The sequence below is a fragment of the Paramisgurnus dabryanus genome, chromosome 9 (assembly GCF_030506205.2).
Source record: "Paramisgurnus dabryanus chromosome 9, PD_genome_1.1, whole genome shotgun sequence".
Taxonomy (NCBI): Eukaryota; Metazoa; Chordata; class Actinopteri; order Cypriniformes; family Cobitidae; genus Paramisgurnus; species Paramisgurnus dabryanus.
In genome coordinates, this window is record NC_133345.1 from 3,413,578 (window position 1) to 3,478,469 (window position 64,892).

At 36.8% G+C, this 64,892-nt stretch overlaps 7 non-coding genes and 3 pseudogenes across 7 annotated transcripts; all 10 read right to left on the reverse strand.

Moving 5' to 3' along the window:
- Positions 1-13,246: 13,246 nt before the first annotated feature.
- On the reverse strand, positions 13,247-13,411 carry LOC135752869 (U1 spliceosomal RNA). Its single transcript, XR_010533358.1, has one exon. It is a non-coding gene; the product is annotated as a U1 spliceosomal RNA (small nuclear RNA).
- Positions 13,412-14,193: 782 nt separating this feature from the next.
- Positions 14,194-14,384, reverse strand: LOC135752886 (U2 spliceosomal RNA). Its single transcript, XR_010533372.1, has one exon. It is a non-coding gene; the product is annotated as a U2 spliceosomal RNA (small nuclear RNA).
- Positions 14,385-22,901: 8,517 nt separating this feature from the next.
- On the reverse strand, positions 22,902-23,066 carry LOC135752870 (U1 spliceosomal RNA). Its single transcript, XR_010533359.1, has one exon. It is a non-coding gene; the product is annotated as a U1 spliceosomal RNA (small nuclear RNA).
- Positions 23,067-23,848: 782 nt separating this feature from the next.
- LOC135752894 (U2 spliceosomal RNA) lies at positions 23,849-24,059 on the reverse strand (annotated as a pseudogene).
- A 14,201-nt stretch (positions 24,060-38,260) lies between these two features.
- LOC135752872 (U1 spliceosomal RNA) lies at positions 38,261-38,425 on the reverse strand. The gene has a single exon (XR_010533360.1). It is a non-coding gene; the product is annotated as a U1 spliceosomal RNA (small nuclear RNA).
- A 782-nt stretch (positions 38,426-39,207) lies between these two features.
- On the reverse strand, positions 39,208-39,398 carry LOC135752883 (U2 spliceosomal RNA). Its single transcript, XR_010533369.1, has one exon. It is a non-coding gene; the product is annotated as a U2 spliceosomal RNA (small nuclear RNA).
- An 8,522-nt stretch (positions 39,399-47,920) lies between these two features.
- LOC135752881 (U1 spliceosomal RNA) lies at positions 47,921-48,047 on the reverse strand (annotated as a pseudogene).
- Positions 48,048-48,829: 782 nt separating this feature from the next.
- Positions 48,830-49,020, reverse strand: LOC135752887 (U2 spliceosomal RNA). The gene has a single exon (XR_010533373.1). It is a non-coding gene; the product is annotated as a U2 spliceosomal RNA (small nuclear RNA).
- Positions 49,021-57,840: 8,820 nt separating this feature from the next.
- Positions 57,841-57,967, reverse strand: LOC135752882 (U1 spliceosomal RNA; annotated as a pseudogene).
- Positions 57,968-60,542: 2,575 nt separating this feature from the next.
- On the reverse strand, positions 60,543-60,733 carry LOC135752884 (U2 spliceosomal RNA). The gene has a single exon (XR_010533370.1). It is a non-coding gene; the product is annotated as a U2 spliceosomal RNA (small nuclear RNA).
- Positions 60,734-64,892: the final 4,159 nt, after the last annotated feature.

Consider the following 64,892-nt stretch of genomic DNA (forward strand, 5'->3'; position numbering starts at 1 on the left):
ACGAAAGCCTTGGGCACGGAGAGTGAGGCACGCACACTCAGAGCGCTCGGCCCGCATGACGGACCGATTGGGACATTATGGATTTATATTTACGCACCGCCTTAATACTAGCTGACCTCTGTTACAACAGCGAATAACATCCTGTGGTAGTCTTAATGCATCACTCGTTTGTATCGCGTTAATGATCGCAAGGTAGTCAAAAGATTAATGGATAAATTTATTGTTACCTCATTAGCAGGGTATAATTCATTTAAAGCTTGTCATTTTATTCTTAAGACACAAATGTAAGATATTCTTAAGAAAAAAATGAGAACTTCTTAAGAAATGTTTGAGAATTGCACTTAGGAACATTCTTACGCACTTCTTATAATTTATCTTAAGAACTTTCTTATTTTTTGTCTTAAGAATGTTTTCGTGAATCCGGCCCCAGGTCCCCGTGGCGGGAAGACACCTGCGGCACATTTCACTCCAGCACGTACATTGTGTATAGAGCACACCCTGCAGTTAGCGATAAATTCTTTAACTGTAGCAGCCAGGAATGGGTGCCACCACTGGTTAAGATTGGAAATGGTTTGTTTGATTCCAACATGTGAGGGGGTGTGTGCTTAAGTGATAAGGGGTTTTATCATACTAGGTGGAATTACTGGTTTACCGTCCGGTCCAACCCAGCCGTTGTTCAAACGTACCGCCCCCTTTTGAAGCCACATAGACTTTTCCTCAGGTGATGCTTTGTGTTGCTCTACTGCTATGTCTGGGTCAGGTAAAATGTTATTGGTACCTTCCTGTTCTGCATCTTGTAACACCATTTGTGTGACGTACCCTGCACCTTGCTTTGCCGCCATGTCGGCTATCCGGTTACCCTGTGCCGCATCTGAGTTACTGTTATCATGACCTTTACATTTTATGATTGCCACCTGCATGGGTTTCAAAATAGCTGCTGCTAATGCTATGATGTCTTCCTGATGTTTAATAGGTTTGTTGTTAGCTGCCATAAAACCACATCTTTTCCACTTAGGTAATTCTGTTACAACTGCACCCACTGCATAGGCAGAGTCACTAAAAAGGTTGATTATTTTTCCTTCTCCCCACTCTAGCGCCTTTGTCATTGCCACAATTTCTGCTCTCTGAGCTGACTGATGTCCCTGTAAAGGTTCTGCTATCAATATTTCAATCTCTTCCTCTTGCAGTGCTGCAATACCTATTCCTGACCTCAGTGTTCCACTCGAATCTCTGAAACAACATCCATCTGAAAACACCATAACTCCCTCTGGAATGATGTGTGTCAACAAATCTGGTCTAATTTTCTCTTCCCTTTCCATGGTCATACAACAGTCATGGGGTTCTCCTTCTGTCCAATATGAGGCCATGTTTAGGCCCTCATGTGTGAAAACCAGATTTGGTTGTGCGAGACAGTTTTCCAACCGTCTTTGTCTCAGAGTGGAAAGTGTAAATGATGCTGAATTAACATAAGCTACTACTGAATGTGCAGTGAGAACTGTTAAACAATGGCCCTGTATTATGTGCCCAACTTTGTCCACAATTTTTGCCAGTCCTGCTGCATATCTGGTACATGGGTGTTCTCTTACCTCAATGTTATCCAGCGAAATGCTGATGTACATAAGAACTCTCCGATTACCCTGATCTTTCTGGAACAACACTCCGTTAACTGTAGTCTTACCCTGTGAAACATCTAGGAAAAATTGCTTGTCATAATCCGGTTTTGCCAACTCTGCTGCCATGGATAAACTGCTCTTCACATCTATGAATGCTTTTTCTGTCTCTGTGTCCCATGCTAACTTTGCTTTTAGTTCCCTTGGCCCTGCCTTCCTAACCATTTCCCTTAGTGGGCGTGTCAACTCTGCATATGCTGGAATATAGTTCCTGCTAAAACCTGCCAAGAAATGATAACATATCTTTTACTGTAGTTGGTTTGGCATGTTGCAAAATTGAGGTTCGATGTTGGCTGGACAATCCTGATCCCTGTGCTGACAAATACTCTTCCTAGAAAAGTAACTTCCCTTCTACATACCTGTAATTTGCTCTTGTTCACTTTGAAGCCTTGTTCATACAGTCTTTTGAGCACTTCATGTGTGGCCTGGATACATTGCTCTGCTGTTTCTGCGGCCAGTAACAAATCATCTACATACTAAATGAGAGTCGTGCCCTCCGGCAAATTCACTCCCTGTAACATATCTTTCAGTGCCTGGTTAAATATCCCAGGGGATAAAATGAATCCCTGCGGAATGCGGGAATATCTTATTTGTCGCCCCCTGTAGGTGAAGGAGAAAATATCTCTTAAGTGCTCTGCAAGGGGTAAACAGAAGAAAGCATTAGCGAGATCGATGCAAGTATACCATGATTGATTTTGAGTGATTTCATTCAGAGAAGTGTATGGGTTTGGAACAGGCAAAGTTGGAGTTTTAATGATTTGATTGATTGTTCTCAAATCATGTGCCATTCTGAATTTTCCTGTGTTTTGTTTTTCCACAGGCAGAATGGGTGTGTTCCAATTGGAATCAGCATACTCTAAAACCCCTGCGGTTAACAAACCTTCAATGGTATCTTTGATACCTTCCTCTGCCTTCGGTTTGTGCTTATATTGAGGCCTCCAAATTGGATCATCACATGTCAGCTCGAACGAAATTTCTGGGTAATTTTTACAAAACCCTACATCTGTGGGACTCTGAGTCCATAACTGGTCGGGCAAACTTTTCTACATTGTTTCAGCATCTTCATGATCACTTTTCTCCCTACCATGCCATCTTGTGAGCCATTCATGTTCCAACACTACAGTGTCTTTTGTTTCCTGTGTGATCAAATAATACCCTGAGCTAGGTGAATATTTTACACCAGGAAGTTGGGTTTCCCTCCAATCTGTTAAGTGTATTCCCTTCTTTACCATTGGTCCTAGATCTTTAGCTTGGTGTTGGGGGTGTACCAATAATGATATATGGGGTGATGCCTCTTCCCTCATTTTATACCATTGTTCCTGTTCGGGGGTAAGTTCTACTATAGCTGCCACTCCCTCCTTGCCTATCACTATTCCTGCCCCACAAATTTCCCAATGTTCTCCTGCGATGTTATCAAATTGTTCTTGGTACCAGTACTCTTGTGTTCTATCGTAAAACAAAGTGACATGCAGTGGATCTATTAGCTGAGTGTATGGCGCTAATGACAATATCCAAGGTTCCCATTGACAGTACAGATCATTCAGGGTGTTACCTGTGTCCCCCAGAAGCACCCTCCCCCAGTAAATGTCAGCTCCCTGTGGAGAGGTGTTTGCAGAAAGTAACCATTGTCCATGTGTTCTCATTGTGGACATGATGGAACAGTTCATGGTGATACCATTTTTCATAGTTACTATAATCCCCTCCGGGCTGCATAGGATTTCAGCTCCAAGTTTCACTAGCAAGTCTCTTCCCAACAAATTTGTCGGTGAGGAATATGACAGCAGAAAAGAGTGAGTCAGTGATTGTTTTTTCATGCACTGCACTGTGAGTTTTTTGGAGAATGGCAGTCTAGTTATAGCCCCGGAAAACCCCCTTACTTCAGTGGTTTCGTCTGAAATAAGATTTTTTGGAAGTTCAAAGTTCAGTGTGGAGTATGTTGCCCCAGTATCCACCAGGAATTCAACAGGACGTGTGTTTACCTCCAAAGTCAGCAAAGGTTCCGCCCTAACCCTGCTGAGGTCGTTCCGTGGGCTGTCTCAGTACCACTCCCTTTCCCCTCCAGTGGACAAAGGGTACTGCGAGTGTGGTCGTGGTGCTTTTTCCACGTTAGGGGCCATGTGTGGGTTATGGCCTCTGCCCCGATATGATCTCTGTTGGGCTCCATTTTCAGGTTGCCGACAATCACGAGTAAAGTGTCCCGGACGACCACAACGGAAACACCCGTCCTGATACTGTACTCTTCCCCTCCCCCTATTGTAATCCCCACCCCTACCTCTATTGGAGTAATACATTGGTCTTTGGGTGGTTCTTTCCCATTTAACATTTGATGGGTCAACTTCCTGTTCTTTGTTATATCTTGGAGGGGCTTTCATCTCCTGAACTACCATTTGTATATCCTTCTTTTTCCCCTTTTCTTCATTTAATTTAGATCTTGCTTCCTGCAACTGTAATTTTAGCAACTGTTTTTTCAATTCCTCTACTTCCCCTACCTTTTCTTTTTCTTTTTCGTTCGCCCTAGACATGTGATGAAGGAAATGTCGTTCCCAAACCTCACATAAAGCACCTGGTAAGTCGGGGTTGGCTTTTATTTCATCCTGTACAGATTTAGGAGTCCCTTCCAATATAGCAGCTCTGAACATTTGTTCCTGTATTCTATCTGAATGTGGATGAGCCCCTGTTTGCTCTTCCCACTCTCCTTTGCATCGACTCAGATATGCTGCTGCTGTTTCTTCCCCTTTTGGAGAAAATTTTATATTGTAAAGGGTGCCTGCTGGTGCTGGGTACAGCTTTCGCAGTGCCTTTCCCCAATCTGATGCAACTCGACAGTATGGATAATCATCATATAATCCTACCGTTCCTGCCTCTCGCTCAATTTCCGTAATCTGTCCTACGGTCAGTACCTGTCCCAATAATGCTCTAAGGTCTCCGATCGCCAACGTATGCCCTTGTGTCAAAGTTATTACCTTCCCTATCCATTTACCCCCACCACTCGTGATATGAGGTAGCTTTGCAAGGATAGCTCCCATGTCTGTGAATGACCATGGTTTGTATTCTACCTTTCCACTTGTCTCCACTAGGGGGCAGATATTAGGTACCCTACGAATGAGATGTAGTTCCCTACATTCCTGTTCATCTTCTTCCTGTTCTTTCTTTGGTGTCTTTATACTGTAGCTATATCTGCTCTCCTCTTTCATCCTCTTACCCACCTTCATTTCTCCTCTGATTTCAACTGGGTATGTTCCCTGTTCTTCGACCTCTATCTGACTCCCAGTCTCGTCCACTGTTATGAATCTGCTACTCAATGTTTCTCCTGGGGTGCTTTGTGCTCCCGGTTGAAATGTCCTTTCCTGTACTACGCTATTCCATTGTTCCCTTAATTCTTTCTCCATAGCTGCCATCTTCTGTTCTGCCTGTGCCGCTTGCTCTCTATGTGTTCTCATCAATTCAGCTGTTTCTCTTGCTATTTCTCTCTCCTCTGTCTCGTTTTCTGTTATTAAATTTAATTTCCCTGATTTTATTTTCCAGCGATTTCCCTCCCGCTGCTCCATGTCCAACACACCCTTTTGTACTTCAAATACTGGCAACTGTGTATGGGGCGGGGCATATGGAGGTGGAGCAGTGGGTGGCAGTGCTGGATATATGGATGCTATTTCCCTCCCCTCTTGAATTTTGTTTGCTTCCTTCTCTTTAAGGTCACTCTTTTTTATTTCCACTTTCTTTTCTGTCTGGTGTCTCTCTTTATCCAACTGTACCAAAGCCACACAACTAACTGCCATACTATGCCACAAATGAAACTCTTCACGTAGTCTCTTCACTTCCTTTTCATGCTTCTTTCTAGCTAGAAGCCCCACTTCCTTTTTGTCCTCTCTCTGAAACTTCCTGTGTGCTTCACTTTCTTAAACAATTACTTGCTCTTTCAAACTTGTCTTCGTCCTATCTTCGTAACCCTTAAGTTGTTTCCATTCTTCATACATTTCTTGTAATTTCTGAGTCTTTTTGAGCTTTTCTCTTTCTTCTAACCCACTCAAAAGCTGTTCTACGGCTGCCTCCCATTGCTCTTTAAGAGTCTTCATGTTATCTTCCACTAAAATATGTCTTACCCTGAATATCTCGTTTATTCTTCCTCTCAATGTTATTTGCTGTCAGTCCTTCTGTAAATACACAAAAATTCTCACAAAATTATTTTCTGTGTTTTCTTAGTCAAACGAAAAACAATCACCTCTTCTTATTAAAATTAAAGTTCACTTTAATATTATTGCCAGACAATAAAATTCAGTATTGTTACTTCTTCTTGAAATGAAAATGTAATAGTATTCAACTCTTGCTTGATGACGGTTAAAAAGGATTCAAGATGTTGTCAAAACTTAAATCAAATTCAATCTGGCAATATGTAACTTCTGTCAGAATTCAAACTACATTCATTATATAAAACTTGTCAAATTAGAAATTTAAAATCTCAAAAATGTAATGATATTTAGGACTTATTAAAAAACAACATCTATCAAAGTTAGTTTCCTCGCTAAACCCATGCAGAAAACACACACAAACTGTTGGGAAAAAGCAGTCATCGCTTAACCAAACAGAAACATGAAGTAAAGCTTCAGTTAATTTGCTTGCAGCTTGCAGATCCAATACGTCGATCGTAAAGGTAATGCCGGTAGATCGCACATACCTTAACTGTGTATGCTGCTCCACGCCTCCACGAGCTTCGGGAAACAGAGCGCAAAATTGTCATTATGGTCTTGGATTAACTGTGAAACATGCTTTGCCTTTCTTCTCAAATGTGTTTTCATAAATCTTACGCTGTCCGCTGCAGCTCAGTCGTCTAACTTCTGAAATTTACCAGGATGCGCATTTTTTCCTTGATGCAGGAACTGATCCACGCTCATGAGAGAGAGAGAGAGAGAGAGAATTTAGAATTTTCAAAAAACCTTTATTACAAATTAAAACATTTTCATAACCTCAAATCAGAAAAAACAAAGGGGGGAAAAAAAATATATATAGTAACGGAAATAACAAAAATAAGCCAACATAGGAGCAAAGACCAAATCATCTTCAATAACCAGACACAGAGCTCCTCCATAATACCAAATCAATTCAAAAGAAAGAAGATCATTCATTGCTTTTAAGTATCTAAAACCAATAAGGATTCTAGATTTAACTTATTTTAAAAACTGCTAATATATCATGGCTTCCAGGTCTGTCAACGTTGCTGTGGTTTTTCGACAGCTGTAATATGAAGGGTAGAGTGAAAAAAAATGTTTAAGTGTTTTGAACATCCCAATCTGTTCGTTTACTTAGTATTTTATTCATGTTTTCGAGTTAAAAAATAATTCTTAAATCAAGATACATTTACTTAATAAGCAAAGTGGCTTAGAATTTAAGTCTTGTTTACTGAAATAAATTCTAAAATGTAATAGGTTAAGGCTTAAAACAAGTAAAAATATCTGCCAGTGGGGTAAGAAAAATAAACCTAAATTGAGTTTATTATTGAATTAAGTTGAAACTAGAATTAAGTTTATTTTTCTTACCCCGCTGGCAGATATTTTTTACTTGTTTTAAATATAAACCTGTTGATTTTTATAATTTATTTCAATTATTACAAAGTATACGATCTGATTTTTTAATCGCGGTGTTTGTTTTATTCCTCGTTTCTTTTCCGTGGCATTTGCTTTATTTATTTTTTTATCTTGTTGCATTTAAATGCACATTTGATTTGTTGCCACATTATTCTGTGTTAATGTATTTTTTTAACATGTTTATAAACAAAAAGTGCGTTATTATAATTAATTATATGGCTGTGAATTCCCAGCAAACACAAAACGCTTTTATAACAATTTTCTATTACAATACATAATATCTTAAGCCACTTTGCTTACCAAGTAAATGTATCTCCATTTAAGAATTGTCAGATATTCACAAGAAAACAAGACAAAAACAGTAAGTAAGATATTCATTTACTTTTTTCTTTCAAACATGAATTTACAGACGGCTGGAAATTTTAAATAAAATAACTAGACATACATATTCGGGTCTGCTCCCGTTTGCTGTGATGACGGGGACTTAGTTCAAAGCACATTTTGAGGAATACTTACACATTTTACTTCTTATTTTTTTGGAATTAATTATTATTTATTTTCAATTACAAAGTATGCGATCTGATTTTTTTAATCGCGGTGTTTGTTTTATTCCTCGTTTCTTTTCCGTGCATTTGCTTTATTTATTTATTTTTGCTTGTTGCATTTAAATGCACATTTGATTTGTTGCCACATTATTCTGTGTTAATGTATTTTTTAACATGTTTATCAACAAAAAGTGCGTTATTATAATTAATTATATAGCTGTGAAATATATACAAGAATTCCCAGCAAAAACAAAACGTTTTTATAACAATTTTCTATTACAATACATAATATCTTAAGCCACTTTGCTTACCAAGTAAATGTATCTCCATTTAAGAATTGTCAGATATTCACTAGAAAACAAGACAAAAACAGTAAGTAAGATATTCATTTACTTTTTTCTTTCAAACATGAATTTACAGACGGCTGGAAATTTTTAATAAAATAACTAGACATACCTATTCGGGTCTGCTCCCGTTTGCTGTGATGACGGGGGACTTAGTCCAAAGCACATTTTGAGGAATACTTACACATTTTACTTCTTATTTCTTTGAAATTAATTATTATTTATTTTTAATTACAAAGTATGCGATCTGATTTTTTTAATCGCGGTGTGTGTTTTATTCCTCGTTTCTTTAGCTCACACAACATTCTACCAAAAAACAGCAGATCATTTTCTACTAGATAACTCCATACACTATGGATTAAAAATGTCCCGACTGCGAACCTGATAAAACCCAGGTAAAAAGCAAATACAAATAAACCATTTTGATTTAGCAAAAGTTTACAAATAAATGCACTCCCTGCACACAACAAGCACGTCTAGTTACCATTCATTTTTTGCGTGATTTAAGTTTCGTCGCATACATTTTGGAAGGCACACGATAAAAACAAAATAAGGCTTTTAATGTATGCAGACTTCATTCTCCGTTGAGGGCTTATCAATCATAATAAACGCTGTTAACTCTTCTCATTGAATGGTCTAAATCCAATGCTGGTAAAGAAATCAAATGTGCATTTCAACGCAACAAGCAAGCCGTAAAGCAATGGATGCAGGCAAACAAACGAGGAATAGCACATACACCACGATTAGATCATCGGGTCTCATACTTTGGAATTAATAAGAAATAATTATTCAGTCTAAAGAAATAAGAAGTAAAATGTCTAAGTATTTCTCCAAATGTGCAGACTCATTACAATAAACGGGAGCAGACACGAATAGTTATGTATGTCTCGTTATTTTATTTAAAATTGACAGCTGTCTAACATATGATATATTTTGATAATAGGTAATGCTAAAAAAATAATATAACACCAATCGACAATATATGTTATTGTTATTTTTACAAGTAAATTCATGTGTAGGAGAAAACAAAGCAGCTGTCAGTCCATACTATATTGAGTGGCCATCGTAGTGGTGCAACCTGAACGATGTTTTCCCTACTTCCGGTCAAAGGCGCCATTTTGTGAAATAGGCATATAGGTGACGCTGGAGCACGCGGCCATTGTCTCTGTTCAACAAAGCAAGTGTATATATACACATACGCATATTTTTCCTCAATCAATCACCGAATACAAGGTGCAATTCGATGCCAACTGGCCCTTCTCTCTGGTTTCATGTTTGTAAGGAAAATTAAGGGGGAAATTACGATAGCATTTCAGCCAAACATTCATTCGTGCCACGCTGCTTTTCTTTGAACGAAAAAAAAAAACCCTCTGCTCCCCCTACAGAATTTCTTCTCCTGTTATTTTATGCTTAAAACAAGCAAATAAATCTGCCTACAGGGTAAGAAAACATTTGTGAACTTTTCCCATAAACACTTAATTCAAGAAAAATTGTCCCACCCCACTGGCCATTTTTTATCCACAATACACATTCGATGTCTGCACGCACCATTGTCTTTGTTCAACGCAAACAATTCTGTTGCGTTTTTCTTTGAACGAAGTGCTCCGCCTAGATAATTTGACCCATATTCACATGGGTTTGTTTCTCGTTTTTTCTTTGAGAACAATCTATATAGCGCTTTCCACAATCGTTTTGGTGTTAGCTTTACGTAAAATAGAAACACAGAAAAGTACTGAGCGATGGATAAACCACGAAGCGGAACTTATTATGGACCACGGATTGGCAAACAAACTGGCAACCACGCACAAAAGAAGCAAACTCTGGTTTTAAACTCACCGTTAATTTGCTCGCTGAATGCTTTTTGCATGCACATACAAAACTGAACAAAACTGATATACTGAACAAAATAGGCCCCAAAATTGAGGAACACCAGTTGTTTAGTTAAACTGATTGAATAGCACTTTGCTTCCTATTTGTTAAATATGAAATGAGACAATAAATTACAAATTACATTTCAATGCCTGCAGCGTGTTCATGTCCACACCACAAATAAAACCGTGACACCCTTTTTTTTTTTTGGTTTAAAGTTTGAAAGTTTCAAACCTACGCAACACTCTAAAGACAAATGCTCCTAAATAGTAACAAATAAGGGTTCTTCAGCTTGTAACCATAGCAGAACCCGTTTTTTTGGTACTATATAGAACCTTTTTATACGGTTCTATAAAGAATCTTGCCTTGAAAAGTGCTCACCTCAGTGGTGCTATAAAGAACGATTAATTTATCAGCTGTCAGGAGTGACATTTTTGTTATTTATCCACTTTCTAATGTATAGCACTTGATAAGAATTAACAGTTTAAAAACAGAAATGCAAGACATCAGAAAATACATTTATTTTTTACTTTCATAACATGAGAGGTGTCATACAATAACAAATATGTGCTTTAAAATCACATTCCTAAGTTAAAAATATACATAAAAATAGATATATGGATCATTACACAAATCACTACTCAAAGGAAATATTCAATTCAATTTTTTCAATTCAATTTTATTTATATAGCGCTTTTCACAAAAGTCAATTGTTTCAAAGCAGCTTTACATAAATAGAAGCAGTGAAAAGCACAGAAAACGACAGATAGCACAACAGAATACATGATAGCATGAGCAGTTAAATTTGCTGCGGCTATGACTCAATATTATAATTGCACGTATTACTAAAGCAACGTATAGAAGAGGAAGCTAGGTAAAGCCCAAAAAGGCTGCCTCCCCGGGGTGAAAAACCCCCTAGGAGAAAAAAAACCCCCAAAAAAATATGTTAAATAACTGCTTCAATATTAATTAACAATAACATTTGGCCAAGGCAGTCCTTGTAAATAGACATAAAAATAGACAAATAAAATCATGACATATATGCCATAGAGCCTGAGATAGAGAAAAATAATAAGGAATTCTGCTTTTACTACCATCTCAGAAATATTGCCAGAATTGGAGGTTTTGTCTCAAGACAGGACTTAGAGAAACTTGTTCATGCTTTCATCACCAGCAGGGCCGATTATTGCAATGGACAATGGATTAAAAAAGTACTGTTACTTGTTTAAAAACCACTTCATGGCTACGGGCCGAAATACATGACAGATATGCTAATCGAATATGAAACCGATTACTCGGATCAATAGGATCAGGTCATTTAGAAAAAACAAGGGTTCACTCAAAACAAGGTGCATCAGCATTTAGTTATTATCAGCTTTCAGAAGAGATCAGATGTGCTTCAACAGTAGACACTTTTAAATCTAGATTAAAAACACATCAGTTTAACTTTGCATTTACTGAATGATTTAAAACAGTACGAATAAAACAGTACAAAAGAATAAAACAGTATGAACCTTACCTGTTATAAAGGGAATGAAGCTTACGGTATGGTGCTTACCTGCAGAAATAAATAAAGTACAATAAGAACACACAGAACTTCAATTTTCAAAATTATTTTAACAATAAATGATGATTATTTTACTGGTTTACCTGTTTGCGATTACCACAGAATCCCGTCACCTGGCTGCGGTCTTCATTTGGTGAACGGTTCTCCACTCATAATTGACCTATACAAGAAATAGAAAAGAATAATAAGCAATTCTGCTTTTACATGTAGATGTGTGCCCCAAGAACACAGACACACCGGCTCCAAAAAGTTTAAACAGTACACATTTCTGTTATTTTAATGTGGCAAATGTGTCAGCTTTAAAAGAAGCATACATTACCTTTTAAAGAGGATGCGCACTGCGTGAAATACCTTTACTCCCAGCATAAGCAAGCAATTTTCAAAATGCTTTTAAAAGTAATGGTGATTATTTTACTTGTTTAACTGTTTGTGATTACCATGGAATCATGTCACCATCATTTTTAAGCTTGTAAAGCAAATAATGAAATATTGACTTAGTAGGAAAAAATATTTTGGAAGTATCGTGATAAATGATGAAGAAAATATTTTGCAAAGTGATGGTTAGCACACGGTTGATGGTACCTAATAAATTCCATCATATTTTTTTTATTCCTACTATGGAAGTCAATGGTGACTATCTGCTGTGGGTTTACCATCATTCCTCAAAATACCTTCTTTTGTGTTACTCAGAAAAAAACTAATCCTCGTGTTGTTGTAAGCCTGTATGCATGAGTAAATGATGACAGAACTATCATCATAAATTGAAATATCCCTTTAAACTGTATTTCCCCCCCTTAAACTTAAACTTATTTTCTTACAGCAAGTCATTTAGGTAATCAAGAAAATACTTTACCCGTTGTCTTTGTGAGTTAAACAAATACAGCTACGCTTCCAGGTCTGTCGACGTTGCTGTGGTTTTTCGACAGCTGTAGTATGAAGGGTAGCGAATGAATGAATACATTGCAAAAAATCATTTCTTACTTGTTATTTCGAACTGTTTTCACTGTACAAATATCTAGAAAGTCTTAAAATAAGATGCATTTTTTGATGAGCAAAATGCCCTAAGAAAATAAGCCTAGCCTTTAGGGAGAAAAAAACTCAAAATTTAAGCGAATTTGGGCTTAAAACAAGCAAATAAATCTGCCAAAGGGGTAAGAAACAAATCTAGATATAAACACTTAATTCAAGAAAAATTGTCGTAGCCCATTGGCAGATTTGTTGGCTTGTTTAATGTACATGGATGTACAATATTTCAATTTGTCTTGTATTTATTAGCATTTTGTATTGCCCAACGCTGTCTATGTTGTTTAACTGTTGTCATTTTCTTATAAAAGCCTTTATAATTTATTAGTTTGGATGATTGCCATTCCCGAGAACCTCTTATATTGGAAGGAAAAGAATCATCTAAGCATTATTTTGTTGACTGTCTCTTAGACATGTAGCCGTTTGATTGTGGTTCTATTCAATGGCTAGTCTATTCTTTTGGAATGGTCAAACGTCTATTAGATTTTCACTGACAGCCCAAATTAAGCCTTGTTTTAGCCTAGACACATATTCGCTGTCTATTAGAAATTATGTAGTCGTTAAATAGCCGCCTTTTTGATGACTAATGTATTCTTGGGCCGTGGTTAGACGTCTCTTGGACAAAAGAATCTATTTTTAACACAAAGGTCAGGGGAGAGCGCGAACGCAGTCCCCCACTATCAGAAATTTTGCAGTCGAGATTCCCACATTTGGGGAATTCGCAAAGGGTCAGCACAACCGGAGTGCAATGGCTGAGCCTCGCCCTGGGTGAACCACCTTCATGATCATGGTGTCTCCCCTGCCAGGTAAGTATGAGCGACACCCTTTGAGGCCAGACGGACGCATCTTCCTGTGACCGATCACATCGACGGCGCCCCCGAAGGCCATCCGACTAACATTTCATTACTGTGTGTGACCAGGTGGAAAGCGCACGAAGCCACGTCTGAGACCAAACATTCTTCGAGATCTACCCTATTTTTATTCCGTTTCCAGCCCGGTTGAACCGTGTAGAGTGAAATATGTGAAACAATTTAAATCAAATGGATTTAAATTGCGCATTCAAATATATGGTTTCGTTATTACAAAGTATCTTTACGTGGAATAGAAACAAATAAATGTACAGAGCAATCAAGAAACAACGAAAGCATAGCAATTTTAGAACGTGGATAAATAAAAACACAGGGCTCAATGACTTACCCGTTGTCGTTGTGAGTTAAACAAGTACAGCTATGCCTCCAGGTCTGTCGACGTTGCTGTGGTTTTTCGACAGCTGTAGTATGAAGGGTAGTGAAAAAAAGTTTTCAGGTGTTTTTAACATTCCAATCGGCCTCTTTCGCTTTTGTTGCACCTTCAGCTGTGTCGAGGATGTTTAATTCGTCCTCGGATCACCACCACAAACTTGTAAAGAAAATAATTAAATACATTACAAAAACATTTCTTTGTCAGCGTGTTCATTTCCACGCAAGCTTTTCGTTAAACCAATAAAGCCAACGAAAACACAGCAATTTTAAAACACACGGATTAGAAAAAACACCGTCATTCACGCACAGAAGAAGCAAATTCTTTTTTTATACTTGACTTATTTGTCCCCGAGAAGGGGAGCGCACCATTCATGGAAACACTGCAATACCACGTTGATGCATGGAGTGGAAGGAGCAAGCTCCGCTTCCATTTCCGAAGGTCAAAAATCCATTTAACATATAGTCCCCGGATAGGAGACGTATCAGACATTAAACTGATAAGAACAGATACTACACTTGATCTTAGCCAAAAGGCCGAGAAGCGATACCGGAATAGACGCAGCCAAAGGGGGAGCCGGCGAAGGCGCTGGCTTTTGGGGTGGAGGCTAGCGGGCATTTAACTCTATACGTTCTCATTGTATAACCCAGAGGTAGAACGTTGAGCTAGCAGATCAGAAGTTCATTTTTTCTAAACCCATGCAGAAAACACACACACAAAAAAGCAGTCATCGCTTAACCAAACAGAAACATGAAGTAAAGCTTCAGTTAATTTGCTTGCAGCTTGCAGATCCAATACGTCGATCGTAAAGGTAATGCCGGTAGATCGCACATACCTTAACTGTGTATGCTGCTCCACGCCTCCACGAGCTTCGGGAAACAGAGCGCAAAATTGTCATTATGGTCTTGGATCAGAGGTGGGTAGAGTACCCAAAATCTGTACTCAAGTAAAAGTACAAGTACTTATACAAAAATGTACTCAAGTAAAAGTAAAAGTATCAATCTAATTATTTACTTGAGTAAGAGTAAAAAAGTATTAGATGAAAAAACTACTCAAGTAGTTAGTTACTCGTTACTTCCGATCTGATAGAGAAGTGGCGCAAAAGCACTGAATTTCAGACTACTTGAAATCTCAAACACACACAGATGTTTTTCTGACGGTTAACTCTGTATTTATTTTCATGTTCACAACACAAACTTGTCAGCATCTGCCTTTAAACATGCAAACAGTAAACAAAAAAGAATGTGTGTGTATGTTTGTTATCATGTTTTTATATGAATATGTTATTTTCATTGCCATTAAAGTGCAATTACTGAACATAAACAGGAGCTTAATAAAAATTATCATTTTAGAATTTCATATGGAACTTCTGTTTGGGCAAATCAACTATACATTAAGTTTAATATATAATACATGTTTCTTTAAAATCAAACGTTATTCTTTTATTTTTATTCATTCATTCTTTAGGAACTAGGCTATTTAAATAAAATACAATCCCGTTTTTATTTGAATGTATTTTCTACACATTAGTGAGGTGTCCGGATTTGTGTATAAATGCAAGATGTCCTTACATTTTGCTGTTCAGTTTGTTTAGTTGTGGGGAAATTATACGAAAATGTGCAGATGAACGTGCTGTTTGTATGGTTTAACTTACACTAGGTTTTGTCATCGCTTGCACAAGAGTGCATTATGGCAAAAAAACTCGGACAGTGTGTCACATAATAGTGTTTAAATAGACATTACTGACACTTACCAGGTTGGAGCTTGAATTCCTGTACGCTGATATGTCACCTCGTTTATTGAACAAAGCCGCCATGCATGATCTGCCTCCGATATCTCGCACAACGCACACGCGCCCTCATCTGCTTCTCCTATCATCTGGGCGCGGTCGCGCGCGCTAAAGGGTGACACAGCCTGTCTCGCGAAACTTTCAAACACGCCCTATAAACTTTAAAAATATATATATATTCATTAATTATTACCATTTGAAAGTAGCGCAGTAACGCCGCCGAATGTAGCGAAGTAAAAGTACAGTTTTCTCACTAGAAATGTACTTGAGTAAGAGTAAAAAGTACCCATCCTTAAATTTACTCTAAAAGTACTAGTTACACAAAAAATGTACTCAAGTACATGTAACGAAGTAAATGTAATTCGTTACTACCCACCTCTGTCTTGGATTAACTGTGAAACATGCTTTGCCTTTCTTCTCAAATGTGTTTTCATAAATCTTACGCTGTCCGCTGCAGCTCAGTCGTCTAACTTCTGAAATTTACCAGGATGCGCATTTTTTCCTTGATGCAGGAACTGATCCACGCTCATGAGAGAGAGAGAGAGAGAGAGAGAGAGAGAGAGAATTTAGAATTTTCAAAAAACCTTTATTACAAATTAAAACATTTTCATAACCTCAAATCAGAAAAAACAAAGGGGAAAAAAAAATATATATATAGTAACGGAAATAACAAAAAATAAGCCAACATAGGAGCAAAGACCAAATCATCTTCAATAACCAGACACAGAGCTCCTCCATAATACCAAATCAATTCAAAAGAAAGAAGATCATTCATTGCTTTTAAGTATCTAAAACCAATAAGGATTCTAGATTTAACTTATTTTAAAAACTGCTAATATATCATGGCTTCCAGGTCTGTCAACGTTGCTGTGGTTTTTCGACAGCTGTAATATGACGGGTAGAGTGAAAAAAAAATGTTTAAGTGTTTTGAACATCCCAATCTGTTCGTTTACTTAGTATTTTATTCATGTTTTCGAGTTAAAAAATAATTCTTAAATCAAGATACATTTACTTAATAAGCAAAGTGGCTTAGAATTTAAGTCTTGTTTACTGAAATAAATTCTAAAATGTAATAGGTTAAGGCTTAAAACAAGTAAAAATATCTGCCAGTGGGGTAAGAAAAATAAACCTAAATTGAGTTTATTATTGAATTAAGCTGAAACTAGAATTAAGTTTATTTTTCTTACCCCGCTGGCAGATATTTTTTACTTGTTTTAAATATAAACCTGTTGATTTTTATAATTTATTTCAATTATTAAAAAGTATACGATCTGATTTTTTAATCGCGGTGTTTGTTTTATTCCTCGTTTCTTTTCCGTGCATTTGCTTTATTTATTTATTTTTGCTTGTTGCATTTAAATGCACGTTTGATTTGTTGCCACATTATTCTGTGTTAATGTATTTTTTAACATGTTTATAAACAAAAAGTGCGTTATTATAATTAATTATATGGCTGTGAATTCCCAGCAAACACAAAACGCTTTTATAACAATGTTCTATTACAATACATAATATCTTACGCCACTTTGCTTACCAAGTAAATGTATCTCCATTTAAGAATTGTCAGATATTCACAAGAAAACAAGACAAAAACAGTAAGTAAGATATTCATTTACTTTTTTCTTTCAAACATGAATTTACAGACGGCTGGAAATTTTAAATAAAATAACTAGACATACCTATTCGGGTCTGCTCCCGTTTGCTGTGATGACGGGGACTTAGTCCAAAGCACATTTTGAGGAATACTTACACATTTTACTTCTTATTTCTTTGGAATTAATTATTATTTATTTTCAATTACAAAGTATGCGATCTGATTTTTTTAATCGCGGTGTTTGTTTTATTCCTCGTTTCTTTTCCATGCATTTGCTTTATTTATTTATTTTCTGCTTGTTGCATTTAAATGCACATTTGATTTGTTGCCACATTATTCTGTGTTAATGTATTTTTTAACATGTTTATCAACAAAAAGTGCGTTATTATAATTAATTATATAGCTGTGAAATATATACAAGAATTCCCAGCAAAAACAAAACGTTTTTGTAACAATTTTCTATTACAATACATAATATCTTAAGCCACTTTGCTTACCAAGTAAATGTATCTCCATTTAAGAATTGTCAGATATTCACTAGAAAACAAGACAAAAACAGTAAGTAAGATATTCATTTACTTTTTTCTTTCAAACATGAATTTACAGACGGCTGGAAATGTTTAATAAAATAACTAGACATACCTATTCGGGTCTGCTCCCGTTTGCTGTGATGACGGGGGACTTAGTCCAAAGCACATTTTGAGGAATACTTACACATTTTACTTCTTATTTCTTTGAAATTAATTATTATTTATTTTTAATTACAAAGTATGCGATCTGATTTTTTTAATCGCGGTGTGTGTTTTATTCCTCGTTTCTTTAGCTCACACAACATTCTACCAAAAAAACAGCAGATCATTTTCTACTAGATAACTCCATACACTATGGATTAAAAATGTCCCGACTGCGAACCTGATAAAACCCAGGTAAAAAGCAAATACAAATAAACCATTTTGATTTAGCAAAAGTTTACAAATAAATGCACTCCCTGCACACAACAAGCACGTCTAGTTACCATTCATTTTTTGCGTGATTTAAGTTTCGTCGCATACATTTTGGAAGGCACACGATAAAAACAAAATAAGGCTTTTAATGTATGCAGACTTCATTCTCCGTTGAGGGCTTATCAATCATAATAAACGCTGTTAACTCTTCTCATTGAATGGTCTAAATCCAATGCTGGTAAAGAAATCAAATGTGCATTTCAACGCAACAAGCAAGCCGTAAAGCAATGGATGCAGGCAAACAAACGAGGAATAGCACATGCACCACGATTAGATCATCGGGTCTCATACTTTGGAATTAATAAGAAATAATTATTCAGTCTAAAGAAATAAGAAGTAAAATGTCTAAGTATTTCTCCAAATGTGCAGACTCATTACAATAAACGGGAGCAGACACGAATAGTTATGTATGTCTCGTTATTTTATTTAAAATTGACAGCTGTCTAACATATGATATATTTTGATAATACGTAATGCTAAAAAAATAATATAACACCAATCGACAATATATGTTATTGTTATTTTTACAAGTAAATTCATGTGTAGGAGAAAACAAAGCAGCTGTCAGTCCATACTATATTGAGTGGCCATCGTAGTGGTGCAACCTGAACGATGTTTTCCCTACTTCCGGTCAAAGGCGCCATTTTGTGAAATAGGCATATAGGTGACGCTGGAGCACGCGCGGCCATTGTCTCTGTTCAACAAAGCAAGTGTATATATACACATACGCATATTTTTCCTCAATCAATCACCGAATACAAGGTGCAATTCGATGCCAACTGGCCCTTCTCTCTGGTTTCATGTTTGTAAGGAAAATTAAGGGGGAAATTACGATAGCATTTCAGCCAAACATTCATTCGTGCCACGCTGCTTTTCTTTGAACGAAAAAAAAAAACCCTCTGCTCCCCCTACACAATTTCTTCTCCTGTTATTTTATGCTTAAAACAAGCAAATAAATCTGCCTACAGGGTAAGAAAAAATTTGTGAACTTTTCCCATAAACACTTAATTCAAGAAAAATTGTCCCACCCCACTGGCCATTTTTTATCCACAATACACATTCGATGTCTGCACGCACCATTGTCTTTGTTCAACGCAAACAATTCTGTTGCGTTTTTCTTTGAACGAAGTGCTCCGCCTAGATAATTTGACCCATATTCACATGGGTTTGTTTCTCGTTTTTTCTTTGAGAACAATCTATATAGCGCTTTCCACAATCGTTTTGGTGTTAGCTTTACGTAAAATAGAAACACAGAAAAGTACTGAGCGATGGAGAAACCACGAAGCGGAACTTATTATGGACCACGGATTGGCAAACAAACTGGCAACCACGCACAAAAGAAGCAAACTCTGGTTTTAAACTCACCTTATTTGTCCCCGGAAAACGCCAGAGTCGATGCACGGAGTGGACGTAGCAAGCCTCGCTTCCATAGCCGAAGGTCAAAAATCCATTTAAACGTGTAGTCCCCGGTGTCCACTCGATCTTACACAAAAAGCCGAGAAGCGATACCGCAATGGCATCCGGAGAAGGCGCTGGCTGTCGGGATGGAGGTTAGCGGGTCAGAGGTCCGGCACTGAAGGTCTGCGTTCATTACTCACCGTGTGCATTTCACTCTATACTTGTAAAAAAACCATACAAATACATACAGAAACAGTTATCACTCATACAAAAAGAAACACGAAGGTAAAGCTTCAGTTAATTTGCTCGCTGAATGCTTTTTGCATGCACATACAAAACTGAACAAAACTGATATACTGAACAACATAGGCCCCAAAATTGAGGAACACCAGTTGTTTAGTTAAACTGATTGAATAGCACTTTGCTTCCTATTTGTTAAATATGAAATGAGACAATAAATTACAAATTACATTTCAATGCCTGCAGCGTGTTCATGTCCACACCACAAATAAAACCGTGTGACCCTTTTTTTTTTTTTGGTTAAAAGTTTGAAAGTTTCGAACCTACGCAACACTCTAAAGACAAATGCTCCTAAATAGTAACAAATAAGGGTTCTTCAGCTTGTAACCATAGCAGAACCCGTTTTTTTTTTTGTACTATATAGAACCTTTTTATACGGTTCTATAAAGAATCTTGCCTTGAAAAGTGCTCACCTCAGTGGTGCTATAAAGAACGATTAATTTATCAGCTGTCAGGAGTGACATTTTTGTTATTTATCCACTTTCTAATGTATAGCACTTGATAAGGATTAACAGTTTAAAAACAGAAATGCAAGACATCAGAAAATACATTTATTTTTTACTTTCATAACATGAGAGGTGTCATACAATAACAAATATGTGCTTTAAAATCACATTCCTAAGTTAAAAATATACATAAAAATAGATATATGGATCATTACACAAATCACTACTCAAAGGAAATATGTTAAATAACTGCTTCAATATTAATTAACAATAACATTTGGCCAAGGCAGTCCTTGTAAATAGACATATAAATAGACAAATAAAATCATGACATATATGCCATAGAGCCTGAGATAGAGAAAAATAATAAGGAATTCTGCTTTTACTACCATCTCAGAAATATTGCCAGAATTGGAGGTTTTGTCTCAAGACAGGACTTAGAGAAACTTGTTCATGCTTTCATCACCAGCAGGGCCGATTATTGCAATGGACAATGGATTAAAAAAGTACTGTTACTTGTTTAAAAACCACTTCATGGCTACGGGCCGAAATACATGACAGATATGCTAATCGAATATGAAACCGATTACTCGGATCAATAGGATCAGGTCATTTAGAAAAAACAAGGGTTCACTCAAAACAAGGTGCATCAGCATTTAGTTATTATCAGCTTTCAGAAGAGATCAGATGTGCTTCAACAGTAGACACTTTTAAATCTAGATTAAAAACACATCAGTTTAACTTTGCATTTACTGAATGATTTAAAACAGTACGAATAAAACAGTACAAAAGAATAAAACAGTATGAACCTTACCTGTTATAAAGGGAATGAAGCTTACGGTATGGTGCTTACCTGCAGAAATAAATAAAGTACAATAAGAACACACAGAACTTCAATTTTCAAAATTATTTTAACAATAAATGATGATTATTTAACTGGTTTACCTGTTTGCGATTACCACAGAATCCCGTCACCTGGCTGCGGTCTTCATTTGGTGAACGGTTCTCCACTCATAATTGACCTATACAAGAAATAGAGAAGAATAATAAGCAATTCTGCTTTTACATGTAGATGTGTGCCCCAAGAACACAGACACACCGGCCCCAAAAAGTTTAAACAGTACACATTTCTGTTATTTTAATGTGGCAAATGTGTCAGCTTTAAAAGAAGCATACATTACCTTTTAAAGAGGATGCGCACTGCGTGAAATACCTTTACTCCCAGCATAAGCAAGCAATTTTCAAAATGCTTTTAAAAGTAATGGTGATTATTTTACTTGTTTAACTGTTTGTGATTACCATGGAATCATGTCACCATCATTTTTAAGCTTGTAAAGCAAATAATGAAATATTGACTTAGTAGGAAAAAATATTTTGGAAGTATCGTGATAAATGATGAAGAAAATATTTTGCAAAGTGATGGTTAGCACACGGTTGATGGTACCTAATAAATTCCATCATATTTTTTTTATTCCTACTATGGAAGTCAATGGTGACTATCTGCTGTGGGTTTACCATCATTCCTCAAAATACCTTCTTTTGTGTTACTCAGAAAAAAACTAATCCTCGTGTTGTTGTAAGCCTGTATGCATGAGTAAATGATGACAGAACTATCATCATAAATTGAAATATCCCTTTAAACTGTATTTCCCCCCCTTAAACCTAAACTTATTTTCTTACAGCAAGTCATTTAGGTAATCAAGAAAATACTTTACCCGTTGTCTTTGTGAGTTAAACAAATACAGCTACGCTTCCAGGTCTGTCGACGTTGCTGTGGTTTTTCGACAGCTGTAGTATGAAGGGTAGCGAATGAATGAATACATTGCAAAAAATCATTTCTTACTTGTTATTTCGAACTGTTTTCACTGTACAAATATCTAGAAAGTCTTAAAATAAGATGCATTTTTTGATGAGCAAAATGCCCTAAGAAAATAAGCCTAGCCTTTAGGGAGAAAAAAACTAAAAATTTAAGCGAATTTGGGCTTAAAACAAGCAAATAAATCTGCCAAAGGGGTAAGAAACAAATCTAGATATAAACACTTAATTCAAGAAAAATTGTCGTAGCCCATTGGCAGATTTGTTGGCTTGTTTAATGTACATGGATGTACAATATTTCAATTTGTCTTGTATTTATTAGCATTTTGTATTGCCCAACGCTGTCTATGTTGTTTAACTGTTGTCATTTTCTTATAAAAGCCTTTATAATTTATTAGTTTGGATGATTGCCATTCCCGAGAACCTCTTATATTGGAAGGAAAAGAATCATCTAAGCATTATTTTGTTGACTGTCTCTTAGACATGTAGCCGTTTGATTGTGGTTCTATTCAATGGCTAGTCTATTCTTTTGGAATGGTCAAACGTCTATTAGATTTTCACTGACAGCCCAAATTAAGCCTTGTTTTAGCCTAGACACATATTCGCTGTCTATTAGAAATTATGTAGTCGTTAAATAGCCGCCTTTTTGATGACTAATGTATTCTTGGGCCGTGGTTAGACGTCTCTTGGACAAAAGAATCTATTTTTAACACAAAGGTCAGGGGAGAGCGCGAACGCAGTCCCCCACTATCAGAAATTTTGCAGTCGAGATTCCCACATTTGGGGAATTCGCAAAGGGTCAGCACAACCGGAGTGCAATGGCTGAGCCTCGCCCTGGGTGAACCACCTTCATGATCATGGTGTCTCCCCTGCCAGGTAAGTATGAGCGACACCCTTTGAGGCCAGACGGACGCATCTTCCTGTGACCGATCACATCGACGGCGCCCCCGAAGGCCATCCGACTAACATTTCATTACTGTGTGTGACCAGGTGGAAAGCGCACGAAGCCACGTCTGAGACCAAACATTCTTCGAGATCTACCCTATTTTTATTCCGTTTCCAGCCCGGTTGAACCGTGTAGAGTGAAATATGTGAAACAATTTAAATCAAATGGATTTAAATTGCGCATTCAAATATATGGTTTCGTTATTACAAAGTATCTTTACGTGGAATAGAAACAAATAAATGTACAGAGCAATCAAGAAACAACGAAAGCATAGCAATTTTAGAACGTGGATAAATAAAAACACAGGGCTCAATGACTTACCCGTTGTCGTTGTGAGTTAAACAAGTACAGCTATGCCTCCAGGTCTGTCGACGTTGCTGTGGTTTTTCGACAGCTGTAGTATGAAGGGTAGTGAAAAAAAGTTTTCAGGTGTTTTTAACATTCCAATCGGCCTCTTTCGCTTTTGTTGCACCTTCAGCTGTGTCGAGGATGTTTAATTCGTCCTCGGATCACCACCACAAACTTGTAAAGAAAATAATTAAATACATTACAAAAACATTTCTTTGTCAGCGTGTTCATTTCCACGCAAGCTTTTCGTTAAACCAATAAAGCCAACGAAAACACAGCAATTTTAAAACACACGGATTAGAAAAAACACCGTCATTCACGCACAGAAGAAGCAAATTCTTTTTTTATACTTGACTTATTTGTCCCCGAGAAGGGGAGCGCACCATTCATGGAAACACTGCAATACCATGTTGATGCATGGAGTGGAAGGAGCAAGCTCCGCTTCCATTTCCGAAGGTCAAAAATCCATTTAACATATAGTCCCCGGATAGGAGACGTATCAGACATTAAACTGATAAGAACAGATTTTTCTTTTCTTTTGACTGGTTTTTATTGATACATAATCACATATTTAAACAAGTGTACATGAAACAATAAATTAAGTAAAAACACTAATGTACAAATGCAGGTGAAAAGTCAAAAACTAGTCAAGAAAATCCAAACAACGAGGGTTAAAACACCACTAAAATCCTGAATCCCTAAAACACACCACATGTTAAAATACAAATGAAGCACCTAAAATGACCCGTGTAAAAGCATGCAATCCTTAAAACCTTGTAGAACGAGAAAAAAAGTTAAATATAGTTTATTGTTTCTTTTACATATATTAAAAGTGCTTCCAGTGTGTTTTAAAAGCCAGAATAAAACAATACAACAAAGCTGGTGAGTAATCCTCAATGACTAAAACATTTTAAATAATAAAAGTCTTAAAAACAATACTCTGTTGTGCTTGACTGGAGAGGTGAGCCTTCCCTATGGGCCCACTCTCACCCTTCAGTCCCAGGCAATCAAACCCGGTTTCAGGGGCCCAGAGGAGATCCGTACCCTCTGGCCCGCTGCTCCCGTAGCCGAAAGTGGTGAGGGTACATCTACGGGCGACCAAGGTCGGTGGCGGCCAGGACCCTCTCTGTGGCAACCCCGGCCCCCCCATCCGAATGATTAGGCGCGGTGCCCCTGCAGCAAGTTCTCAACCGTCCTTATAGTGGCTTGGAGGGGCACCGTCACCCGTTTCCCCACCAGCAGGTTTCTGGAAGTCCAGATTGCAAGCTTTATAGCGTTCAGGGTGAGCCAGAGCGTCGTGAACTGTTCCGATGTTAATTCCTTTGTCCTCCGGCCCACCCCTAGGACGGCGAGATTATAGTCCATCTGGACCCCACCCACTGGCAGGCACGGGAAAACCAGGGGGCCGGTCGCGGTCCACTGGTCCTGTGCAGCGCCGCACTCCCAGAGGACGTGCCGCACGGTCTCTTCGTGGTTGCACCCGAGCCGTGGGCACTTTGCGTTGGCGGCCATGCCGCGGGAGTGCATAACCGCCCTGGTCGGTAGGATCTCATGGGCCACCATCCACATCAGGTCCTTTTGATGGTTCTGAAGGGCAGGGTGGGCTGCGTTCCTCCATACTGTTTTTGCCTCAATCTCCGTTAGGCCTGGTACTGGGCTCACCTTCTCCCGGTCCTGCACAACAGAGATAATCATTTTATGGTCCTTTAAAACATTCAAATTTTCACTTTCTAAGTCATGTTTCCTTAGAAATTTCTTAATAAAAGCATATTCTTTTGGCAAGTTAAAAGACACTGGGGTTCTAAGATCTACTGTTAAAATTTTTAAATAGCGTAAATACGACCCCATCCAGAACTTGACTATTGCTGTGGTCTTGTCACTGGATGGGGATGTGGCATACTTCAAATGTAAAGCACTAAAATTACTCCCTAGGAAAAGACCAAGGTCTGGGAGTCCTTTGCCTCCATTTTCCTTTCGTTTTTTGACGGTTTCTCTCTTTATCCTCTCCCACCTGGACCCCCAGAGAAAATAAAAGACAGCACGTTCCACTGCTAAAATGAAAGACCTGGGGGGGCTAAAAACAGAACACAACAATAAAAACAGAGGTAAAATCACTGCTTTAAAAACCAAAATTTTTCCTTCCATTGTCAAAGTCCTTAGTCCCCACAAACCTAATCGCTGTCTTACTTTCCCCAAAGTATCTGTCCAATTTCCACGTCCACCACCCTCCCTGTCAAATTTCACGCCTAGAATTTTTATGTCAGTATTCCTCAGAGTCACGTCCAGTCCTCCCACATTTATGTCATCCCACTGTCCGAAGAGCTGGGCCTCAGACTTGTTTCTATTTAATTTAGAGCCTGAGGCCTGTCCATAAAAATCTGTTAGTTCCAAAGCTCTTCGGACAGATAAAAAGTCAGTCGTTAAAATAGTCACATCATCCATGTATAAAACACATTTTGTTATCAAACCTCCCGGTAGTCTAAGTCCTTCGATCCGTTGGTCCTTTCTCAAGAGCTGTGCCAGTGGCTCAATACAAGCCACGTACAAGAGCGGGGATAACGGGCACCCTTGACGGACGCCGCTGTGTATATTAACAGCCTTTGTTAAATGCCCATTTACTAGAATTTTGCTGGTTATGTCATTATACAGCAATGCCACCCATTCTAAGAACCTCCCTGGGAAACCCATTTTCTCCAGTACCTGCAATAGGTACTGGTGCGAGACACGATCGAAAGCTTTTTCGAAATCTAAATTTAACACTATAAGGCCAATGTTTCTGTCTCTCGCAAAACAGATGGCATCTCGGATCAATATTAGGCTGTCTGTGATCCTCTTCCCGGGCACAGCACACGCTTGATCCGGGTGGATCACGTCTTTTAAAAACATGGACATGCGTGTCGCTAAAAGCTTGCTAAAAAGTTTACAATCCAAATTTAAAAGGCTGATTGGTCTCCATGTTTTTAAGTCTGTTCTATCTCCTTTTTTATGTAAAAGCGAAACAATACCTAGTCTAAAACTGTCAGGTAGTCGGTCCAGTCTGTCAAAATCATTAAAAATCATTAAAAGTTCAGGTGCTAAAATGTCCCAAAATTTTGAATAAAATTCCACGGGAAGGCCGTCACTTCCCGGCGACTTACCTGTTTTAAAATCCTTCATACATTTTGTAAGCTCTAAAAAAGTAAAATCTTGGGTTAAAATAGCACACTCATTTTCAATTTTATTTTCTAAAATTCCCAGAATATTTCCTATGGCTTCCTCGGTTACCTCTTTTTTATTGTATAAATCTGCATAAAATGATTCTACTTCTTTTAATATCTCTTCTGTGTTACTGGCTTCCTTCTCCCCATTTTTTAATTTGGTTATTACCGCTTTATTTGTTAAAATCCTCTTAAAAAAATATCTTGTGCACTTTTCGCCTTCTTCCAGATCTTTTTCCTTACTTCTTAAAATCAACCCTTTGTTTCTTTGTTTTTCTAACTCAGCCATTTCTTTTTTAACCTCCTTTAGCTCTTCATTAAAATCAAACCCTTCGTTTACCAACTTGAAATACCTTTGTAATCTTTTTTGCAGTCCCGACATGCGTCTCTTTTCTTTGTTCTTTTTTTCAATGCCTTTCTTTCTAAAAAACAGTCTCGTCCGGTGTTTTACCATTTCCCACCACTGTGCACGTGAGTCAAAGAAGTCCTGGAGGGTCTGCCATTCGTTGAATTGCTCCCTGTAATCACTAACTATCTCCTCCTCCTGCAACAGGGAGCAATTCATTTTCCAGATCCCTCCCCCTACTGTCAGTTTTGTATTGAAAGAAATGGTGCAAGACAGCATAGAGTGATCGGAAAAAAACATAGGTGTTAATATAGCATCAGTTGGCGGGCAATCACGTACAAAAATGTAGTCAATACGAGAGGCGTTGGTGCCATCACCACTGACCCAGGTGTAGCCCAGCTCTCTTGGATGCAAAGTCTTAAAACAGTCAGTCAATTTAAAATCCTTAACTAAACTTTGCAATAAAACTGACGTCTTGTCAAACTTAAAATCTTCCCCCGCCCTTTTCCTATCAGTCTTTGCTAAAACACAATTAAAATCTCCCCCCATCACTAATGGTATCCTCCCCAACATGTGGGACTGCAGTTCCTCTAAAAGCTCATACCTATCATTTTTACCTGTAAAACCATACAAATTAAAGACATTAAAATCTCTATCTAAAAAAGTCAGGTTTGCTAAAATAGCCCGTCCATTTCTTACCACCGTGCTCCCCTTCACCAGGATGTGAGGGTTATTTATTAAAATCGCGACTCCATCATTTTTGTTGAAGTTGGACCCGCTCCATATGGAGGGTCCCGGCGTCCAAATCTCCTCCCATCTCCTGTAACTAGATAAAAAAGGTAAAGCACACTCTTGTAGTAAAAAAATATCTGACTTTTGAGATTTTAAAAAGGATAAAATAGTGTTTGCTCGGACCGTGGAGCTCACACTCCTTACATTAATTGTTGAAATTGTGAGAGCCATGATTAATAAATTAGATAAAAAAGGCATAAGCTTAAAAAGGAATTAAAACATCATGTAAAAAATGTGAGCCTTTAAAATTCATTACAAAAGTATTTTCTAAAACATGAGAACAATTTAAAACCAAGCTGTTAGCCTAAAAACTCAATTTCCTGTGAAACAGGTTCTTCCTTTATCCCTATGAGAGAGGGATCAGGAGGGTTAACCTGTTTCACCCCCGAGCTAATAGCTCTAGGGGTAGATGTTTTCAGCTCTATTGACAGAAAAGAAACTTCATTGGGAGAATCGGTTGGGAAAATCCTGTTCAGGTCCCCGGAAGAGGAGGAATCTGACACAAGTCCCATCCGATCACGTTTCCTCATTTCTTTTGAAAGGGGTGACTCAGCTACCCTTTTTTTATTTGTCAATTGAGCACATGGCAAACTTAACAATAACTCACTTTCTCCATTCTCTTCGACACTTTTTTCATTTTCCTGGTCTTTACTTTCTAAACCGTCTTCCACTTCATTACCTTCCTCTCTCTGTACTGGCTGTGGCTCCTCCTCCCCCTCCACCTCTCCTTCAATCTCAGTTCTTGGCGGGAAGTTTGAATTTTGTGGCTCCGCCTCCTCGTTATCTCGACCTTTACTCTGAGCCGCCATTTTGTTAGCTTTTACTTTGTTGGCAAACGATTTAGGGCAATCTCTGTAAAGATGATTAAACTCTCCACAGAGGTTGCACTTCCTGCCATTGGGACAACTTTCAAAAGTATGCCCAATTTCTCTACATTTCCCACAGAAAGGCTTTTGGCAGGCTTCAATTAAATGTCCCATCTCACCACATCGTCGACATAATTTAGGCATTCCTTGGTAATAAATGTAGCCTCTGTTTTCTCCAAGCACAATCACCGATGGCAGATGTCTCAGGCCCTGGAACCCCTGGGGGTCTTCCCATTGTTTTATAGGGACCCTCCAGGAACAGTTCCATATGCCATCCTCATCAAACATCTTCATGGCTTGTCCTCTCACAGAGCAATATCTCCCCAACCATGTGCATATGTCTTCTCCATTAACGGTTTCATTAAACATCCTGACAATTACCACTTTATTGGTGTTGTCAGTCAGTTTTTCCACTTTAAAAATGGAGAAGAGGGTCGTAACACTCTGAAACCTTGACCAAAAGTCATTTAACAACGCAGCCGTCTTAAAACTCACGTCAAATCCCTTATTAAAAGGGAGAGAAATTATACAATTTAAATCGTTCGGCGTGAACTTTAAGCTTTGTTGTATAAGTTTGCGGGAAAAATCTAATCTGGACATTTGGGGTAATGTGCCGTCTTTCTCAATAAAAGAAAAACGCACACTGTGGTGCCTCCGCACGCCGGCGCGAGCCGCCATGATGGAGGCACCAACAGCCTTTTAAAAATACGAGAAAAACCACCAATAAATATTTAAAAGAACGATGCAATAAATAACTAAAAAAATAAAAGGACGATAAATGATAAAACAGCCGAATAAATAAGTAAAAGGCACTCTACCTGTGAACGCTGGTGTATTTTCTCCTTCCCGGCGAGCTGTAAAAGATACCTGAATAAAGGATAAAAACCACCACGTAAATCCAAAGGAAAACTGGAAAAACTGACGTTCACAAGTAAAGTCCGGATATAATCCCTGTCCGAAGAGACTAAAACCACTGACAGGTAATAGTCTGTATTCTAAACAGAGAAGTCGATCGCAGTCACGTCCTGTTGAACTTAGCCAAAAGGCCGAGAAGCGATACCGGAATAGACGCAGCCAAAGGGGGAGCCGGCGAAGGCGCTGGCTTTTGGGGTGGAGGCTAGCGGGCATTTAACTCTATACGTTCTCATTGTATAACCCAGAGGTAGAACGTTGAGCTAGCAGATCAGAAGTTCATTTTTTCTAAACCCATGCAGAAAACACACACACAAAAAAGCAGTCATCGCTTAACCAAACAGAAACATGAAGTAAAGCTTCAGTTAATTTGCTTGCAGCTTGCAGATCCAATACGTCGATCGTAAAGGTAATGCCGGTAGATCGCACATACCTTAACTGTGTATGCTGCTCCACGCCTCCACGAGCTTCGGGAAACAGAGCGCAAAATTGTCATTATGGTCTTGGATCAGAGGTGGGTAGAGTACCCAAAATCTGTACTCAAGTAAAAGTACAAGTACTTATACAAAAATGTACTCAAGTAAAAGTAAAAGTATCAATCTAATTATTTACTTGAGTAAGAGTAAAAAAGTATTAGATGAAAAAACTACTCAAGTAGTTAGTTACTCGTTACTTCCGATCTGATAGAGAAGTGGCGCAAAAGCACTGAATTTCAGACTACTTGAAATCTCAAACACACACAGATGTTTTTCTGACGGTTAACTCTGTATTTATTTTCATGTTCACAACACAAACTTGTCAGCATCTGCCTTTAAACATGCAAACAGTAAACAAAAAAGAATGTGTGTGTATGTTTGTTATCATGTTTTTATATGAATATGTTATTTTCATTGCCATTAAAGTGCAATTACTGAACATAAACAGGAGCTTAATAAAAATTATCATTTTAGAATTTCATATGGAACTTCTGTTTGGGCAAATCAACTATACATTAAGTTTAATATATAATACATGTTTCTTTAAAATCAAACGTTATTCTTTTATTTTTATTCATTCATTCTTTAGGAACTAGGCTATTTAAATAAAATACAATCCCGTTTTTATTTGAATGTATTTTCTACACATTAGTGAGGTGTCCGGATTTGTGTATAAATGCAAGATGTCCTTACATTTTGCTGTTCAGTTTGTTTAGTTGTGGGGAAATTATACGAAAATGTGCAGATGAACGTGCTGTTTGTATGGTTTAACTTACACTAGGTTTTGTCATCGCTTGCACAAGAGTGCATTATGGCAAAAAAACTCGGACAGTGTGTCACATAATAGTGTTTAAATAGACATTACTGACACTTACCAGGTTGGAGCTTGAATTCCTGTACGCTGATATGTCACCTCGTTTATTGAACAAAGCATGCATCGCATTATGAAACTATTCTTTTTGACCTCTTGGAGTGAAAACATAGACCGAACTTGAAGCCGCCATGCATGATCTGCCTCCGATATCTCGCACAACGCACACGCGCCCTCATCTGCTTCTCCTATCATCTGGGCGCGGTCGCGCGCGCTAAAGGGTGACACAGCCTGTCTCGCGAAACTTTCGAACACGCCCTATAAACTTTAAAAATATATATATATTCATTAATTATTACCATTTGAAAGTAGCGCAGTAACGCCGCCGAATGTAGCGAAGTAAAAGTACAGTTTTCTCACTAGAAATGTACTTGAGTAAGAGTAAAAAGTACCCATCCTTAAATTTACTCTAAAAGTACTAGTTACACAAAAAATGTACTCAAGTACATGTAACGAAGTAAATGTAATTCGTTACTACCCACCTCTGTCTTGGATTAACTGTGAAACATGCTTTGCCTTTCTTCTCAAATGTGTTTTCATAAATCTTACGCTGTCCGCTGCAGCTCAGTCGTCTAACTTCTGAAATTTACCAGGATGCGCATTTTTTCCTTGATGCAGGAACTGATCCACGCTCATGAGAGAGAGAGAGAGAGAGAGAGAGAGAGAGAGAGAGAGAGAGAGAGAGAGAATTTAGAATTTTCAAAAAACCTTTATTACAAATTAAAACATTTTCATAACCTCAAATCAGAAAAAACAAAGGGGAAAAAAAATATATATATAGTAACGGAAATAACAAAAAATAAGCCAACATAGGAGCAAAGACCAAATCATCTTCAATAACCAGACACAGAGCTCCTCCATAATACCAAATCAATTCAAAAGAAAGAAGATCATTCATTGCTTTTAAGTATCTAAAACCAATAAGGATTCTAGATTTAACTTATTTTAAAAACTGCTAATATATCATGGCTTCCAGGTCTGTCAACGTTGCTGTGGTTTTTCGACAGCTGTAATATGACGGGTAGAGTGAAAAAAAAATGTTTAAGTGTTTTGAACATCCCAATCTGTTCGTTTACTTAGTATTTTATTCATGTTTTCGAGTTAAAAAATAATTCTTAAATCAAGATACATTTACTTAATAAGCAAAGTGGCTTAGAATTTAAGTCTTGTTTACTGAAATAAATTCTAAAATGTAATAGGTTAAGGCTTAAAACAAGTAAAAATATCTGCCAGTGGGGTAAGAAAAATAAACCTAAATTGAGTTTATTATTGAATTAAGCTGAAACTAGAATTAAGTTTATTTTTCTTACCCCGCTGGCAGATATTTTTTACTTGTTTTAAATATAAACCTGTTGATTTTTATAATTTATTTCAATTATTACAAAGTATACGATCTGATTTTTTAATCGCGGTGTTTGTTTTATTCCTCGTTTCTTTTCCGTGCATTTGCTTTATTTATTTATTTTTGCTTGTTGCATTTAAATGCACGTTTGATTTGTTGCCACATTATTCTGTGTTAATGTATTTTTTAACATGTTTATAAACAAAAAGTGCGTTATTATAATTAATTATATGGCTGTGAATTCCCAGCAAACACAAAACGCTTTTATAACAATGTTCTATTACAATACATAATATCTTACGCCACTTTGCTTACCAAGTAAATGTATCTCCATTTAAGAATTGTCAGATATTCACAAGAAAACAAGACAAAAACAGTAAGTAAGATATTCATTTACTTTTTTCTTTCAAACATGAATTTACAGACGGCTGGAAATTTTAAATAAAATAACTAGACATACCTATTCGGGTCTGCTCCCGTTTGCTGTGATGACGGGGACTTAGTCCAAAGCACATTTTGAGGAATACTTACACATTTTACTTCTTATTTCTTTGGAATTAATTATTATTTATTTTCAATTACAAAGTATGCGATCTGATTTTTTTAATCGCGGTGTTTGTTTTATTCCTCGTTTCTTTTCCATGCATTTGCTTTATTTATTTATTTTCTGCTTGTTGCATTTAAATGCACATTTGATTTGTTGCCACATTATTCTGTGTTAATGTATTTTTTAACATGTTTATCAACAAAAAGTGCGTTATTATAATTAATTATATAGCTGTGAAATATATACAAGAATTCCCAGCAAAAACAAAACGTTTTTATAACAATTTTCTATTACAATACATAATATCTTAAGCCACTTTGCTTACCAAGTAAATGTATCTCCATTTAAGAATTGTCAGATATTCACTAGAAAACAAGACAAAAACAGTAAGTAAGATATTCATTTACTTTTTTCTTTCAAACATGAATTTACAGACGGCTGGAAATGTTTAATAAAATAACTAGACATACCTATTCGGGTCTGCTCCCGTTTGCTGTGATGACGGGGGACTTAGTCCAAAGCACATTTTGAGGAATACTTACACATTTTACTTCTTATTTCTTTGAAATTAATTATTATTTATTTTTAATTACAAAGTATGCGATCTGATTTTTTTAATCGCGGTGTGTGTTTTATTCCTCGTTTCTTTAGCTCACACAACATTCTACCAAAAAAACAGCAGATCATTTTCTACTAGATAACTCCATACACTATGGATTAAAAATGTCCCGACTGCGAACCTGATAAAACCCAGGTAAAAAGCAAATACAAATAAACCATTTTGATTTAGCAAAAGTTTACAAATAAATGCACTCCCTGCACACAACAAGCACGTCTAGTTACCATTCATTTTTTGCGTGATTTAAGTTTCGTCGCATACATTTTGGAAGGCACACGATAAAAACAAAATAAGGCTTTTAATGTATGCAGACTTCATTCTCCGTTGAGGGCTTATCAATCATAATAAACGCTGTTAACTCTTCTCATTGAATGGTCTAAATCCAATGCTGGTAAAGAAATCAAATGTGCATTTCAACGCAACAAGCAAGCCGTAAAGCAATGGATGCAGGCAAACAAACGAGGAATAGCACATGCACCACGATTAGATCATCGGGTCTCATACTTTGGAATTAATAAGAAATAATTATTCAGTCTAAAGAAATAAGAAGTAAAATGTCTAAGTATTTCTCCAAATGTGCAGACTCATTACAATAAACGGGAGCAGACACGAATAGTTATGTATGTCTCGTTATTTTATTTAAAATTGACAGCTGTCTAACATATGATATATTTTGATAATACGTAATGCTAAAAAAATAATATAACACCAATCGACAATATATGTTATTGTTATTTTTACAAGTAAATTCATGTGTAGGAGAAAACAAAGCAGCTGTCAGTCCATACTATATTGAGTGGCCATCGTAGTGGTGCAACCTGAACGATGTTTTCCCTACTTCCGGTCAAAGGCGCCGTTTTGTGAAATAGGCATATAGGTGACGCTGGAGCACGCGCGGCCATTGTCTCTGTTCAACAAAGCAAGTGTATATATACACATACGCATATTTTTCCTCAATCAATCACTGAATACAAGGTGCAATTCGATGCCAACTGGCCCTTCTCTCTGGTTTCATGTTTGTAAGGAAAATTAAGGGGGAAATTACGATAGCATTTCAGCCAAACATTCATTCGTGCCACGCTGCTTTTCTTTGAACGAAAAAAAACCCCTCTGCTCCCCCTACACAATTTCTTCTCCTGTTATTTTATGCTTAAAACAAGCAAATAAATCTGCCTACAGGGTAAGAAAAAATTTGTGAACTTTTCCCATAAACACTTAATTCAAGAAAAATTGTCCCACCCCACTGGCCATTTTTTATCCACAATACACATTCGATGTCTGCACGCACCATTGTCTTTGTTCAACGCAAACAATTCTGTTGCGTTTTTCTTTGAACGAAGTGCTCCGCCTAGATAATTTGACCCATATTCACATGGGTTTGTTTCTCGTTTTTTCTTTGAGAACAATCTATATAGCGCTTTCCACAATCGTTTTGGTGTTAGCTTTACGTAAAATAGAAACACAGAAAAGTACTGAGCGATGGAGAAACCACGAAGCGGAACTTATTATGGACCACGGATTGGCAAACAAACTGGCAACCACGCACAAAAGAAGCAAACTCTGGTTTTAAACTCACCTTATTTGTCCCCGGAAAACGCCAGAGTCGATGCACGGAGTGGACGTAGCAAGCCTCGCTTCCATAGCCGAAGGTCAAAAATCCATTTAAACGTGTAGTCCCCGGTGTCCACTCGATCTTACACAAAAAGCCGAGAAGCGATACCGCAATGGCATCCGGAGAAGGCGCTGGCTGTCGGGATGGAGGTTAGCGGGTCAGAGGTCCGGCACTGAAGGTCTGCGTTCATTACTCACCGTGTGCATTTCACTCTATACTTGTAAAAAAACCATACAAATACATACAGAAACAGTTATCACTCATACAAAAAGAAACACGAAGGTAAAGCTTCAGTTAATTTGCTCGCTGAATGCTTTTTGCATGCACATACAAAACTGAACAAAACTGATATACTGAACAACATAGGCCCCAAAATTGAGGAACACCAGTTGTTTAGTTAAACTGATTGAATAGCACTTTGCTTCCTATTTGTTAAATATGAAATGAGACAATAAATTACAAATTACATTTCAATGCCTGCAGCGTGTTCATGTCCACACCACAAATAAAACCGTGTGACCCTTTTTTTTTTTTGGTTAAAAGTTTGAAAGTTTCGAACCTACGCAACACTCTAAAGACAAATGCTCCTAAATAGTAACAAATAAGGGTTCTTCAGCTTGTAACCATAGCAGAACCCGTTTTTTTTTTTGGTACTATATAGAACCTTTTTATACGGTTCTATAAAGAATCTTGCCTTGAAAAGTGCTCACCTCAGTGGTGCTATAAAGAACGATTAATTTATCAGCTGTCAGGAGTGACATTTTTGTTATTTATCCACTTTCTAATGTATAGCACTTGATAAGGATTAACAGTTTAAAAACAGAAATGCAAGACATCAGAAAATACATTTATTTTTTACTTTCATAACATGAGAGGTGTCATACAATAACAAATATGTGCTTTAAAATCTGTTAAATAACTGCTTCAATATTAATTAACAATAACATTTGGCCAAGGCAGTCCTTGTAAATAGACATATAAATAGACAAATAAAATCATGACATATATGCCATAGAGCCTGAGATAGAGAAAAATAATAAGGAATTCTGCTTTTACTACCATCTCAGAAATATTGCCAGAATTGGAGGTTTTGTCTCAAGACAGGACTTAGAGAAACTTGTTCATGCTTTCATCACCAGCAGGGCCGATTATTGCAATGGACAATGGATTAAAAAAGTACTGTTACTTGTTTAAAAACCACTTCATGGCTACGGGCCGAAATACATGACAGATATGCTAATCGAATATGAAACCGATTACTCGGATCAATAGGATCAGGTCATTTAGAAAAAACAAGGGTTCACTCAAAACAAGGTGCATCAGCATTTAGTTATTATCAGCTTTCAGAAGAGATCAGATGTGCTTCAACAGTAGACACTTTTAAATCTAGATTAAAAACACATCAGTTTAACTTTGCATTTACTGAATGATTTAAAACAGTACGAATAAAACAGTACAAAAGAATAAAACAGTATGAACCTTACCTGTTATAAAGGGAATGAAGCTTACGGTATGGTGCTTACCTGCAGAAATAAATAAAGTACAATAAGAACACACAGAACTTCAATTTTCAAAATTATTTTAACAATAAATGATGATTATTTAACTGGTTTACCTGTTTGCGATTACCACAGAATCCCGTCACCTGGCTGCGGTCTTCATTTGGTGAACGGTTCTCCACTCATAATTGACCTATACAAGAAATAGAGAAGAATAATAAGCAATTCTGCTTTTACATGTAGATGTGTGCCCCAAGAACACAGACACACCGGCCCCAAAAAGTTTAAACAGTACACATTTCTGTTATTTTAATGTGGCAAATGTGTCAGCTTTAAAAGAAGCATACATTACCTTTTAAAGAGGATGCGCACTGCGTGAAATACCTTTACTCCCAGCATAAGCAAGCAATTTTCAAAATGCTTTTAAAAGTAATGGTGATTATTTTACTTGTTTAACTGTTTGTGATTACCATGGAATCATGTCACCATCATTTTTAAGCTTGTAAAGCAAATAATGAAATATTGACTTAGTAGGAAAAAATATTTTGGAAGTATCGTGATAAATGATGAAGAAAATATTTTGCAAAGTGATGGTTAGCACACGGTTGATGGTACCTAATAAATTCCATCATATTTTTTTTATTCCTACTATGGAAGTCAATGGTGACTATCTGCTGTGGGTTTACCATCATTCCTCAAAATACCTTCTTTTGTGTTACTCAGAAAAAAACTAATCCTCGTGTTGTTGTAAGCCTGTATGCATGAGTAAATGATGACAGAACTATCATCATAAATTGAAATATCCCTTTAAACTGTATTTCCCCCCCTTAAACCTAAACTTATTTTCTTACAGCAAGTCATTTAGGTAATCAAGAAAATACTTTACCCGTTGTCTTTGTGAGTTAAACAAATACAGCTACGCTTCCAGGTCTGTCGACGTTGCTGTGGTTTTTCGACAGCTGTAGTATGAAGGGTAGCGAATGAATGAATACATTGCAAAAAATCATTTCTTACTTGTTATTTCGAACTGTTTTCACTGTACAAATATCTAGAAAGTCTTAAAATAAGATGCATTTTTTGATGAGCAAAATGCCCTAAGAAAATAAGCCTAGCCTTTAGGGAGAAAAAAACTAAAAATTTAAGCGAATTTGGGCTTAAAACAAGCAAATAAATCTGCCAAAGGGGTAAGAAACAAATCTAGATATAAACACTTAATTCAAGAAAAATTGTCGTAGCCCATTGGCAGATTTGTTGGCTTGTTTAATGTACATGGATGTACAATATTTCAATTTGTCTTGTATTTATTAGCATTTTGTATTGCCCAACGCTGTCTATGTTGTTTAACTGTTGTCATTTTCTTATAAAAGCCTTTATAATTTATTAGTTTGGATGATTGCCATTCCCGAGAACCTCTTATATTGGAAGGAAAAGAATCATCTAAGCATTATTTTGTTGACTGTCTCTTAGACATGTAGCCGTTTGATTGTGGTTCTATTCAATGGCTAGTCTATTCTTTTGGAATGGTCAAACGTCTATTAGATTTTCACTGACAGCCCAAATTAAGCCTTGTTTTAGCCTAGACACATATTCGCTGTCTATTAGAAATTATGTAGTCGTTAAATAGCCGCCTTTTTGATGACTAATGTATTCTTGGGCCGTGGTTAGACGTCTCTTGGACAAAAGAATCTATTTTTAACACAAAGGTCAGGGGAGAGCGCGAACGCAGTCCCCCACTATCAGAAATTTTGCAGTCGAGATTCCCACATTTGGGGAATTCGCAAAGGGTCAGCACAACCGGAGTGCAATGGCTGAGCCTCGCCCTGGGTGAACCACCTTCATGATCATGGTGTCTCCCCTGCCAGGTAAGTATGAGCGACACCCTTTGAGGCCAGACGGACGCATCTTCCTGTGACCGATCACATCGACGGCGCCCCCGAAGGCCATCCGACTAACATTTCATTACTGTGTGTGACCAGGTGGAAAGCGCACGAAGCCACGTCTGAGACCAAACATTCTTCGAGATCTACCCTATTTTTATTCCGTTTCCAGCCCGGTTGAACCGTGTAGAGTGAAATATGTGAAACAATTTAAATCAAATGGATTTAAATTGCGCATTCAAATATATGGTTTCGTTATTACAAAGTATCTTTACGTGGAATAGAAACAAATAAATGTACAGAGCAATCAAGAAACAACGAAAGCATAGCAATTTTAGAACGTGGATAAATAAAAACACAGGGCTCAATGACTTACCCGTTGTCGTTGTGAGTTAAACAAGTACAGCTATGCCTCCAGGTCTGTCGACGTTGCTGTGGTTTTTCGACAGCTGTAGTATGAAGGGTAGTGAAAAAAAGTTTTCAGGTGTTTTTAACATTCCAATCGGCCTCTTTCGCTTTTGTTGCACCTTCAGCTGTGTCGAGGATGTTTAATTCGTCCTCGGATCACCACCACAAACTTGTAAAGAAAATAATTAAATACATTACAAAAACATTTCTTTGTCAGCGTGTTCATTTCCACGCAAGCTTTTCGTTAAACCAATAAAGCCAACGAAAACACAGCAATTTTAAAACACACGGATTAGAAAAAACACCGTCATTCACGCACAGAAGCAGCAAATTCTTTTTTTATACTTGACTTATTTGTCCCCGAGAAGGGGAGCGCACCATTCATGGAAACACTGCAATACCATGTTGATGCATGGAGTGGAAGGAGCAAGCTCCGCTTCCATTTCCGAAGGTCAAAAATCCATTTAACATATAGTCCCCGGATAGGAGACGTATCAGACATTAAACTGATAAGAACAGATACTACACTTGATCTTAGCCAAAAGGCCGAGAAGCGATACCGGAATAGACGCAGCCAAAGGGGGAGCCGGCGAAGGCGCTGGCTTTTGGGGTGGAGGCTAGCGGGCATTTAACTCTATACGTTCTCATTGTATAACCCAGAGGTAGAACGTTGAGCTAGCAGATCAGAAGTTCATTTTTTCTAAACCCATGCAGAAAACACACACACAAAAAAGCAGTCATCGCTTAACCAAACAGAAACATGAAGTAAAGCTTCAGTTAATTTGCTTGCAGCTTGCAGATCCAATACGTCGATCGTAAAGGTAATGCCGGTAGATCGCACATACCTTAACTGTGTATGCTGCTCCACGCCTCCACGAGCTTCGGGAAACAGAGCGCAAAATTGTCATTATGGTCTTGGATCAGAGGTGGGTAGAGTACCCAAAATCTGTACTCAAGTAAAAGTACAAGTACTTATACAAAAATGTACTCAAGTAAAAGTAAAAGTATCAATCTAATTATTTACTTGAGTAAGAGTAAAAAAGTATTAGATGAAAAAACTACTCAAGTAGTTAGTTACTCGTTACTTCCGATCTGATAGAGAAGTGGCGCAAAAGCACTGAATTTCAGACTACTTGAAATCTCAAACACACACAGATGTTTTTCTGACGGTTAACTCTGTATTTATTTTCATGTTCACAACACAAACTTGTCAGCATCTGCCTTTAAACATGCAAACAGTAAACAAAAAAGAATGTGTGTGTATGTTTGTTATCATGTTTTTATATGAATATGTTATTTTCATTGCCATTAAAGTGCAATTACTGAACATAAACAGGAGCTTAATAAAAATTATCATTTTAGAATTTCATATGGAACTTCTGTTTGGGCAAATCAACTATACATTAAGTTTAATATATAATACATGTTTCTTTAAAATCAAACGTTATTCTTTTATTTTTATTCATTCATTCTTTAGGAACTAGGCTATTTAAATAAAATACAATCCCGTTTTTATTTGAATGTATTTTCTACACATTAGTGAGGTGTCCGGATTTGTGTATAAATGCAAGATGTCCTTACATTTTGCTGTTCAGTTTGTTTAGTTGTGGGGAAATTATACGAAAATGTGCAGATGAACGTGCTGTTTGTATGGTTTAACTTACACTAGGTTTTGTCATCGCTTGCACAAGAGTGCATTATGGCAAAAAAACTCGGACAGTGTGTCACATAATAGTGTTTAAATAGACATTACTGACACTTACCAGGTTGGAGCTTGAATTCCTGTACGCTGATATGTCACCTCGTTTATTGAACAAAGCATGCATCGCATTATGAAACTATTCTTTTTGACCTCTTGGAGTGAAAACATAGACCGAACTTGAAGCCGCCATGCATGATCTGCCTCCGATATCTCGCACAACGCACACGCGCCCTCATCTGCTTCTCCTATCATCTGGGCGCGGTCGCGCGCGCTAAAGGGTGACACAGCCTGTCTCGCGAAACTTTCGAACACGCCCTATAAACTTTAAAAATATATATATATTCATTAATTATTACCATTTGAAAGTAGCGCAGTAACGCCGCCGAATGTAGCGAAGTAAAAGTACAGTTTTCTCACTAGAAATGTACTTGAGTAAGAGTAAAAAGTACCCATCCTTAAATTTACTCTAAAAGTACTAGTTACACAAAAAATGTACTCAAGTACATGTAACGAAGTAAATGTAATTCGTTACTACCCACCTCTGTCTTGGATTAACTGTGAAACATGCTTTGCCTTTCTTCTCAAATGTGTTTTCATAAATCTTACGCTGTCCGCTGCAGCTCAGTCGTCTAACTTCTGAAATTTACCAGGATGCGCATTTTTTCCTTGATGCAGGAACTGATCCACGCTCATGAGAGAGAGAGAGAGAGAGAGAGAGAGAGAGAGAGAATTTAGAATTTTCAAAAAACCTTTATTACAAATTAAAACATTTTCATAACCTCAAATCAGAAAAAACAAAGGGGAAAAAAATATATATATAGTAACGGAAATAACAAAAAATAAGCCAACATAGGAGCAAAGACCAAATCATCTTCAATAACCAGACACAGAGCTCCTCCATAATACCAAATCAATTCAAAAGAAAGAAGATCATTCATTGCTTTTAAGTATCTAAAACCAATAAGGATTCTAGATTTAACTTATTTTAAAAACTGCTAATATATCATGGCTTCCAGGTCTGTCAACGTTGCTGTGGTTTTTCGACAGCTGTAATATGACGGGTAGAGTGAAAAAAAAATGTTTAAGTGTTTTGAACATCCCAATCTGTTCGTTTACTTAGTATTTTATTCATGTTTTCGAGTTAAAAAATAATTCTTAAATCAAGATACATTTACTTAATAAGCAAAGTGGCTTAGAATTTAAGTCTTGTTTACTGAAATAAATTCTAAAATGTAATAGGTTAAGGCTTAAAACAAGTAAAAATATCTGCCAGTGGGGTAAGAAAAATAAACCTAAATTGAGTTTATTATTGAATTAAGCTGAAACTAGAATTAAGTTTATTTTTCTTACCCCGCTGGCAGATATTTTTTACTTGTTTTAAATATAAACCTGTTGATTTTTATAATTTATTTCAATTATTACAAAGTATACGATCTGATTTTTTAATCGCGGTGTTTGTTTTATTCCTCGTTTCTTTTCCGTGCATTTGCTTTATTTATTTATTTTTGCTTGTTGCATTTAAATGCACGTTTGATTTGTTGCCACATTATTCTGTGTTAATGTATTTTTTAACATGTTTATAAACAAAAAGTGCGTTATTATAATTAATTATATGGCTGTGAATTCCCAGCAAACACAAAACGCTTTTATAACAATGTTCTATTACAATACATAATATCTTACGCCACTTTGCTTACCAAGTAAATGTATCTCCATTTAAGAATTGTCAGATATTCACAAGAAAACAAGACAAAAACAGTAAGTAAGATATTCATTTACTTTTTTCTTTCAAACATGAATTTACAGACGGCTGGAAATTTTAAATAAAATAACTAGACATACCTATTCGGGTCTGCTCCCGTTTGCTGTGATGACGGGGACTTAGTCCAAAGCACATTTTGAGGAATACTTACACATTTTACTTCTTATTTCTTTGGAATTAATTATTATTTATTTTCAATTACAAAGTATGCGATCTGATTTTTTTAATCGCGGTGTTTGTTTTATTCCTCGTTTCTTTTCCATGCATTTGCTTTATTTATTTATTTTCTGCTTGTTGCATTTAAATGCACATTTGATTTGTTGCCACATTATTCTGTGTTAATGTATTTTTTAACATGTTTATCAACAAAAAGTGCGTTATTATAATTAATTATATAGCTGTGAAATATATACAAGAATTCCCAGCAAAAACAAAACGTTTTTATAACAATTTTCTATTACAATACATAATATCTTAAGCCACTTTGCTTACCAAGTAAATGTATCTCCATTTAAGAATTGTCAGATATTCACTAGAAAACAAGACAAAAACAGTAAGTAAGATATTCATTTACTTTTTTCTTTCAAACATGAATTTACAGACGGCTGGAAATGTTTAATAAAATAACTAGACATACCTATTCGGGTCTGCTCCCGTTTGCTGTGATGACGGGGGACTTAGTCCAAAGCACATTTTGAGGAATACTTACACATTTTACTTCTTATTTCTTTGAAATTAATTATTATTTATTTTTAATTACAAAGTATGCGATCTGATTTTTTTAATCGCGGTGTGTGTTTTATTCCTCGTTTCTTTAGCTCACACAACATTCTACCAAAAAAACAGCAGATCATTTTCTACTAGATAACTCCATACACTATGGATTAAAAATGTCCCGACTGCGAACCTGATAAAACCCATGTAAAAAGCAAATACAAATAAACCATTTTGATTTAGCAAAAGTTTACAAATAAATGCATTCCCTGCACACAATAAGCACGTCTAGTTACCATTCATTTTTTGCGTGATTTAAGTTTCGTCGCATACATTTTGGAAGGCACACGATAAAAACAAAATAAGGCTTTTAATGTATGCAGACTTCATTCTCCGTTGAGGGCTTATCAATCATAATAAACGCTGTTAACTCTTCTCATTGAATGGTCTAAATCCAATGCTGGTAAAGAAATCAAATGTGCATTTCAACGCAACAAGCAAGCCGTAAAGCAATGGATGCAGGCAAACAAACGAGGAATAGCACATGCACCACGATTAGATCATCGGGTCTCATACTTTGGAATTAATAAGAAATAATTATTCAGTCTAAAGAAATAAGAAGTAAAATGTCTAAGTATTTCTCCAAATGTGCAGACTCATTACAATAAACGGGAGCAGACACGAATAGTTATGTATGTCTCGTTATTTTATTTAAAATTGACAGCTGTCTAACATATGATATATTTTGATAATACGTAATGCTAAAAAAATAATATAACACCAATCGACAATATATGTTATTGTTATTTTTACAAGTAAATTCATGTGTAGGAGAAAACAAAGCAGCTGTCAGTCCATACTATATTGAGTGGCCATCGTAGTGGTGCAACCTGAACGATGTTTTCCCTACTTCCGGTCAAAGGCGCCGTTTTGTGAAATAGGCATATAGGTGACGCTGGAGCACGCGCGGCCATTGTCTCTGTTCAACAAAGCAAGTGTATATATACACATACGCATATTTTTCCTCAATCAATCACTGAATACAAGGTGCAATTCGATGCCAACTGGCCCTTCTCTCTGGTTTCATGTTTGTAAGGAAAATTAAGGGGGAAATTACGATAGCATTTCAGCCAAACATTCATTCGTGCCACGCTGCTTTTCTTTGAACGAAAAAAAACCCCTCTGCTCCCCCTACACAATTTCTTCTCCTGTTATTTTATGCTTAAAACAAGCAAATAAATCTGCCTACAGGGTAAGAAAAAATTTGTGAACTTTTCCCATAAACACTTAATTCAAGAAAAATTGTCCCACCCCACTGGCCATTTTTTATCCACAATACACATTCGATGTCTGCACGCACCATTGTCTTTGTTCAACGCAAACAATTCTGTTGCGTTTTTCTTTGAACGAAGTGCTCCGCCTAGATAATTTGACCCATATTCACATGGGTTTGTTTCTCGTTTTTTCTTTGAGAACAATCTATATAGCGCTTTCCACAATCGTTTTGGTGTTAGCTTTACGTAAAATAGAAACACAGAAAAGTACTGAGCGATGGAGAAACCACGAAGCGGAACTTATTATGGACCACGGATTGGCAAACAAACTGGCAACCACGCACAAAAGAAGCAAACTCTGGTTTTAAACTCACCTTATTTGTCCCCGGAAAACGCCAGAGTCGATGCACGGAGTGGACGTAGCAAGCCTCGCTTCCATAGCCGAAGGTCAAAAATCCATTTAAACGTGTAGTCCCCGGTGTCCACTCGATCTTACACAAAAAGCCGAGAAGCGATACCGCAATGGCATCCGGAGAAGGCGCTGGCTGTCGGGATGGAGGTTAGCGGGTCAGAGGTCCGGCACTGAAGGTCTGCGTTCATTACTCACCGTGTGCATTTCACTCTATACTTGTAAAAAAACCATACAAATACATACAGAAACAGTTATCACTCATACAAAAAGAAACACGAAGGTAAAGCTTCAGTTAATTTGCTCGCTGAATGCTTTTTGCATGCACATACAAAACTGAACAAAACTGATATACTGAACAACATAGGCCCCAAAATTGAGGAACACCAGTTGTTTAGTTAAACTGATTGAATAGCACTTTGCTTCCTATTTGTTAAATATGAAATGAGACAATAAATTACAAATTACATTTCAATGCCTGCAGCGTGTTCATGTCCACACCACAAATAAAACCGTGTGACCCTTTTTTTTTTTTGGTTAAAAGTTTGAAAGTTTCGAACCTACGCAACACTCTAAAGACAAATGCTCCTAAATAGTAACAAATAAGGGTTCTTCAGCTTGTAACCATAGCAGAACCCGGTTTTTTTTTTTGGTACTATATAGAACCTTTTTATACGGTTCTATAAAGAATCTTGCCTTGAAAAGTGCTCACCTCAGTGGTGCTATAAAGAACGATTAATTTATCAGCTGTCAGGAGTGACATTTTTGTTATTTATCCACTTTCTAATGTATAGCACTTGATAAGGATTAACAGTTTAAAAACAGAAATGCAAGACATCAGAAAATACATTTATTTTTTACTTTCATAACATGAGAGGTGTCATACAATAACAAATATGTGCTTTAAAATCTGTTAAATAACTGCTTCAATATTAATTAACAATAACATTTGGCCAAGGCAGTCCTTGTAAATAGACATATAAATAGACAAATAAAATCATGACATATATGCCATAGAGCCTGAGATAGAGAAAAATAATAAGGAATTCTGCTTTTACTACCATCTCAGAAATATTGCCAGAATTGGAGGTTTTGTCTCAAGACAGGACTTAGAGAAACTTGTTCATGCTTTCATCACCAGCAGGGCCGATTATTGCAATGGACAATGGATTAAAAAAGTACTGTTACTTGTTTAAAAACCACTTCATGGCTACGGGCCGAAATACATGACAGATATGCTAATCGAATATGAAACCGATTACTCGGATCAATAGGATCAGGTCATTTAGAAAAAACAAGGGTTCACTCAAAACAAGGTGCATCAGCATTTAGTTATTATCAGCTTTCAGAAGAGATCAGATGTGCTTCAACAGTAGACACTTTTAAATCTAGATTAAAAACACATCAGTTTAACTTTGCATTTACTGAATGATTTAAAACAGTACGAATAAAACAGTACAAAAGAATAAAACAGTATGAACCTTACCTGTTATAAAGGGAATGAAGCTTATGGTATGGTGCTTACCTGCAGAAATAAATAAAGTACAATAAGAACACACAGAACTTCAATTTTCAAAATTATTTTAACAATAAATGATGATTATTTAACTGGTTTACCTGTTTGCGATTACCACAGAATCCCGTCACCTGGCTGCGGTCTTCATTTGGTGAACGGTTCTCCACTCATAATTGACCTATACAAGAAATAGAGAAGAATAATAAGCAATTCTGCTTTTACATGTAGATGTGTGCCCCAAGAACACAGACACACCGGCCCCAAAAAGTTTAAACAGTACACATTTCTGTTATTTTAATGTGGCAAATGTGTCAGCTTTAAAAGAAGCATACATTACCTTTTAAAGAGGATGCGCACTGCGTGAAATACCTTTACTCCCAGCATAAGCAAGCAATTTTCAAAATGCTTTTAAAAGTAATGGTGATTATTTTACTTGTTTAACTGTTTGTGATTACCATGGAATCATGTCACCATCATTTTTAAGCTTGTAAAGCAAATAATGAAATATTGACTTAGTAGGAAAAAATATTTTGGAAGTATCGTGATAAATGATGAAGAAAATATTTTGCAAAGTGATGGTTAGCACACGGTTGATGGTACCTAATAAATTCCATCATATTTTTTTTATTCCTACTATGGAAGTCAATGGTGACTATCTGCTGTGGGTTTACCATCATTCCTCAAAATACCTTCTTTTGTGTTACTCAGAAAAAAACTAATCCTCGTGTTGTTGTAAGCCTGTATGCATGAGTAAATGATGACAGAACTATCATCATAAATTGAAATATCCCTTTAAACTGTATTTCCCCCCCTTAAACTTAAACTTATTTTCTTACAGCAAGTCATTTAGGTAATCAAGAAAATACTTTACCCGTTGTCTTTGTGAGTTAAACAAATACAGCTACGCTTCCAGGTCTGTCGACGTTGCTGTGGTTTTTCGACAGCTGTAGTATGAAGGGTAGCGAATGAATGAATACATTGCAAAAAATCATTTCTTACTTGTTATTTCGAACTGTTTTCACTGTACAAATATCTAGAAAGTCTTAAAATAAGATGCATTTTTTGATGAGCAAAATGCCCTAAGAAAATAAGCCTAGCCTTTAGGGAGAAAAAAACTCAAAATTTAAGCGAATTTGGGCTTAAAACAAGCAAATAAATCTGCCGAAGGGGTAAGAAACAAATCTAGATATAAACACTTAATTCAAGAAAAATTGTCGTAGCCCATTGGCAGATTTGTTGGCTTGTTTAATGTACATGGATGTACAATATTTCAATTTGTCTTGTATTTATTAGCATTTTGTATTGCCCAACGCTGTCTATGTTGTTTAACTGTTGTCATTTTCTTATAAAAGCCTTTATAATTTATTAGTTTGGATGATTGCCATTCCCGAGAACCTCTTATATTGGAAGGAAAAGAATCATCTAAGCATTATTTTGTTGACTGTCTCTTAGACATGTAGCCGTTTGATTGTGGTTCTATTCAATGGCTAGTCTATTCTTTTGGAATGGTCAAACGTCTATTAGATTTTCACTGACAGCCCAAATTAAGCCTTGTTTTAGCCTAGACACATATTCGCTGTCTATTAGAAATTATGTAGTCGTTAAATAGCCGCCTTTTTGATGACTAATGTATTCTTGGGCCGTGGTTAGACGTCTCTTGGACAAAAGAATCTATTTTTAACACAAAGGTCAGGGGAGAGCGCGAACGCAGTCGAGATTCCCACATTTGGGGAATTCGCAAAGGGTCAGCACAACCGGAGTGCAATGGCTGAGCCTCGCCCTGGGTGAACCACCTTCATGATCATGGTGTCTCCCCTGCCAGGTAAGTATGAGCGACACCCTTTGAGGCCAGACGGACGCATCTTCCTGTGACCGATCACATCGACGGCGCCCCCGAAGGCCATCCGACTAACATTTCATTACTGTGTGTGACCAGGTGGAAAGCGCACGAAGCCACGTCTGAGACCAAACATTCTTCGAGATCTACCCTATTTTTATTCCGTTTCCAGCCCGGTTGAACCGTGTAGAGTGAAATATGTGAAACAATTTAAATCAAATGGATTTAAATTGCGCATTCAAATATATGGTTTCGTTATTACAAAGTATCTTTACGTGGAATAGAAACAAATAAATGTACAGAGCAATCAAGAAACAACGAAAGCATAGCAATTTTAGAACGTGGATAAATAAAAACACAGGGCTCAATGACTTACCCGTTGTCGTTGTGAGTTAAACAAGTACAGCTATGCCTCCAGGTCTGTCGACGTTGCTGTGGTTTTTCGAAAGCTGTAGTATGAAGGGTAGTGAAAAAAAGTTTTCAGGTGTTTTTAACATTCCAATCGGCCTCTTTCGCTTTTGTTGCACCTTCAGCTGTGTCGAGGATGTTTAATTCGTCCTCGGATCACCACCACAAACTTGTAAAGAAAATAATTAAATACATTACAAAAACATTTCTTTGTCAGCGTGTTCATTTCCACGCAAGCTTTTCGTTAAACCAATAAAGCCAACGAAAACACAGCAATTTTAAAACACACGGATTAGAAAAAACACCGTCATTCACGCACAGAAGAAGCAAATTCTTTTTTTATACTTGACTTATTTGTCCCCGAGAAGGGGAGCGCACCATTCATGGAAACACTGCAATACCACGTTGATGCATGGAGTGGAAGGAGCAAGCTCCGCTTCCATTTCCGAAGGTCAAAAATCCATTTAACATATAGTCCCCGGATAGGAGACGTATCAGACATTAAACTGATAAGAACAGATACTACACTTGATCTTAGCCAAAAGGCCGAGAAGCGATACCGGAATAGACGCAGCCAAAGGGGGAGCCGGCGAAGGCGCTGGCTTTTGGGGTGGAGGCTAGCGGGCATTTAACTCTATACGTTCTCATTGTATAACCCAGAGGTAGAACGTTGAGCTAGCAGATCAGAAGTTCATTTTTTCTAAACCCATGCAGAAAACACACACACAAACTGTTGGGAAAAAGCAGTCATCGCTTAACCAAACAGAGACATGAAGTAAAGCTTCAGTTAATTTGCTTGCAGCTTGCAGATCCAATACGTTGATCGTAAAGGTAATGCCGGTAGATCGCACATACCTTAACTGTGTATGCTGCTCCACGCCTCCACGAGCTTCGGGAAACAGAGCGCAAAATTGTCATTATGGTCTTGGATCAGAGGTGGGTAGAGTACCCAAAATCTGTACTCAAGTAAAAGTACAAGTACTTATACAAAAATGTACTCAAGTAAAAGTAAAAGTATCAATCTAATTATTTACTTGAGTAAGAGTAAAAAAGTATTAGATGAAAAAACTACTCAAGTAGTTAGTTACTCGTTACTTCCGATCTGATAGAGAAGTGGCGCAAAAGCACTGAATTTCAGACTACTTGAAATCTCAAACACACACAGATGTTTTTCTGACGGTTAACTCTGTATTTATTTTCATGTTCACAACACAAACTTGTCAGCATCTGCCTTTAAACATGCAAACAGTAAACAAAAAAGAATGTGTGTGTATGTTTGTTATCATGTTTTTATATGAATATGTTATTTTCATTGCCATTAAAGTGCAATTACTGAACATAAACAGGAGCTTAATAAAAATTATCATTTTAGAATTTCATATGGAACTTCTGTTTGGGCAAATCAACTATACATTAAGTTTAATATATAATACATGTTTCTTTAAAATCAAACGTTATTCTTTTATTTTTATTCATTCATTCTTTAGGAAGTAGGCTATTTAAATAAAATACAATCCCGTTTTTATTTGAATGTATTTTCTACACATTAGTGAGGTGTCCGGATTTGTGTATAAATGCAAGATGTCCTTACATTTTGCTGTTCAGTTTGTTTAGTTGTGGGGAAATTATACGAAAATGTGCAGATGAACGTGCTGTTTGTATGGTTTAACTTACACTAGGTTTTGTCATCGCTTGCACAAGAGTGCATTATGGCAAAAAAACTCGGACAGTGTGTCACATAATAGTGTTTAAATAGACATTACTGACACTTACCAGGTTGGAGCTTGAATTCCTGTACGCTGATATGTCACCTCGTTTATTGAACAAAGCATGCATCGCATTATGAAACTATTCTTTTTGACCTCTTGGAGTGAAAACATAGACCGAACTTGAAGCCGCCATGCATGATCTGCCTCCGATATCTCGCACAACGCACACGCGCCCTCATCTGCTTCTCCTATCATCTGGGCGCGGCCGCGCGCGCTAAAGGGTGACACAGCCTGTCTCGCGAAACTTTCGAACACGCCCTATAAACTTTAAAAATATATATATATTCATTAATTATTACCATTTGAAAGTAGCGCAGTAACGCCGCCGAATGTAGCGAAGTAAAAGTACAGTTTTCTCACTAGAAATGTACTTGAGTAAGAGTAAAAAGTACCCATCCTTAAATTTACTCTAAAAGTACTAGTTACACAAAAAATGTACTCAAGTACATGTAACGAAGTAAATGAAATTCGTTACTACCCACCTCTGTCTTGGATTAACTGTGAAACATGCTTTGCCTTTCTTCTCAAATGTGTTTTCATAAATCTTACGCTGTCCGCTGCAGCTCAGTCGTCTAACTTCTGAAATTTACCAGGATGCGCATTTTTTCCTTGATGCAGGAACTGATCCACGCTCATGAGAGAGAGAGAGAGAGAGAGAGAGAGAGAGAATTTAGAATTTTCAAAAAACCTTTATTACAAATTAAAACATTTTCATAACCTCAAATCAGAAAAAACAAAGGGAAAAAAAAAAATATATATAGTAACGGAAATAACAAAAAATAAGCCAACATAGGAGCAAAGACCAAATCATCTTCAATAACCAGACACAGAGCTCCTCCATAATACCAAATCAATTCAAAAGAAAGAAGATCATTCATTGCTTTTAAGTATCTAAAACCAATAAGGATTCTAGATTTAACTTATTTTAAAAACTGCTAATATATCATGGCTTCCAGGTCTGTCAACGTTGCTGTGGTTTTTCGACAGCTGTAATATGACGGGTAGAGTGAAAAAAAAATGTTTAAGTGTTTTGAACATCCCAATCTGTTCGTTTACTTAGTATTTTATTCATGTTTTCGAGTTAAAAAATAATTCTTAAATCAAGATACATTTACTTAATAAGCAAAGTGGCTTAGAATTTAAGTCTTGTTTACTGAAATAAATTCTAAAATGTAATAGGTTAAGGCTTAAAACAAGTAAAAATATCTGCCAGTGGGGTAAGAAAAATAAACCTAAATTGAGTTTATTATTGAATTAAGCTGAAACTAGAATTAAGTTTATTTTTCTTACCCCGCTGGCAGATATTTTTTACTTGTTTTAAATATAAACCTGTTGATTTTTATAATTTATTTCAATTATTACAAAGTATACGATCTGATTTTTTAATCGCGGTGTTTGTTTTATTCCTCGTTTCTTTTCCGTGCATTTGCTTTATTTATTTATTTTTGCTTGTTGCATTTAAATGCACGTTTGATTTGTTGCCACATTATTCTGTGTTAATGTATTTTTTAACATGTTTATAAACAAAAAGTGCGTTATTATAATTAATTATATGGCTGTGAATTCCCAGCAAACACAAAACGCTTTTATAACAATGTTCTATTACAATACATAATATCTTACGCCACTTTGCTTACCAAGTAAATGTATCTCCATTTAAGAATTGTCAGATATTCACAAGAAAACAAGACAAAAACAGTAAGTAAGATATTCATTTACTTTTTTCTTTCAAACATGAATTTACAGACGGCTGGAAATTTTAAATAAAATAACTAGACATACCTATTCGGGTCTGCTCCCGTTTGCTGTGATGACGGGGACTTAGTCCAAAGCACATTTTGAGGAATACTTACACATTTTACTTCTTATTTCTTTGGAATTAATTATTATTTATTTTCAATTACAAAGTATGCGATCTGATTTTTTTAATCGCGGTGTTTGTTTTATTCCTCGTTTCTTTTCCATGCATTTGCTTTATTTATTTATTTTCTGCTTGTTGCATTTAAATGCACATTTGATTTGTTGCCACATTATTCTGTGTTAATGTATTTTTTAACATGTTTATCAACAAAAAGTGCGTTATTATAATTAATTATATAGCTGTGAAATATATACAAGAATTCCCAGCAAAAACAAAACGTTTTTATAACAATTTTCTATTACAATACATAATATCTTAAGCCACTTTGCTTACCAAGTAAATGTATCTCCATTTAAGAATTGTCAGATATTCACTAGAAAACAAGACAAAAACAGTAAGTAAGATATTCATTTACTTTTTTCTTTCAAACATGAATTTACAGACGGCTGGAAATGTTTAATAAAATAACTAGACATACCTATTCGGGTCTGCTCCCGTTTGCTGTGATGACGGGGGACTTAGTCCAAAGCACATTTTGAGGAATACTTACACATTTTACTTCTTATTTCTTTGAAATTAATTATTATTTATTTTTAATTACAAAGTATGCGATCTGATTTTTTTAATCGCGGTGTGTGTTTTATTCCTCGTTTCTTTAGCTCACACAACATTCTACCAAAAAAACAGCAGATCATTTTCTACTAGATAACTCCATACACTATGGATTAAAAATGTCCCGACTGCGAACCTGATAAAACCCAGGTAAAAAGCAAATACAAATAAACCATTTTGATTTAGCAAAAGTTTACAAATAAATGCACTCCCTGCACACAACAAGCACGTCTAGTTACCATTCATTTTTTGCGTGATTTAAGTTTCGTCGCATACATTTTGGAAGGCACACGATAAAAACAAAATAAGGCTTTTAATGTATGCAGACTTCATTCTCCGTTGAGGGCTTATCAATCATAATAAACGCTGTTAAAGGCGGAGTCCACGATGTTTGAAAAACGCTTTGGAAAAGGAGACGGGCCGACTACCAAAACACACTTATAGCCAATCAAATCAAATCAAATGCCGGGTTGCGTATGTGTGGGGCGGGTCTATCAACAGAAGGTCCAGATTCTATTGGGGTAGGGGCGTGTTTGTTTAGGTGATTTCAAATATCAACATTGGCTTTCAAACATCATGGACTCCGCCTTTAACTCTTCTCATTGAATGGTCTAAATCCAATGCTGGTAAAGAAATCAAATGTGCATTTCAACGCAACAAGCAAGCCGTAAAGCAATGGATGCAGGCAAACAAACGAGGAATAGCACATGCACCACGATTAGATCATCGGGTCTCATACTTTGGAATTAATAAGAAATAATTATTCAGTCTAAAGAAATAAGAAGTAAAATGTCTAAGTATTTCTCCAAATGTGCAGACTCATTACAATAAACGGGAGCAGACACGAATAGTTATGTATGTCTCGTTATTTTATTTAAAATTGACAGCTGTCTAACATATGATATATTTTGATAATACGTAATGCTAAAAAAATAATATAACACCAATCGACAATATATGTTATTGTTATTTTTACAAGTAAATTCATGTGTAGGAGAAAACAAAGCAGCTGTCAGTCCATACTATATTGAGTGGCCATCGTAGTGGTGCAACCTGAACGATGTTTTCCCTACTTCCGGTCAAAGGCGCCATTTTGTGAAATAGGCATATAGGTGACGCTGGAGCACGCGCGGCCATTGTCTCTGTTCAACAAAGCAAGTGTATATATACACATACGCATATTTTTCCTCAATCAATCACTGAATACAAGGTGCAATTCGATGCCAACTGGCCCTTCTCTCTGGTTTCATGTTTGTAAGGAAAATTAAGGGGGAAATTACGATAGCATTTCAGCCAAACATTCATTCGTGCCACGCTGCTTTTCTTTGAACGAAAAAAAACCCCTCTGCTCCCCCTACACAATTTCTTCTCCTGTTATTTTATGCTTAAAACAAGCAAATAAATCTGCCTACAGGGTAAGAAAAAATTTGTGAACTTTTCCCATAAACACTTAATTCAAGAAAAATTGTCCCACCCCACTGGCCATTTTTTATCCACAATACACATTCGATGTCTGCACGCACCATTGTCTTTGTTCAACGCAAACAATTCTGTTGCGTTTTTCTTTGAACGAAGTGCTCCGCCTAGATAATTTGACCCATATTCACATGGGTTTGTTTCTCGTTTTTTCTTTGAGAACAATCTATATAGCGCTTTCCACAATCGTTTTGGTGTTAGCTTTACGTAAAATAGAAACACAGAAAAGTACTGAGCGATGGAGAAACCACGAAGCGGAACTTATTATGGACCACGGATTGGCAAACAAACTGGCAACCACGCACAAAAGAAGCAAACTCTGGTTTTAAACTCACCTTATTTGTCCCCGGAAAACGCCAGAGTCGATGCACGGAGTGGACGTAGCAAGCCTCGCTTCCATAGCCGAAGGTCAAAAATCCATTTAAACGTGTAGTCCCCGGTGTCCACTCGATCTTACACAAAAAGCCGAGAAGCGATACCGCAATGGCATCCGGAGAAGGCGCTGGCTGTCGGGATGGAGGTTAGCGGGTCAGAGGTCCGGCACTGAAGGTCTGCGTTCATTACTCACCGTGTGCATTTCACTCTATACTTGTAAAAAAACCATACAAATACATACAGAAACAGTTATCACTCATACAAAAAGAAACACGAAGGTAAAGCTTCAGTTAATTTGCTCGCTGAATGCTTTTTGCATGCACATACAAAACTGAACAAAACTGATATACTGAACAACATAGGCCCCAAAATTGAGGAACACCAGTTGTTTAGTTAAACTGATTGAATAGCACTTTGCTTCCTATTTGTTAAATATGAAATGAGACAATAAATTACAAATTACATTTCAATGCCTGCAGCGTGTTCATGTCCACACCACAAATAAAACCGTGTGACCCTTTTTTTTTTTTGGTTAAAAGTTTGAAAGTTTCGAACCTACGCAACACTCTAAAGACAAATGCTCCTAAATAGTAACAAATAAGGGTTCTTCAGCTTGTAACCATAGCAGAACCCGTTTTTTTTTTGGTACTATATAGAACCTTTTTATACGGTTCTATAAAGAATCTTGCCTTGAAAAGTGCTCACCTCAGTGGTGCTATAAAGAACGATTAATTTATCAGCTGTCAGGAGTGACATTTTTGTTATTTATCCACTTTCTAATGTATAGCACTTGATAAGGATTAACAGTTTAAAAACAGAAATGCAAGACATCAGAAAATACATTTATTTTTTACTTTCATAACATGAGAGGTGTCATACAATAACAAATATGTGCTTTAAAATCACATTCCTAAGTTAAAAATATACATAAAAATAGATATATGGATCATTACACAAATCACTACTCAAAGGAAATATGTTAAATAACTGCTTCAATATTAATTAACAATAACATTTGGCCAAGGCAGTCCTTGTAAATAGACATATAAATAGACAAATAAAATCATGACATATATGCCATAGAGCCTGAGATAGAGAAAAATAATAAGGAATTCTGCTTTTACTACCATCTCAGAAATATTGCCAGAATTGGAGGTTTTGTCTCAAGACAGGACTTAGAGAAACTTGTTCATGCTTTCATCACCAGCAGGGCCGATTATTGCAATGGACAATGGATTAAAAAAGTACTGTTACTTGTTTAAAAACCACTTCATGGCTACGGGCCGAAATACATGACAGATATGCTAATCGAATATGAAACCGATTACTCGGATCAATAGGATCAGGTCATTTAGAAAAAACAAGGGTTCACTCAAAACAAGGTGCATCAGCATTTAGTTATTATCAGCTTTCAGAAGAGATCAGATGTGCTTCAACAGTAGACACTTTTAAATCTAGATTAAAAACACATCAGTTTAACTTTGCATTTACTGAATGATTTAAAACAGTACGAATAAAACAGTACAAAAGAATAAAACAGTATGAACCTTACCTGTTATAAAGGGAATGAAGCTTACGGTATGGTGCTTACCTGCAGAAATAAATAAAGTACAATAAGAACACACAGAACTTCAATTTTCAAAATTATTTTAACAATAAATGATGATTATTTAACTGGTTTACCTGTTTGCGATTACCACAGAATCCCGTCACCTGGCTGCGGTCTTCATTTGGTGAACGGTTCTCCACTCATAATTGACCTATACAAGAAATAGAGAAGAATAATAAGCAATTCTGCTTTTACATGTAGATGTGTGCCCCAAGAACACAGACACACCGGCCCCAAAAAGTTTAAACAGTACACATTTCTGTTATTTTAATGTGGCAAATGTGTCAGCTTTAAAAGAAGCATACATTACCTTTTAAAGAGGATGCGCACTGCGTGAAATACCTTTACTCCCAGCATAAGCAAGCAATTTTCAAAATGCTTTTAAAAGTAATGGTGATTATTTTACTTGTTTAACTGTTTGTGATTACCATGGAATCATGTCACCATCATTTTTAAGCTTGTAAAGCAAATAATGAAATATTGACTTAGTAGGAAAAAATATTTTGGAAGTATCGTGATAAATGATGAAGAAAATATTTTGCAAAGTGATGGTTAGCACACGGTTGATGGTACCTAATAAATTCCATCATATTTTTTTTATTCCTACTATGGAAGTCAATGGTGACTATCTGCTGTGGGTTTACCATCATTCCTCAAAATACCTTCTTTTGTGTTACTCAGAAAAAAACTAATCCTCGTGTTGTTGTAAGCCTGTATGCATGAGTAAATGATGACAGAACTATCATCATAAATTGAAATATCCCTTTAAACTGTATTTCCCCCCCTTAAACTTAAACTTATTTTCTTACAGCAAGTCATTTAGGTAATCAAGAAAATACTTTACCCGTTGTCTTTGTGAGTTAAACAAATACAGCTACGCTTCCAGGTCTGTCGACGTTGCTGTGGTTTTTCGACAGCTGTAGTACGAAGGGTAGCGAATGAATGAATACATTGCAAAAAATAATTTCTTACTTGTTATTTCGAACTGTTTTCACTGTACAAATATCTAGAAAGTCTTAAAATAAGATGCATTTTTTGATGAGCAAAATGCCCTAAGAAAATAAGCCTAGCCTTTAGGGAGAAAAAAACTCAAAATTTAAGCGAATTTGGGCTTAAAACAAGCAAATAAATCTGCCAAAGGGGTAAGAAACAAATCTAGATATAAACACTTAATTCAAGAAAAATTGTCGTAGCCCATTGGCAGATTTGTTGGCTTGTTTAATGTACATGGATGTACAATATTTCAATTTGTCTTGTATTTATTAGCATTTTGTATTGCCCAACGCTGTCTATGTTGTTTAACTGTTGTCATTTTCTTATAAAAGCCTTTATAATTTATTAGTTTGGATGATTGCCATTCCCGAGAACCTCTTATATTGGAAGGAAAAGAATCATCTAAGCATTATTTTGTTGACTGTCTCTTAGACATGTAGCCGTTTGATTGTGGTTCTATTCAATGGCTAGTCTATTCTTTTGGAATGGTCAAACGTCTATTAGATTTTCACTGACAGCCCAAATTAAGCCTTGTTTTAGCCTAGACACATATTCGCTGTCTATTAGAAATTATGTAGTCGTTAAATAGCCGCCTTTTTGATGACTAATGTATTCTTGGGCCGTGGTTAGACGTCTCTTGGACAAAAGAATCTATTTTTAACACAAAGGTCAGGGGAGAGCGCGAACGCAGTCGAGATTCCCACATTTGGGGAATTCGCAAAGGGTCAGCACAACCGGAGTGCAATGGCTGAGCCTCGCCCTGGGTGAACCACCTTCATGATCATGGTGTCTCCCCTGCCAGGTAAGTATGAGCGACACCCTTTGAGGCCAGACGGACGCATCTTCCTGTGACCGATCACATCGACGGCGCCCCCGAAGGCCATCCGACTAACATTTCATTACTGTGTGTGACCAGGTGGAAAGCGCACGAAGCCACGTCTGAGACCAAACATTCTTCGAGATCTACCCTATTTTTATTCCGTTTCCAGCCCGGTTGAACCGTGTAGAGTGAAATATGTGAAACAATTTAAATCAAATGGATTTAAATTGCGCATTCAAATATATGGTTTCGTTATTACAAAGTATCTTTACGTGGAATAGAAACAAATAAATGTACAGAGCAATCAAGAAACAACGAAAGCATAGCAATTTTAGAACGTGGATAAATAAAAACACAGGGCTCAATGACTTACCCGTTGTCGTTGTGAGTTAAACAAGTACAGCTATGCCTCCAGGTCTGTCGACGTCAGGGGCGATTCCAGGATTTTATAAATGGGGGGGCACAGGGGGGACCAAGAACCAGTCAGGGGGGGCCAATCAGAAAATTCAAATGAAGATAAATACTGTTTTAGAAAATATTAAGCAAGGTTCCCAAAATCTTGTGCAATGCCACGTGCTCTAATATAGATGGTATTAATTTTTTGTATTTTGCATGGATTAGACAACACAGTTCTGTTCCAGAATAGTTCACTTTAAATAAATTGTCATAATTTCCTCGTCCTAAAGTTATTTCAAACATGTATGAGTTTTTCTTCTGCTGAACACAAAATAAAATATTTTGAAGAATCTTAGTAGCCAGAAAGTTGATGAACCCCACTGACTGCCATGTTATTTTGTTCCTACATATGAAGTCAATGGGATCCATCAACTGATTTTGGTTACCGACATTCTTAACTCTTTTCTTTTTTGTGTTCAGCAGAAGAAAGAAACTCATACAGGTTTGAAACAAGTTTAGGTATTTGACCATTTCAATTAAGTGAACTATTCCTTTAAGTAGGTTATCTAAATTACACAGAGTTGCGTGTAGCTGGTATATTAGTTAACGTTCTGACATATCAGGATTTTGGGAAAATATTAGCCCTACTTAAAAATGTGTTTTTCTACTCTGTCTGATCTGACTTTCATTGTTTATTATTTTTATTTTAACACAACTGAGAGCTATTTTTACATATTATCTGTTTTGTTGTCAGACATAAAGAAAGAGTTTAAAATAGTGACTAAACACGACCCAATAACACCTCGTGTTTAATCCAACCAGCTGTTACTTTATACTGCTAAAATACTGATTTAAATGCGACATTGTCTGATACAATTTACATTGAAGAGCTGATACGAGGTGATTTCGGATTACCTGTGCGTCTCATGCAGGGTTGCTCTTCTCATCTGATTGTGTTTATGAGCGCTTTTAATTTTAAATTAAAATTGCTTTTTAGTTTAATTGTAGATCACGTATAGCGCAGACAATTCAGCGCAAATTCAAAAATATCAGAGAATACTGTTACGCGTGCGCGCGCAAACCGCACCATAGGGAGAGAGAGAGCTCGTGCACAGAGAACTGGTGTGTGTCTGTGTGGGAAAACACTACTAACCTTTAAGTCATGATACTCGATCAACAGTCTTCTCTGTCAGTAACATCTGTTGACTGTTAACTTTTACGTGAAAAGACAAGTACACGAAGGAACCCAGGTGGAAAACACCGCCAACTTTTAACTCCTTCATTCAGTGTCATGTAAGAGAGGCACTGTCGAGGTTCCGCACGCAGCAGTGAGAAAGCGTGCACGCGAGCGAGAGAGAGAGAGAGAGGCGCTGCAGAGCGCTTGCAAAAGCGAACGAAGCCGTTTTAAATAGTAAAATAAAATGTAAATGGTTATCATGAGAAATCTATTTGATTTGTGTTGATTTGTGCCTGTGTTGAGTCTGTGGCGGGTTGCCCGCTCCTTCTTCGCGTTCGCACGAGTCTCAAATCAAACAGTGATTGACAACTGGTCCAAAGGTGCGGTGGGTGTCTTGGTGTCTCTTTCCTCCTGTTTAAAAACGCGCAACTACTGTGCTCGCTTCGTCTTCGCGTTCGCGGGAGTCTCAAATCAAAAAGTGATTGACAGCTCTCTGGTCCAATGGTGCGGTGGACATTTTCAGGTTGACAGTAAATCTAGCTGGCCCAATGAGATTGGAGGGGGGGCACCAGGGGGGGCCAATCATATTCCAAGGGGGGGCGGTGCCACCCCATGCCCCCCCTCTAGACACGCCCCTGGTCGACGTTGCTGTGGTTTTTCGACAGCTGTAGTATGAAGGGTAGTGAAAAAAAGTTTTCAGGTGTTTTTAACATTCCAATCGGCCTCTTTCGCTTTTGTTGCACCTTCAGCTGTGTCGAGGATGTTTAATTCGTCCTCGGATCACCACCACAAACTTGTAAAGAAAATAATTAAATACATTACAAAAAACATTTCTTTGTCAGCGTGTTCATTTCCACGCAAGCTTTTCGTTAAACCAATAAAGCCAACGAAAACACAGCAATTTTAAAACACACGGATTAGAAAAAACACCGTCATTCACGCACAGAAGAAGCAAATTCTTTTTTTTTACTTGACTTATTTGTCCCCGAGAAGGGGAGCGCACCATTCATGGAAACACTGCAATACCATGTTGATGCATGGAGTGGAAGGAGCAAGCTCCGCTTCCATTTCCGAAGGTCAAAAATCCATTTAACATATAGTCCCCGGATAGGAGACGTATCAGACATTAAACTGATAAGAACAGATACTACACTTGATCTTAGCCAAAAGGCCGAGAAGCGATACCGGAATAGACGCAGCCAAAGGGGGAGCCGGCGAAGGCGCTAGCTTTTGGGGTGGAGGCTAGCGGGCATTTAACTCTATACGTTCTCATTGTATAACCCAGAGGTAGAACGTTGAGCTAGCAGATCAGAAGTTCATGTTTTCTAAACCCATGCAGAAAACACACACACAAACTGTTGGGAAAAAGCAGTCATCGCTTAACCAAACAGAAACATGAAGTAAAGCTTCAGTTAATTTGCTTGCAGCTTGCAGATCCAATACGTCGATCGTAAAGGTAATGCCGGTAGATCGCACATACCTTAACTGTGTATGCTGCTCCACGCCTCCACGAGCTTCGGGAAACAGAGCGCAAAATTGTCATTATGGTCTTGGATTAACTGTGAAACATGCTTTGCCTTTCTTCTCAAATGTGTTTTCATAAATCTTACGCTGTCCGCTGCAGCTCAGTCGTCTAACTTCTGAAATTTACCAGGATGCGCATTTTTTCCTTGATGCAGGAACTGATCCACGCTCATGAGAGAGAGAGAGAGAGAGAGCGAGAGAGAGAGAGAGAGAGAGAGAGAGAGAGAGAGAGAGAGAGAGAGAGAGAGAGAGAGAGAGAGAATTTAGAATTTTCAAAAAACCTTTATTACAAATTAAAACATTTTCATAACCTCAAATCAGAAAAAACAAAGGGGAAAAAAAATATATATATATAGTAACGGAAATAACAAAAAATAAGCCAACATAGGAGCAAAGACCAAATCATCTTCAATAACCAGACAAAGAGCTCCTCCATAATACCAAATCAATTAAAAAGAAAGAAGATCATTCATTGCTTTTAAGTATCTAAAACCAATAAGGATTCTAGATTTAACTTATTTTAAAAACTGCTAATATATCATGGCTTCCAGGTCTGTCAACGTTGCTGTGGTTTTTCGACAGCTGTAATATGACGGGTAGAGTGAAAAAAAAATGTTTAAGTGTTTTGAACATCCCAATCTGTTCGTTTACTTAGTATTTTATTCATGTTTTCGAGTTAAAAAATAATTCTTAAATCAAGATACATTTACTTAATAAGCAAAGTGGCTTAGAATTTAAGTCTTGTTTACTGAAATAAATTCTAAAATGTAATAGGTTAAGGCTTAAAACAAGTAAAAATATCTGCCAGTGGGGTAAGAAAAATAAACCTAAATTGAGTTTATTATTGAATTAAGCTGAAACTAGAATTAAGTTTATTTTTCTTACCCCGCTGGCAGATATTTTTTACTTGTTTTAAATATAAACCTGTTGATTTTTATAATTTATTTCAATTATTACAAAGTATACGATCTGATTTTTTAATCGCGGTGTTTGTTTTATTCCTCGTTTCTTTTCCGTGCATTTGCTTTATTTATTTATTTTTGCTTGTTGCATTTAAATGCACGTTTGATTTGTTGCCACATTATTCTGTGTTAATGTATTTTTTAACATGTTTATAAACAAAAAGTGCGTTATTATAATTAATTATATGGCTGTGAATTCCCAGCAAACACAAAACGCTTTTATAACAATGTTCTATTACAATACATAATATCTTACGCCACTTTGCTTACCAAGTAAATGTATCTCCATTTAAGAATTGTCAGATATTCACAAGAAAACAAGACAAAAACAGTAAGTAAGATATTCATTTACTTTTTTCTTTCAAACATGAATTTACAGACGGCTGGAAATTTTAAATAAAATAACTAGACATACCTATTCGGGTCTGCTCCCGTTTGCTGTGATGACGGGGACTTAGTCCAAAGCACATTTTGAGGAATACTTACACATTTTACTTCTTATTTCTTTGGAATTAATTATTATTTATTTTCAATTACAAAGTATGCGATCTGATTTTTTTAATCGCGGTGTTTGTTTTATTCCTCGTTTCTTTTCCATGCATTTGCTTTATTTATTTATTTTCTGCTTGTTGCATTTAAATGCACATTTGATTTGTTGCCACATTATTCTGTGTTAATGTATTTTTTAACATGTTTATCAACAAAAAGTGCGTTATTATAATTAATTATATAGCTGTGAAATATATACAAGAATTCCCAGCAAAAACAAAACGTTTTTATAACAATTTTCTATTACAATACATAATATCTTAAGCCACTTTGCTTACCAAGTAACTGTATCTCCATTTAAGAATTGTCAGATATTCACTAGAAAACAAGACAAAAACAGTAAGTAAGATATTCATTTACTTTTTTCTTTCAAACATGAATTTACAGACGGCTGGAAATGTTTAATAAAATAACTAGACATACCTATTCGGGTCTGCTCCCGTTTGCTGTGATGACGGGGGACTTAGTCCAAAGCACATTTTGAGGAATACTTACACATTTTACTTCTTATTTCTTTGAAATTAATTATTATTTATTTTTAATTACAAAGTATGCGATCTGATTTTTTTAATCGCGGTGTGTGTTTTATTCCTCGTTTCTTTAGCTCACACAACATTCTACCAAAAAAACAGCAGATCATTTTCTACTAGATAACTCCATACACTATGGATTAAAAATGTCCCGACTGCGAACATGATAAAACCCAGGTAAAAAGCAAATACAAATAAACCATTTTGATTTAGCAAAAGTTTACAAATAAATGCACTCCCTGCACACAACAAGCACGTCTAGTTACCATTCATTTTTTGCGTGATTTAAGTTTCGTCGCATACATTTTGGAAGGCACACGATAAAAACAAAATAAGGCTTTTAATGTATGCAGACTTCATTCTCCGTTGAGGGCTTATCAATCATAATAAACGCTGTTAACTCTTCTCATTGAATGGTCTAAATCCAATGCTGGTAAAGAAATCAAATGTGCATTTCAACGCAACAAGCAAGCCGTAAAGCAATGGATGCAGGCAAACAAACGAGGAATAGCACATGCACCACGATTAGATCATCGGGTCTCATACTTTGGAATTAATAAGAAATAATTATTCAGTCTAAAGAAATAAGAAGTAAAATGTCTAAGTATTTCTCCAAATGTGCAGACTCATTACAATAAACGGGAGCAGACACGAATAGTTATGTATGTCTCGTTATTTTATTTAAAATTGACAGCTGTCTAACATATGATATATTTTGATAATACGTAATGCTAAAAAAATAATATAACACCAATCGACAATATATGTTATTGTTATTTTTACAAGTAAATTCATGTGTAGGAGAAAACAAAGCAGCTGTCAGTCCATACTATATTGAGTGGCCATCGTAGTGGTGCAACCTGAACGATGTTTTCCCTACTTCCGGTCAAAGGCGCCATTTTGTGAAATAGGCATATAGGTGACGCTGGAGCACGCGCGGCCATTGTCTCTGTTCAACAAAGCAAGTGTATATATACACATACGCATATTTTTCCTCAATCAATCACCGAATACAAGGTGCAATTCGATGCCAACTGGCCCTTCTCTCTGGTTTCATGTTTGTAAGGAAAATTAAGGGGGAAATTACGATAGCATTTCAGCCAAACATTCATTCGTGCCACGCTGCTTTTCTTTGAACGAAAAAAAAAAACCCTCTGCTCCTCCTACACAATTTCTTCTCCTGTTATTTTATGCTTAAAACAAGCAAATAAATCTGCCTACAGGGTAAGAAAAAATTTGTGAACTTTTCCCATAAACACTTAATTCAAGAAAAATTGTCCCACCCCACTGGCCATTTTTTATCCACAATACACATTCGATGTCTGCACGCACCATTGTCTTTGTTCAACGCAAACAATTCTGTTGCGTTTTTCTTTGAACGAAGTGCTCCGCCTAGATAATTTGACCCATATTCACATGGGTTTGTTTCTCGTTTTTTCTTTGAGAACAATCTATATAGCGCTTTCCACAATCGTTTTGGTGTTAGCTTTACGTAAAATAGAAACACAGAAAAGTACTGAGCGATGGAGAAACCACGAAGCGGAACTTATTATGGACCACGGATTGGCAAACAAACTGGCAACCACGCACAAAAGAAGCAAACTCTGGTTTTAAACTCACCTTATTTGTCCCCGGAAAACGCCAGAGTCGATGCACGGAGTGGACGTAGCAAGCCTCGCTTCCATAGCCGAAGGTCAAAAATCCATTTAAACGTGTAGTCCCCGGTGTCCACTCGATCTTACACAAAAAGCCGAGAAGCGATACCGCAATGGCATCC